The 69,703-nt window shown below is 37.3% G+C and overlaps 1 protein-coding gene and 1 pseudogene across 3 annotated transcripts; one reads left to right on the top strand and one right to left on the bottom strand.

The window, feature by feature from the left end:
* Positions 1-10,251: 10,251 nt before the first annotated feature.
* IL6ST (interleukin 6 cytokine family signal transducer) lies at positions 10,252-53,178 on the bottom strand. 3 transcript variants are annotated; one of them, XM_037530803.2, is made up of 18 exons: positions 53,124-53,176; positions 52,271-52,435; positions 41,700-41,786; positions 36,164-36,242; positions 33,826-34,131; positions 33,290-33,410; positions 27,955-28,121; positions 27,289-27,443; positions 24,994-25,153; positions 23,171-23,253; positions 22,355-22,565; positions 21,597-21,779; positions 20,011-20,112; positions 19,700-19,846; positions 19,237-19,377; positions 16,805-16,901; positions 14,007-14,088; positions 10,252-13,471 (listed from the first exon to the last, which is right to left on the bottom strand). In XM_037530803.2, the coding sequence occupies exons 4-18, from the start codon at positions 36,225-36,227 to the stop codon at positions 12,734-12,736; spliced, it is 2,757 nt and encodes a 918-aa protein (XP_037386700.1). In that variant the 5' UTR covers positions 36,228-36,242; positions 41,700-41,786; positions 52,271-52,435; positions 53,124-53,176; the 3' UTR covers positions 10,252-12,733. The 3 variants fall into 3 exon arrangements, with proteins under 3 accessions (XP_037386700.1, XP_037386701.1, XP_037386702.1); XM_037530804.2 differs by lacking the exon at positions 52,271-52,435 and having other exon boundaries at positions 53,124-53,178; XM_037530805.2 differs by lacking the exons at positions 23,171-23,253; positions 27,289-27,443; positions 27,955-28,121; ... (4 more) ...; positions 52,271-52,435; positions 53,124-53,176 and having other exon boundaries at positions 24,994-25,053.
* On the top strand, positions 31,057-31,598 carry LOC119261266 (ferritin heavy chain-like; annotated as a pseudogene).
* Positions 53,179-69,703: the final 16,525 nt, after the last annotated feature.

Here is a 69,703-nt window from a genome sequence, read left to right as displayed (position 1 = left end):
ACTGGACACTCAGGTTGTTCATAAATGTTGGCTATTGACAATAATGCTGCAGTGAACTTGGGGGTTTAGATATCTCCTGGAATTAGTGTCTTTGTGTTCTTCAAATAATTACCTGGAAGTAGCTGGATCATAGGTATTTTGGGTCTTAATTTGTCGAGGCATTTACATTCTGTGCTCCATAATGGCTGTACCAGTTTATGTGCCCATCAACAATCTATGAGGGTTCGCTTGGAATTGTTTTAAGATAATGTTTGGTACCATTATTTACCAAACAGTGGTGAAAACTTTCCTAAACCTGATAAAACTCTCATTCACTGTATGTTCTTTAACTGAAGCTGAGTCTTCCTGAGGTATACTATGAAGGAAAACTTAGAAATCCCAAATTTTGCATTCTTTCTTCCTGCCTTCCATATAATTTTACTAATACAAGATGCTGTTTATTGAGTACTTATGTGGACCAGTTACTGTGCTAAAAGTTTTCTGTATCTTCATTTAAGCTTTACAATAGTGCTGTGGTTCACCTGTTAATCTCATTGAAAAAAGAAATAGAATTCATGAGATGCTGTTACCCAAGGCCTTAACACCTGAAAGTGATGGAACTAGGATTTAATATAATTTAGGTCTGCCTGAAAAAGCTGTGTTCTTTATGTGGAACATGTACTTATTACCCAAAGCAATCTACAGATCCCATTTAATCCCTTTCAGCACTCCAATGACATTTTTCACAGAAACTAAACAATCCTAAAATGTGTGTGGCATCACAACATATCCTGAATCATCAAAGTAGTCTTGAGAATTAAAAAAAAAAGGGGACAGCAGGTTGCTAATTGCTGTTTTTGTTGTTTAATTTTCTTGGATTTTTAAAAGACTGATACTGTATTATTGAATATAAGGGAGACTCATCTCATAGGAGAGTATTTATCTTGTTTAATTCTGTGTTTTGCGGAGTGGATTGGGAGCTTATGTTAATTTAGGAATTTCATGGTTTCAGGTCTTACATCAAATCTTTAATCGATTTTGAGTTAACTTTCGCGTATGGGGTAAGATAGTGGTCTAATGGCATTCTTTTGCATGTGGTTGTCCAATTTTCCCATCACCATTTACTGAGGAAACTGTCCTTTTGCCATTCTTTCTATATTCTTGCCTCCTTTGTTAAAATGATCTGACATCCATTCCCATATCCCCTGCCCTTCTGATAACCACTGATAAGTTAGTTTTTGTTTTATTTAGTTTATTTGGTTTTATTTAGTTCATTTGTTTATGTGCCACATATGAATACAGTCATAGTGTTTGTCTTTTTCGGTTTGACCTGTTTCACCCTCCAGGTCCATCCATGTTGCAAATGGCAGGACTTTGTCTTTTTTATGTCTGAGAAGTATTCCATCGTGTCTATTGCCTCATCTTTATATAATCATCTGTTGATGGGCATTTGGGCATTTCCAACTGTTGGCTGTTGTAAATATCGCTTCAATGAATGGGTGTGTGTGTGGGGGAAGGGGGTACTTATCTCTGTGTTACTGTGTATTTGTTTTGTTTTGGTTGTTTTTTTTTTTTTTTTTACTCTTTGGGAAATACCCAGGTACAGGATAACTGAACTGTATGGAGTTTCTACTTTTTAAGTTTTTTTTGCATCTCATATTGTTTTCCATAATAGCTGCACAAATTTGCATTCCTACCCACAGTGTACAAGGTTCCTCTCCACATACTCTCTTAAGCTTGGCTTCTTTTCTTTTGGATAACCATTCTCATGATTATGAGGTGATAGTGCATTGTTTTGATTTGTTTCTCTAAAACTAAAAGATGAGGAACATCTTTTCACGTGCCTGTTCCCCATCTTTATGTCTTTGGAGAAGTGTCTTGTCAGATCCTCTGACTTCACAGAACTTTGTTTCTTTGTTTTGTTCTGAGTTTTTAATATATTTTAGCTAACCCTTTGTTAGATATTATTTGCAAATATCTTTATTCAGTAGGTAATCTTTTACTTTGGATAATAGTTTCTTTGGTTATGTAGAAGCCTTTTTATAATTTGATGTCGTCTCATTTGTTTTTGCTTTTGTTTCCCTTGCCATTAAAGTCAAGTCCCCCCAGACACCTCTAAGACCAATGTTGAGGTGTGGATAGCCTGTTTTCTTTGATATATTTAATGGCTTCAGGTATTATATCAAATCTTTTGTACATTTTGAATTTTTGTGTATAGTGTTAGATTGTGATCTAGTTTAGCCCTTTTGCATGTGGCTGTCCAATTTCCCCAACATCATTTATTGAAGAGACTTTCCTTGATCTTTTGTAAGTTCTTAGCTCCTTTACCAGAGTTAGCTGTCCATGTATATGTGGGTTTATTTTTAGGCTCTCTGTTCTGACCCATTCATTTGTCTTTTCATTCTAGTATCATGCAGCTTTATTATTGCTTTGTAGTATAGTTTGAAACTGGGGAGCATGAGTCCTCTATTTTTGTTCTTTTTTTCAGTATCATTTTTGCTACTCTGGGTCTTCTGTAGTTCCAAAAAGAATTGTAGTTTAAGTCTGACCCATTAAAGGCAACATTAATTTGAGGGCATTTTGTAAATACTGGTCCCTCTCCTCTTCACCAGTTCATGCTCATCACTTCTTCAAAAACTATAGAAGATTACATTCAGGAATTACTTTTTGCCAGAATATAAAATCAGTCTCTAACCCCCCACCCCAAATTATTTCCTTGATAGTTAATCATCTCCTTAATAGTTAAGTCCTTAATTTTCTCATACTAGAGTTTCTTAATTGCTTTGAAAATAAGTTCTGTCTGGAAAAGACCCACTCACATGAATGACCTCATTTTTGCTGGTTGGGAGGCATGTGGAAACCATTAAAAGAATTGCTAAAAAAGGATCCAAAGGCAAAAATCCAAAGATTCAGTAATTACTCCTGTGGCATCATCTCAATAGCAAATATATTAGATATTGTTGTAAATAAGATTTTATTTAAGTTTTAAGAAAGATTTATTATATTTATTTATGCATACAAGAGCTGGGGTATAAGACAGAGGTGCCGGGGAGGGGACAAGTATGTAAGAAGATTCAGTACAGACAGAGTGGGGAGCAGAGCAGGCCAACTGACAGACATACAGATACATACTAAAAAAAAAAATTGACAACTGAAAATGTTTTGTCTACCCATCTCTTCCTACAAGGAAGAATTGCCAAGCACTTTGCACCATGCTAGGGGCCAGGGACTGAGGTGAATATTTAGAGTCCTGCCTCCAGGGGGTCAGCTCCTAGGTCAGAGAGCAGCAGACACCGGTGTCTGTCTGGTTTCAGGAAACAAGAGGCCCTTCACTAGGGGAGACATGGAGGGGAGGGTGGAATGTTTCACCCTCAGGAGTATCTGAGTCTATTCTTGGTGAATGGCTAAGAATTTTCCAGTTGAGAGGAATTGGGGCCAGGAGAGTATTTTAGGAGAGGAAATTATGTACCTAGGGTGGGAGGTGAGAAGAACCACAGTCTATTCGGGGAACTCTAGTGTATATATCTGGATAGGAGGCCATGTGGCTGGGAAGAGAAGCACAGCTGGACCAGGAAAGATTAGCCAGGAAGGCAAATGTGTTTGGGTGGTGAGGGCAGAGCAGCTGGGCCCCAACAGGACCTTTGTGCTTACAGAGCTGCCCTGAGCAGATGGCAGGCCATGACTGGGAGGGGCTGCAAGAGGACTGCAGGAAAGCCCCAAAATGTACCAGGCTGGGCCTGGTACTTGTGTCTGGCAGCTGTGCTGGGAAGTCTGGCCAGAACCAGCTGGGACAGGAGCATGATCTTAGCATCAGGAAATATGCCCTGCCACTTCATCCTTGGACAAATCCCGTCATTAGAGCCTCTTTTCTTTGGCTAAAGTAACAGACTGTAGGGATTTGTGTTTAAATGTATCCTCCTTGGGAAGGAGGAACACAGTGACTTCCCCCGTGGATGGTGCCATATGCTAGAGGAAGTGCCTGTGATGGGGCCGGCAGGTTTCGGAGCTAATTCAATGAGGGTGTAAGGGGAGATACTAATTTAGGCCCGTTCTCGGGTCAAAGCTCAGAGCTCCTGGAAGTGAATAGTTCGGCAGGGGAAGTTGGAGGGAGGCTAGATGGAGGGGCAGGGAGAGAAATTCAGAAAGAAGTTAGAAGTCTGAGAATCAAAGTGCACTCCCGTGTAAATCATCAAGGTTGTTGCTGAAAGCAGTTGGTGTAGTTGCCAGCACACTGCAGAGTGTGGCCTTTGGAGTCAGATGGGAGTTGGCACCCTGTTCTGCTGTTGGTCAGTCATGTGACCCTCAACACATGTTGTTCAATCTCTGAGCCTATGATTCTGGAAATAGTTCTCATATTTACACATAAAACTTTCCAGACACCTAATGACCTGGAGTAAACACTCCAGTGATGGTATGGATTTTCTCACTTTTACACCACCCCTCCCCCTGGACCAGCATGTGACCCCCAGAAGGTGGCCAGAAATGTCTCGGGCATGAAAGGTGCAGCCCTCCTTACTGCAGCAACACGAAGAGTCAACAATTATTCTAGTCATGATTATTAACACAGGACTTAGATCTTCCTGGAGGTCCTTTCCTAGGTCAGCACAGTAGCCCAGGGGTTTGCAAGTCTAGACAGAACAAAGGCCAAAATCCACACCAACTTTGGCCTTCAGTGGCAAGTGGCTGCCTTTCCATTCTTTGACTGTTTGCACAGAACTATGTTTTCTGTTGTCAGACTCTCAGTGCCGTTGAGTATCTTTTTACTTATTCTCTTGTAGGCTAATCATTTAAAGCATGCTCTTCCTGAAAGTTTATAGACCCAATTCCAGAGAAATTTTTATTAATTCATTTAAAAGTTGTCAAATTCCCTACAAGGATAGGACCCAGATGTGTTTTTACTCGTTGTGCAATGGACCCCTTATCAAGAGAAATATGTTCTAGCAGAAGGGCCTGGCCTGAGGCTGCTTGTCGAATGGTTTCATTCAGCATTGCAACAAGTGCTTCGGGGAACAAACCAATTCTGGCCACTGGAAACTGTGGCTATTCTGTCTTGAAAGGACTGTTCACAACCTGGCTGAGGCAGTTGGAATGAGAATCATTCGGTCTGAATTGGGGTTTTTCCTTAATTTTTTTTGGTGAGGATTCCCACTACATGTCTTGTCATGTTAGCCCAGTAAGATTTCAACTTCATGCAAAAGCATAAATGTATAAATTTAAAAATTCAAGTGGGAGATTAAAAATGTTCAAGATAATAGATAATTCTAACCATACTTTTCTGACATAAATGAGATGCAAAAAATGACGTTAGTCACAGAAATAAATGTAAAAGAATCAGGTTCGGGGCAGGAAGCAGGGCCCTGTCTGTGAGTTGCTTCCTCCTCTGCCTTCCTGACTGAGCCTGCTGGGGCTGGGACCAGTAAGACAGAGGCAGCATCAGAGGCTTTAAAAAAAAAATTTTTTTTTTTTGACTAATACAAAGTAAAGATCAAAATCAACAAGCAATGATAAACCAGAGACACACTATGTGGGGGGGGGGGAGGCAGGAAGAGGAAGGACTAGGGTCAAAATAAGGGAGGGGGGTGCAATTATATGGGGAATATAACCAAAATGAAAATGCATACATTGTGCAAAAATGAAAAATGATGTAAGAATTATATAAAATATTTTATTTATTTTTTAAAGAGGCATGCATTTTTATTTATTTATTTGTTTGTTTTTTGTTTATTTATGCAAGCACTAGGTACAGTTAGAAGCGCGGGAGGGTGAGCGAATTCACCAGAGCCAGAGCAGGGAGCAGAGCAGGCAGAAGGACCGAAGTACACTGCTGAGGGGAGCAGCGGGCGGCAGGAGAGGTCTGCGCGCCATGCGGGACCCTCCTCCGGTGGCCGGGGAGCAGCCGGGGATCGAACTGGCCCTGCAGAGGCCACGGGCAGCTTCGCAACCCAGCGCTCAACCACTGCGCCACCGGGGAGGCCCTATATAAAGTATTTAAAAAAAAGATTTTAAAAAAAAAATTATTTACACAAGAAGCGGGGCACAGGCCAGATGCGCGGGAGGGTTAGAGGGCTCAACCAGAGACAGAGTGGGGAGCAGAACAGGCAGACTGATGAAACACACTGCTGAGGGGAGCAGCGGGCGAGACAGGAAAGGTTTACCGCGCCATGTGGGTTTCTCCCAGGCCGGCCGTCATCCAACCCGCGCTGCAGAGGCTGCGCACAGCTTCACAGCGCGATGCTCAACCGCCTGCGCCACCAGGGAGGACCTGAAGTTTTGTTTAAGAAATGTAAAAAGCTGTTTATTTCGTCTCTCATTTGAAATGAGGGGGTAAGATGGATCCAAAGCAGAACAAGCTTTTTATCAGAAAGACCAGCAACATTGGGAGTAATGGCCTCAAAGGTGGAAGAGTCTAAACTTTGAAAGTCCAATTTTCACTATTAAGTGCTGTTACTTTTAAATATTTGCACCTGCTACTTTTGTACTGTTTCAAAGAACTTGTGAAATGCTAAGGTCTACAAACTTAAAATTATTTCTTCTACTTCAGTGGTTTATATTCTGTGGCATGTTATTAACTTGGAGAATCAGGTTTTGAATGTTCTGATTTCTAAAACTAAGCAATCTTCACAGCTGTCACATCTCTGAAACCTTTACTATTGATAGATGTGGGCAGGGGAGAACTATAATTTAAAAGTAAGTGTTGGGCCTCCCCGGTGGCACAGAGGTTGAGCGCTGGGTTGCGAAGCTGACTGCAGCCTCTGCAGCGCCGGTTCGATCCCCGGCTGCTCCCCGGCCACCGGAGTAGGGTCCCACATGGCGCGCAGACCTCTCCTGCCGCCCGCTGCTCCCCTCAGCAGTGTACTTCGGTCCTTCTGCCTGCTCTGCTCCCCGCTCTGACTCTGGTGAATCCTCTCACCCTCCCGCACTTCTGACTGTACCCAGTGTTTGTATAAACAAATAAATAAATAAATAAATAAAAATCTTAAAAATAAAAATAAAAATAAAAATAAAAGTAAGTGTTGCAGGGCCTCCCCGGTGGCTCAGCGGTTGAGCGCTGGGTTGCGAAACTGCCTGCAGCCTCTGCAGCACCAGTTCGATCCCTGGCTGCTCCCCGGCCACCAGAGGAGGGTCCCACATGGCGCGTAGACCTCTCCTGCCTCCCGCTGCTCCCCTCAGCAGTGTACTTCGGTCCTTCAGCCTGCTCTGCTCCCCGCTCTGACTCTGGTGAATTCTCTCACCCTCCCGCGCTTCTGACTGTACCCAGTGCTTATATAAATAAATAAATAAATAAATAAATAAATAAATAAATCTTTAAAAAAAAAAAAAGTAAGTGTTGCAGTGGAGAGAGAACTGGTTTTAAGCTGTTGAGAAGCCAAGGACCCTTGCCAAGATTTTTCCAGGTTGGTCAAGAGCCGACCTAATTGAGCAGCAACAGCGATGTGTGCTACTTCCTTTACTTGGTTGTCTACGCTCTCTGCTTCCCTACACGCTCTGCTTAGTCATTTTTCTCCCTCACTTCTGCTTACTAACTAGCCAAAGCATCAAACTTAAATATGTAATGAAACAGTTTGTACTGTTTAATTTTATTTTGAAAGTGTGGAAGGAATGTTTTGTACTACTTCAAAATGCTTAAATCAAAATTTAAATGAAACACTGAGGAACTTCTGCAATGCTTGGACGCAGGAAGGGTTGAATCAATAAAATGAATAATAAAGAGACACCACAAAGAACTCAGGCTGAGCCTGTAAGAGTTATAGGCAAATAAAGAACACTTGCTGCTGAGCCAAGATAGGATTTGTATAACCATTTGAATATATGCGAAGTAAAGAAATTTACTTATCTGGCTTGTGGATTTTTTCTTGAGCATATAAGTCACAATGTGAAAACATGGAAATCTAACAGTTCAGATTTTCTTCCAGGAAGAACTGTTAACAAAATTAACTTTCATACACTTTGCAACTTCAAGGGGGAGCAATGGGATGCTTTCTAGTAACTGGCTCCCTGCCTCACTGTGACAGACAAGAATTTCAGATGTGTGGACAATGGGCAACGATAGGCCACAAGATGGCACAGTGTCTCTGTTCTTGTTGATTCCTCTGGCAACCAAGTAAGAAAAAAATTAACTGAGGTAGGATGCTGGTATTTCAGAACTTATCTTGATAAATCTGGTAAGTAAATTTGCGATCTTCAAGTTATTGCTATTAAGGCCAAGGTACCGATTTTTTCCTAAATCCTATTTTGCTATATGAGCATTTGAAAATACACAGGATCCTCAAAGTCTCTAGTTTACACTAAGACCAATCTAATTAGTGAAAAATACTGTTACCTCAAATATTACATGTCATGATATGAAGTGGTAGTGTCCACACGCAGAAAAAATTTGAACAAGAATTTATTTCTTAAATTTACTTAAAGGATTAGAGTGATATATAAGAACATTTAGTTATGTCAACATTAAAAAAAAGCTGTGGTTACCATTAGCACATTCACTGCAATTCACTGCAAAGGTAAAAATACATACAATACTCTATATAAGCCTTCTATAAAGTTAGATTTGGTGGGGTAAAACACTAGAGAACTTGAAGGGTGCAGGTACAAGTAAATGGGACATAGCTAGGGCACAACAGGGAAACATACCTAATGCTAAGGACTATATTGTAGCACTCACAAATAGCAATTTATTCTTAGAGTATATTGTTCAAAATACATATACATTAAGACTGAAGAATATTCAAATAGCCACCTTTAAAATATCCCTTTATTTCTGACATCACCTTTTGCTAATCATGTTAACAGCATTTGAGGTACCTAATTAATCAGACAAAGCTTGTGTTATAGGGATAAAAGATCTAGAACATCAATCAACATAGGCCTTAAATGCATTTTTATCATCTATCAACTTTAGTTTAACTTCATTACCCAGTTCTTTAATTACTTTGAAGGAACTTCTGACTACAAAATGCCCTTAAAAATTCAGGAACAAGTGACTAACAGAAGAGCTCATCCTGAGCTGCCTTTTTATTTTTAATGCAATGTTTACTAGAATATCATGCTTAATGCACATACTCCTAGCATGTATGATGAAAGGAGATACAAACTGGAACAAAAGTCTGTTTATAGCCTGAAAAGGACCTGAAAACTGCTGTCAAGGACCAGATTAAAGAAGAATTAGGTGGTAAGTTTACTAGTTTTAATTGCTTTTGAGACCTACGATAATGCCCAATTTTAGGCTAAACTTAAATAACTTGGCTCCATAGTCTCAATTTACAAAAAAGTGCAAAAATTTAGCATAACCTCACATGGGCAACACATAGCTAACATGATGAACTAAATCTATCCCCAAATTAAAAAAACTTAAAAAAATATAGCTTATTTTGACATTTTACCCATTTCAACAAAACTATTAAAATATGAAAGACATGGTTTAGGAAGTTCTTGAAAACAGAAAGAGAATTATGTGGATTTCACAGAATAGAGGAGCCCTCTTGCTTGACTTGGTCAATAATATCTTAGGGAATCTATGTAATTCTATATTTTTGTCATGATTTGAACCAGGTGAGTAAAGACAAAATTTTTTCTATTTGTAAAGCTATCTTACATGTTCTACTTCATTTTTTCATTTTTAGAATCACCTTTGTTTACTGGAATGAACAGCAATTCTTTGGGCTCCACAGCACCAGGAATGTCACTGCCTCTGGGAGCAGAGGGGGTAAGAGAAGGCCCCTTAGGACCAGCTATTCCCAGTTTTCTGAGACTGACAGAGGCCAGCAAGCTCCCCAGAGAGCAGTGGGCGTGTGTTGGGAAGCTAGAACAAGAGCTAAAGCAAAATTCAGGTCACATTCTGGGGACAGTTTAACTCATCACCTTCGCTGTGTTTAACTGGTAACACCGAATTTCACTTTGAGTGGATTTTACTGATTTAAAGTTGCATTTAAAACTTACTTTTCAGTGTGGCAGCAAAAGCACAACTGTTTGAAAATGTTGGCTCACTCGAGCCAGCTGCTTCTGGGTTGTAAGTTCTCAAATACCTTAAACCTGGTTAAAAACACAACTGTGGAAGGGCCTCCCTTGTGGCCTAGGGGTTAAGGCTCAGCGCTGCCAGCCACAGTGGCCTGAGTTCAATCCCCGGTTTAGGGAGATAACCCATACACAGGGCGGCGGGCGCCTCTGCCTTGCCCGCTAGTGCCACCTAAAGGTGTACTTGTCTACCCTCCTTCCCTCCCCTTCCCCACCCCTCTCCCCTTCCCCACCCTCCCTCTCCCCTTCCCCACCCTCCCTCTCCCACCTCCCCTGAGGTGGAGATGCTGATGCTAGATCACCCTGATGAGGAGGATACAGCAATAGACACCCCCCCCTCCCGCAGAGTTTGATACCAGGACAGATATTTGTCAGAGGCCCTTTGCACAATAAAGATGACATACTTTTTGTTGTGAGCAGTGATTGCTTTTATCCACAAAAGAACTAGCATTACTTTATAAGGCTCAATCTATTTATATATGGACTAATTCTCACATAAATAAATAAACCATTCCATGCATCAAAACATTCTAAGACATGCCTTAGGAAAGTAATTTTGTACTTAAGTTTCAAAGATTGCTTTTCTCTTTTCGGGCAAAGATTTGTATTACTGATCAAATGCATATTTACTTTGTGAATGGAATTTTGCAGAGTAACACAGTAACCTTATCTACTTAATGTCTAAAGTGCTTGGGGGGGGGGGAGAACATTCACTCATTCTACCATTTTCTATTACAAATTTCAACCTAAAAAGTTGTTTACATGTCTTTTATAAAAATGACTCTTCTGGAGCACTCCCTTCTGCCCACCTGTGCCTATACAGGTGCTTCTTTCGCCACCAACTCTCCTCTGCAGGGCAGCAGCCTCTTGCCTGCCCATGACCTGTACCTGCTGGGACTGCTCTTCACTGACCTCCCTCAGCGGAGGCCGCTCTCCTCAAGGCTGCCCGCCTGCAACCATGCAGGCCTCTCTTAACAAATCCTGTCCCTTTCCCCAATAAAACTGTTCTTTAAGTATAAAATAAAAAAGACTTCTCCTCTTAAATTGTAAGTTCACATTTTATAACTGTTCCTTCTACCCCCCTGTACAAACCTTGCACTAGAATGCTCTTCACAAAACTGTTATTTGTTAGGAGAAAGATTACAGCTAAATGAGATTACAATAAAAACATGATCTATGTATTTTGAGGAAAGGAATAGAGAGCTATAAATTTCTTGACACACAGCAAGAAAAATCTAGTCCTGACTTGGACCAACTTGAATGGCGGTGGTGGTGCCATTATCTTGTAGTGTAAGTTTGAGTATCTCTCCCTCTACTTGACCTCTGTGTCTGATTTTCTTCATTTACTTTTAATTCTTTCATCTTATCTCATGTTGGTTCTACCTTAAATAACTGGATATATCAGAATAAAGCATCTACTCTGCCTCACAAAAACCATATATATAAAGGAGCTCAGGAAGGTACAAGGCATTATATAAATGCAAGAATACTAAAATAATGTATGAGGAAGTCTAATGTGATTATAAAAGTATGAATTTTGGTCTTCAATAACTGCAACTTTTTAATTCAGCCTGGTTTCTATAACAAATGACAGAAAAACTCACTAATAGTCAACCAACCACTAATGATTTATGACAATATCTTCTTACTCAGCTCCTATCTTAGCTTTACCTCCACATCAAATGTGGTTGGCAGGTGATAGCATAAATGCAAAAGTAGATTTAGCACTAGTGGGCAGAGGAGCTAGTGGACAGAGGTTTAAAATATTCCCAAATAATGTTCAGATCTAAGTTTTACCTACAACTGGCAGATATTAAAATATAATCACTTCGTTAAGTGCCTCTACATTAAGTATTTGCTTTTTTTTTTTTTTTTTTTTTTTAACATTTATATTTTGGGGGACATAGTATACTGGTTTTGGTGAGTATTGCCCTACTTAAAATAACAAGGCTTATCACATTAGAACACATTTAAGCTAAAGGCATAATGTATAAAGTGCTTCATCAACCAAGTTCTCTGAAATCTTAAAAAAATGTTTATGTATATAAATCTTAATGAAATTGCCTATGTGGCAAAAAATTTAAACAATGCTTAGGATAGTTTGTGGTACTGAGTCCCAGCTCTTACCTGGGTACTCTGTTGAGTTTGTGAAATGGATCTTCAGAGAGGTTATTTCTAAAAATGAGTATTTTCAATTTAAGTTAAAACTCTAGAATTCCTTTTTTTTAGTAACTGGCAGCATTATTTACCATTGGAAGAGAACTGTATTTTATATATCGGTATGACCATAAATGAGCCCATTTTTTAGTCAGACAAAAAAAGTAGGACTTACATGCCCACTGGACCTCTGGTGTTGGCTGAAGTACAGGGCCTAGACCTTGCTCCTCTAATTTTTTATATTCTTCCTAAGCTGCTTTATTTGACGACTGTTTTCACCAAGATTATCACCGCATATTTAAATACCCTCTGTTTTCCAGATAGCAAAACAAACTTTTTCTTCAGTGCAAACATTCTGAAACAGCACAAAGTCAATCAATCAGCTATTCAGAGAATGAAGTCAGTTTATGTAGTGTTTACACTCCCAGATATCCTGGAATGGAAATAGCCCAAGTGAGAGTTCAGTACATTTTTGTCTGTAAGGGCAAATGACCATCTTCAGTTAATGAAGATTTTTATCTGAAATTGCAGATTTTTTTTTTTTAATTTTCCAGGTACTGCTGAAGTTCTAACAGGAACTAGTCTTTTATTGAGGCATGTAGCCACCTCGTCTTACAGTCTGTGGTAAGTAACTTTTAGGCATTCCTTCATCAATTGCAGCCTCTGTCCCAACTGTTTCAAAACTCTCTACTTGTCCCTCAGTAGCTGGACCAAAAGCATCTGCGGCAGAAACTTCTGGAAACATTTTCATCTGTGCAGATCCACAGGACTGTGAAATATGATCTGAAATCTGCTGCTGTTTAAGTCTAACAAAATCTTCCTCATTGACAGATGAAACTTGCTTTGATCTTTCAAAATGTGAAATATCTGGACTGGTTTCATGTTGACCGCAATTTTGTTTGAAATACTGTTGCCTGGGCAAAATGCTTTCACCATCTGCACTATCTACTAATTGTAGATCTTCTGGCCGCTCCTCGGAATCTAACAAGGGCTGGGTGGACTCAGATCTTGAGAAAACCTGGACAGATGGAACCTGGTGTCTGTAGCCACTATGTACAACAGTGGAATACTGGACAGTGCTAGCAGTGTTTTGTGCAGATTCATTTTCATCACTGCTAGAAATGCTTGGCCTAGAGGATGACATACACGAAGACCCTCCAATACCGCTGCTGTGCCCTTCAGTACTAATTTTTTCTTTCTTGAATGGGTCCAATGATTTCAAATCTTCAGGAAAAGGCTTTTTGGCATTTGCTTCTATTTCTACAACACTTACATCGGTGAAATTGCCTTCTGAATACATCTGATCTTTTGAATTAAAATTATGCTGCGAGAGAAAGAAAATGGCTTATTACATATAGCAAACATTCACTTAGAAACTCCTATGTATGTGTAAAATATTTTACATATACACAGCACACAAATATTGCAGTTACAGAACTAACAGAGCTAATATATCTGAAACTTCTCAGATAATCTGTATCACTAAAGCACTAACACTGAAATTGTCAGAATCCCAGTTTTATATTCTCATATTTCATGTCTAGATTGCGCTGCTTAGGATTAACTGGGTAGAAAATGAAAATAAGCCTCGGACTGAGGTATTATACAATATAACATTTTAATCTGTTAATATAAAACTCAAGGAATTTAATATAGGTTTCCAGAAATCATTTTAGTTGCCTTATGACAGCTATCACATACCATATTATTTTATGTTTGATAAACAGAAAAATATCTTTCAATATTCTCTATTATATCTTTTGGTCAAATTATACAAATGTATCTTAATATGCCTGGGTTATATAAATGTATCCTAACATGCCTGGGTTATAGTATAAACTCGAAGCATTTCATCTTACCCTTGGAGGTGTGTGAGGAGACCACTGGGCAATATGACTCTTTGAAGGATCTGGAACATTGGGCCATATGTGTTTTTTAATTCTGCAGAGAAAATAAATATGGCATATGTGGAACTACATATGTAATAAACAGCAAATACAGTCCCTATTTATAAACACTATCCAAAGAATCAAACCAATTTAAACAAAATATACCTGCCATGCCCCAAAATATATTTTCTTGTAACCAATAGAAAAATATGGTTAAAACTGCATAGGCATCTTAATCTAGTCAATCAGTATTCAATTAAAAACATCTCTGAAATTAAATCCTGCAATAAAACCATGTTAAAATTTTAGCCAGGTCACAAAATGTAATACACTACCTCTCAACAAATAGGAGTCCAGCTAACAAATTTTCACATTGTTACCAAATAAAATATGTATTTGACAAGGAACAAAGGATATCTTGAATGAGGTGTTTTTAATTTTAGCCTGTCAAAAACCTATTTCAGTATGTTTATCTTAAAAAAAGTTCACCTTAACATAGCCCAAAGTTAGAGAGGTATATGAGAGCCTACCAGACAAACTTGGGAACAATTATAAAACCGGGACATAAATATAAAAACAATGAATTCCTTGAAAGATACATATTACTGAAGAAAACCTCAATTTAGAATTAGAAATCTTCCCACAAAGTATGTATCAGGCCCAGTTGGTTTCATTTGTGAATTCTGTCAAAGAAAATTCTATTTCTAAACAAGCATTTCCAGAAAATAAAGGTAACCTTGTAAAATCTTATTTTATGAGGTTAGTATTAAACCAACTCTAAAACTAGATCTAGACACCACAAAAAGGGACAAATCAATGTAATTCATGAATAGACGCAAAAATTATGAATACAGGATGGCTTAATATCTGAAAATCAAAATTTCCTTCCACATTCATGGAAGGAGAAAAGTCTCAATAGATGCAAAGTATCTGACACAATTAAATACACACTTGTGACAACCTCTCAGAAAATAGAAATAAGAACTTTGTCAACTAACAGTTAACATCCACATGCAATGGTGAAAGATTAAATACTTTCACTTTTAAAAGTAAAATCCCATTAGGAACGACGGGAAGATGTCAGAGCTTACATTTTCTTTCTTTTTTTTTTTTTAAAAAAGATTTTATTTATTTATATAAGCACTGGGGTACAGGCCAGAGGTGCGGGAGGGTGAGAGAATTCACCAGAGACAGAGCAAGGAGCAGAACAGGCAGAAGGACCAAAGTACAATGCTGAGGGGAGCAGTGGATGAGGCAGGAGAGGTCTGCCTCACCATGTGGAAATCTCCCTGGCCATCCGGGAATTGAACCGGTGCTGCAGAGGCTGCAGACAGCGTCACAGAGCTGTGCTCACCCCACTGCACCACTGGGGAAGCCCAGAGCTTACATTTTCTACGCAATACTGTACAAGTCTTAGCAGAACAGGAAAAAAACTGAAAGCATAAATATTAGAATAACCCTCTTTATTTGCATGCAGCATGATTATTATGCACATAGAAAATCCCAAGATGTCCAAAAGGCTAGTAAATTAAGGGTTCAATCTCTAAGGTAAATACATTTAAAAAAATCAACAATTCTATATACTAGCCATGATTAGAAAATAGAACTCTTTAAGAATTCCATTTGTAATAGTATAAAAAACTTAGATGTGTTAAGACCTATCCAACTGAAAGCTACCAAAAAAATTATAAACTAAAACTCAGAAGTATAAGCTATGTTATATTCACGGACTGAAAGATTCATGACCCTTAAACTATTGTTCAGACTATACTTCTCCCTAAATTGATCTATAGATTCAGTAAAATCCCAATCAAAATTCTAAAAGGTCTTTTGTAAATATAAAATTGGTAAGCAAAGAAGCTAGCCAAAATAATCCTGAAAAAGAACATACTGGAAGAATTCTACCTGCTCTCCAAACTTACTAAAGAGCTGTAATAAGACAATGTAGTAATGACATTAGTAAACATATAAATCAATGGAATAGAACTGAGAATCTACAAATAGATCTAGACTTATATGGAAACCAATTTCAGCAAAGATATCCAGGAAGTTCTATGGGAACATTTTTTCAACAAATGATGCTGGAATGATTAGATATTATGGGGGATTGAACTTTGTTCCTGACCTCACACCATGCACAAAAATTTGCAATCACTCACAAGCAAAAGGAAAAAAAAAACAAAAACAAAAAAACACTGACGGAAACATGAGACAGAATATTTGTGACACTAAATTAGACAAAGTTTTCATAAACAGAATGCAGGGGCCATTAAGAAAAAAATAAAATGGACTTCACCATTTAAAAAAATTTTGCTTTTTTAAATCATGGTTAAGAAAACAAAAGGCAAGTCACAAATTAGTAAAACATATTTAACAAACATAACCAGAATATAAGAACCTTTATGGTTCAATAGTAACAAGACAATTCAAAACTGGCTAAAAGATTTCAACAGACACATCAAAACAGTTATATAAGTGGCAATGAAACACAGAAAATCCATTTTCTGGATACTGTGTAAGAAAGAACGACTAAAACCTAACATTACTACGTGATGGTGATACGGAACAAATGGAACTCACATTACTGGTGAGAATACAAGATAGTATAGCCACTTTGAAAAACAATTTGGTAGTTTTTTATACAACTTGCGAAGCTGGTATAAATTTTATATGTTATATAGCCTATAACATCTTATAAAGTTAAATAACTCAATAACACTAGATGTGGCAGGGGGTGGGGAACCAAAAACATGAATAAAGGTACTTACAGGTCTCGCTTATTAAAGCAGAACAATACTCCCAACAGGGTGATCAATAGGAAAGCTAAGCAAACAGGCACTACTATGGCTTCAATTTCTCCTTGAGCTAAAAAACAGAAAGGAGCAAGACTGAAAATGATGTTGACAAATATGCTAAAGAGATAACAATGCAACCTTCCACCCCAGATTACAGTTGAAAAGGTATAATACTATCAGCTTTTTACAGTCTTTTTAAATTGAAACTTTTCCCCCCTCTCTTCTTGGTAAATCATATCCTAGACACTTATGCCTACAGCAAACTGGCCACACAGTAAGCATAAAATATATGTTGGTTGGAGGAATAAACTGTATTTCAGTTTATTACATACATAGCTTATCTGGTAAGTTAAGAGTTTTCAACCATTTATTGCATTTATGTTCTTCACTCAGCAATCTTAGCAAAATATATCAAAACAAATATAAGTAGTGAGTACAATTGGTAAAGCTGCAAAATAATTTTAATAATTCAAGTACAAATTTACACTTCTACAAATAGGGCCTCCCTGGTGGTGCGGTGGGTTGAGCACAGTGCTGTGAAGCTGTCCACAGCCTCCGCAGCGTGGGTTCGATTTCTGGCCAGCCAGGGAGATTCCCACATGGCACGGCAGACCTCTCCTGTCTCACCCACTGCTCCCCTCAGCAGTGTATTTCAGTCCGTCTGCCTGTTCTCTTCCCTGTTCTGTCTCTGGTGAATCCTCTCACCCACGCCTCTGGCCTGTACCCCAGCTATTGCATAAATAAAAAATAAATCTTTTAAAAAAAATAAACTTCAAATAAAAATGAAACCCTCAGGCAAAATTTTTGAGTTTTTACTAATTTCAAACAGATGATATATATGATAGAGAGGGTTAGAAATTTTACAAGAATCTTAGTTGGTACAAGAGTGGCAAAGAAGCCGTATCATTTACAATGCAACAAAAATCCTATCTGTATTTAAGGGGGCTAATGGAGCTATTTTCCTTTTTTGTTCAAAGTTTTTTGTTTTAATTGTAGTAATGATGGTTTTCAATATTGTTTGTATTTTGGAAGTATAGGATTCCCCCCTTTCCTATAATGGAAATATTTTTAACGATTTACCTTAGAGTGTCTGTTACTTCCTCTAGTCTCCCTTTAATTAATTAGTCTTTCATAGGAAAGATGTAAGAAAGTAATACTGTAGTCATATTCCTTGTAGACACATATCTCCACTCTATACATCCCTGTGTATATAACTCTACCCTCACATAAAATCTAATAAAAATCAAGAAATCAAATCAATGCTCAGGTATAAACTAAAGATTGGCAAATATTAACTACTGAATGCTCAAGATCTCATATGCCAGATCAAATTTGGACAGAACTTTTCCTTTATTGCTGCTGTAGTTTTATGCTTCATTTTATTGTTGGGCCTTTGCTCAGCAGCTCTTCTTCCTATCTGTCCACAGCCTAACTTCAAGGTTCAAGTATTGCTTCCTCCACAAAATATTATTTGAAGGTACAACACCTCCCCATCTCCCAGTCAAATAGATTTAAATTCTTACAGTACTATCTACATGGTTCAAATGGCTCTTCATATTGACCACACCTAAGCTTTGCCAGTGAAAAAATTAACATGTTTAGACAGATACAAACTCTTGGAATTTAGATTATAGGTGAAATCAGGAAAAGTTAATAAAACAACAAAGATGGGACTGGACAATATCAACCAAATAAACATCATTTCTCATGGGGTTTATCAAGTGCTATTAGGAAAAAAACAGTATAAATATCTTTTTGATAGTAAGAGACTAAGGTATATTTTACTAGGCAGTGTGCTTTTTTAAAGATTTATTTATTCAAGAACTGGGGTACAGGCCAGAGGTATGGGAGGGTGAGAGAATTCACCAGAGACAGAACAGGGAAGAGAACAGGCAGACGGACTGAAATATACTGCTGAGGGGAGCAGCAGGCGAGGCAGGTCTGCCGTGCCATGTGGGTATCTCCCTGGCCAGCCGGGAATCGAACTCACCCACGCTGCAGAGGCTGTGGACAGCTTCACAGAGCTGTGCTCAACCTGCTGTGCCACCGGGGAGGCCCTAGGCAGTGTGATTTTAATGATTAAGGGTATGATTCTCTAGTTAGACACATCTCTGGAATATTCTCTTAATAAACTGTTCTGGACCTATCAACCATCAAGTCAAACGTTTTCTTATGGTATCTAAGACCACTCCATGATCATTTCTTTAATTAGGTATTAAACAGATTTACACTATCAATATTTAATTTTACATCTGAATTTTACAATGTAAAAATCAGAATTTATGAACACTTCATTTATATGAATCCAAAGACACACTTTTAACCAATTTCAGCATATAAACAAAGTCCACTTTTAGTATGCTTAAATTTTAAAAACAAAAATGATCAAACATCTTATTTCTTACCAAACTTGGGTGTAGTAAAAGTGAATTCTGGACCATCCTTTCCACCTTCATCTGTGTATGCTGCCATTCGTACCATGTACAAAGTGTCACTAGTCAAAGAGGAAAGTGTATATTCTGTGTGGGAAGAATCCACATTCACAGCTGGAAGAAATTAGTAAGTGTGCTTTATTCAACTACTCAATGTTTTTGCTTCAGTAAGCCTATTATTTGACATAGTGAAAACATTCAAAGGTAGCAAAAATATATTTTACCAGGAAACAACTTCCTTAAATGTTTATATAATATTCTGCTATGAACACAATTTTAACAGAACCATGAAAATAATCATACGGCATATTCTTAGTTATGTCTTTTCTGACAATACTATACTATATTAAGATGTATAATGTAAGAAGAATTAAATTAATACTTAAAAGCTTAAGAAAAAGACACTTGATTTCTAATAACCGATAGTTTGTATTACCAGTTTCATTTCCAACGATGGTTCTATAAAATATAGTGTAATTTCTAATAAATCCATTCTGAACATCAACAGGAAGTTGATCCCACTCTAAGACAGCTTCATTTTTCCCCACTTTTTTTGTCCGAACAGTAGGTCCTTTGGAAGGTGCTAGAACAGAATAAAGGTATTCATTAACTGATAATCATTAGAATTTAATAAAATTTCCTATCATGAAATGATTTGAACATGAGACATATCCTTATTTCAAAGGATGAAATGTCCTGGTTAATACAAAAATGAACATTTTTCAAAGAAAATGAGTTTGGACTTACGTGCTTGTTTAAGGTATGCCTTTATAGACTCAGGGCTTCCCGGCCCATCAGCATACACTGGAATAACTGTTATCAAATAACGCTTGCTCTCTACTAGGTTCCCTAAATAAAGAACAGTAGATTAGGGTTTTTTTTTTCCCCTATTAATTCCACAGTAGATTAGCATTTTCCCCCCTATTAATTCCATTATTTTTACATTGTAATATTCCACAACCAGTAAACTTTCCCTTTTAAGTAAGCATTGCCTGTTGTATACCAGTCAAACTTATTAGAAAGTATTCATGAAAGTAAAAGGTTACTTTTATTGCCAATAAAGTGGCAATAAAATTGCCACTACAATTAATGATTGCATTTATATTCAGGTTTTATAAAACAGAGCCTTACTATAGTTTGACAATTTGTGTACATCTAAACTAATTCTCAGAGCTGCCTAGTGAGCAAGATCTAGAGAAAGCAGTGATGGCCCTGGTTAGTTAGGTGACTGGGAAAAAACAGAATTAGTGTATTTCCCTCAGAATGTAAAACAATTTTAGAAAAAAAAAATTATCTTGAATATTATCTCAAAATTAACAAAGCAATCTATTCTGTGCATGCAACAGTGAAAATTTTCCTTTTTTGACAGCATTTTATCTGTTCATAGCAGAAAATGAGGTATCTGTTACACTGAAGTTTATACTGTCTATAATTTATATCTTCTGAAGTTACATGTTCCTTTGCCTCTTAAACAGTAATTTTATCTTTCCTTGATGACTCAGTATTATCAAAAAGGTAAAATAATATTTATATTCTGCTGCAACGTAGTGGTAGTATCAGGCTACCTGCCCTGAGGTCTCAAGGTCTCCTGAGCCGAGGCTATGCTTTTTAAGTTTTCAAGAACTTAAAAAAAGTTCTTACCAATCTGTCTCCTCTTTAGTCCCACCCTGCTTTTAAATTTATTAAAGGTGACAAACTAGACAACCAAGTGTATTGAAATTGTACATTAAAAATAGGTTAGTGAAGGCCAAACAGTCTGTTTTATGAGTAAAGCTCACAAACCTTATTGTAGGTATGCCTTTGCTTAGATTCTGATCTGATTATTCATAGCTGTATTTAATGGTATCTTTCCTCACTAAAAAAGGACACATAAGTGTGCGTGCGGCTGTATAATATCATTATGTTCTGTCCTTCATTAGTACTTCCATTAAAAGACATAAAGGAATCTGAGTTCTAGTTCTTGGAAATCTGCTTCCCCCATTTAATAGCTGTTTAAGAAGTTAGTTATCTAGTATAAATTCTTTTCTCACTAAAAGCAGATGGGGTCAAATCAGGTAGAGTACATAAAAAAATCTCTTATTTTTCCAGCTCTGTGAGCTTTCCTTTTGATGGTCAAAGCAACATTGCCGAACAAAAATATTAACTTTACTCTGTCAATAACACCCCCTACGGTTCAGAGAGGTTAAGAATGACTTGCTGAGAGTCACACATCTAGTAACTAGTAACTATGAAGACTAGAAGTCTTTTCAATAGCCACACAGAAAAGTTAAAGATGTATTTGTCCAAAGAGTCAGCAAAGGTATATCAACTTCATTGTTTCTACTCACGTATACCTCTTAAATAAGTGTGATGTATGGTACCATCTTCTTGTTGCCAGTCTGGGACACAGGGTGATTTATCCGATAATACACACCATTCAAGTATATATTTGTTTACAGATTCATTTGGAGCAGTCCATTCAACCCAAAGCATGTTATCTTTGGGAAATGCTTTAAGATCCGTTATAGGGCGAGTACCTTTAAACAGAGTTTGAATACTAATTTGATAAATCAACATTATAAATCTGAAACTTTGACATTTTCATTTCCATAACCATGTGATCTATCTTGCTATCAAATTTTATGTTCTGTAAAATTAACATGTATTTCCATGAATTAAAAAATTATTTCATTGTAATTTACATGTAAGGTAGTCTATTTTTGAAACTTAAAACCTTCCTTTCCTAAAGTTCTTCAAATTTTTGTTATGTAAATTGCATTTTTCTTCTTTGAAGCTATAAAACTACAGATAGATAAATGTAGCTATAAAACTATATATTTTAGTCGTGTGTGTGTGTGTATGTCCCCCAAGCCTCAAAATATTTTTAAAAACTAGATTATTAGAAAATCCTTAAATTAATTAAATAGCTTACTGCAAAGTTTAAATGAGCCATATATGATATAGCATATTGTCTGACTGCTGACTGATTTTTTAAAATATGATCATCCCTGAATTGAAGAGACAGTCTTATGACTTATGTTTTTATGGAAGTCCTGTCAATATCTAAGCACCTCTTTTTATCCATAAGTCAGGTTCCATCTCAGACACAAACCTTGAAAGTCATAGGCAGGGATAGTTAAAATAGATGCATCTGATCTGCCAACCAGATTTCTTGCTGTCAGAGTTGCTATATAGCGGTCATTCGTGAGGTTTGTTATCAGTTTTGTGTCATTAACTGTGTAATTTTGTGAACGTGATTTCCATCTTGTTAGAGTCACTTCATAATCCAAGATTTTTCCATTGGCTTCAAAAGGAGGCAAAGCCTGTAGTAAAAAAGTTTAAACATTTCATAATTCTTGAATAAAATTAATCCATTTTTGTTTATATACATAAATTTTGCTATGTCAAATATCTAAATATTTAATCAGAAGGGAGTGACAAATCTCATTCTCAACTCATTAAGGAAAACTACATATTGAATGAAGCATGACATCAACTAAGAGGGAAAGTAGCATCATTCTGTTAACTTTTATTTCTATATACAATTCTATACTGTGGCTTATGTGGACCTAACTACTTCTTTCAGCCTAAATATTTTTCATTTAAGTACAATATATTCATGTATGTATATGAAGTGCACACAAGTTTATATTTCCTATTATTTGCATATATTTTGATTACCTAAAATCCTTATTGTTTTCTCTGAGGCACGCAGGAAAATTCAATAAAGTACATATACTGGACAAATAAAGTATAAGCCCTCCCCCCCACGAAAGTTACGAAGCCTGATTACACAGTACATAGAGTTATTAAAAATACCTACTAAATGCTTTGCTAATATTCAGATGAATAAAAATTTAAGTTAAAGCTCCAGTTATAATATCACCTAAAACGTATTTATATGAGCTAAAAGAATGTCATTTTTTACCTTCCATATAAGTTGTACAGATCTAAAGCCATGAGCATGGGATGGACGGATCTTATACCAGAAACTTGGTGCTCTGGATGGTCCTAAAGAAATGACAAATGTTTTAAAACAGAAGTTTTATTATAACAGTAAAATAAAATTCTAGAAATTATTCTTACTTTGTTCTTAATATTCTTGTCTTTTAGTCACAAGATGTATCAAACTCTTTATACCAGAATTTTATCATACCGGCATGATATGCCTGGGTCTTCCTGTTGTCAGCATGATACAGATCATATTGGAATTCTTCTAATCTCTAATATTGTTAAAAGCTACAAATATATCCTAAACAATAAACAAAATGCATCACTATTTCCTATGCTAAAAAAAGAAAAATCACATTAAAATACATGCTTAAACAACTCCAATGTGTGTCAGAAAACAAAATAAATGGAGTAATTATTCTGTGAGTAACAGGATATAGTAGCAATAAATTCACAGGATTATTGTGAAAATCACTGACAATGAAAAGCACTTTATAAAACATCAAATGCTACTAAGTTTTAAAATTTCCTCTAGGATCAACTGATTTTTCAAATTTTTATAAACTGCAAAACATATTGGGTTGTCAAAAAAGTGATGATGTGGGCCTCCCCGGTGGCGCAGCGGCTGAGCGCTGGGTTGCATAGCTGCCTGCAGCCTCTGCAGCGCCGGTTCGATTCCTGGCCACTGGGTGAGGGCCCCACATGACGCGCAGACCTCTCCTGCCACCCGCTGCTCCCCTCAGCAGTGTACTTCAGTCTGCCTGCTCTGCTAAGTCCAAGATATAGTTCATAGCTTTCCAAACTCCAGGGATCTCTTTGATTTGACAAAAATTATGTACCATTTCCTCAGAAAATGCACACAGGCACAAAGTCGAATATTTTGTCTACATTTTGAAGTATTTCAGGAACTTCTCCCAAATGACCCATATACCACTAAAAGTCCCAAAAATCCCAGATTAAGAACTCTGAACCAGTGATAGATTAATTTTCTTTCTTGGCATTTATGAGTTGAGAGAAAATTCTTTGTGGAGGTAACTTTTCTGCCTTTGACATTCTCAAATCAATACCTATCTAAATCAGTAGTGGAGCTGGAAGAGAAGAGAAGTTTAAAAGCAATGGCTGCTGCCACTGAGACCTGAAGGGAGTGACTACAACAGGAAAAACTTTAAAAAGAAAACCATGATTATTTCTACATGGTAATAGAATTTAGTAACTTTAGTTACTGTTATTAGCAACTTAGATTTAGTAACTTGTTTGGGGAGGAATAATGGGAGTATGTCCTTTGATCCTTTTGGAGTCTACACTATATACTTTGTATCATGGGAAAAAAAGAAAAATCAACCAACCAATCCAAAACTTCAGGATCCTTTTCCAGGGGACTATCAAGTACTGTTAAAAAAAAAAATACAGTACAACTATCTTTTTTGATAGTGAGAGGCTAGATATATTTTGCTAGGTAGTGTGACTGATTAATGATTCAGAGTATGACTGTAAGTTAGGCCTCTCCCTGGAATATTTTCTTTTTACAAACTGTTTTGGACCTCTCAACCATTAAGTTAAAAGTTTTCTCATAGTATCTAAGACACTGCTTCATGATCACTTTCTTAATTAGTTATTAAATAGATTTACACTATCAATAATACATATTAAACTTTACATTTTGATGACCTTTGATAAAAGTGCAAAGTATTGAATAAAATGATCACAAAATAAGAAAGAATAAGATCTATATTATTAAAACCAGACAGTTCATATTTAGAATTCCAACAGCTTTATTTCTTCATATACTTATTTACTTACTGTCTTCATATGTGATGCCCCTTGCTTCTTCACTCCAGTCACTCCAGAATCCTTTACCATCTTCCTGCATACAACGAATCCTAAAGACATACTCTGTAAAAGGTTTAAGGTCCTGGACAGTGAATGAAGATCGGGTAGATGTTGTATCTTCAGAGGGAATCTGAGAAATAAATCCAAGTCGAAAACTAGTCAAAATCAGTATATTTAATAGATTTGGGGAGCATGAAAACATCTATTAACTCATTCTTCCTCCCTTTTATTTTTCTTTCTGGGACCTGTAACACTCAGGGTTTTAGCAGGAAAAAGATGGCACACTCAGAATTTAAGATGACTTTAGTAAAGGGAATAGGGCAGAATGTAAGAAAACCTTGGATATTGCAGTCAATACTATGGGGCTTGTAATGTTACCCTTAAGCCTTAGCTTAAGGGGATGCTAAAGGGTAATGGGATGGGGGTACACATGTTGGTCTTACTTCCCTTCTTTTTGTTTCTTCTGCCAGGCCCCCTCCTCCCTCTAACTAAATTCACTAAGAAACTATAAGGAATAGGAACCCAGATAAAAATCATACAGGTTAGCATTCCAAGACAAAGAGCAGGGTGGAGAAGGTTATAGATCTAGATAGGAGTTGTGGGAAAAAAATGTGTTTTTTAAGAAAAAGGAGGGGCCTCCCCGGTGGTGCAGCGGTTGAGCTCTGGGCTTCGAAGCTGCCCACAGCCTCTGCACTGCCGGTTTGATCCCCGGCTGCCGGGCGAGGGTCCCACATGGCGCGCAGACCTCTCCTGCCGCCCGCTGCTCCCCTCAGCAGTGAACTTCGTCAGTCTGCCTGTTCTGTTCCCCACTCTGGCTCTGGTGAATTCTCTCACCCTCCCGTGCTTTTGACTGTACCCAGTGCTTGTATAAATAAATAAATAAATCTTTAAAAAAAAAAAAGAAAAAGAAAAAGGAGAAGCCTAAATAGCTCTTTCTCCTACCCTGAGATCAATATTAGATATGAAATAGTTGTCAGGTTTTTTTTTGTACCACTAAATTAAGATTCTATGTAAAAAAAATATTTTGAAGAACTTCAAATAAGTATTCTCTCTGTTCAACATGAAGCACTGATCCATTTTGGTTTCTTTCTTTTTTCAGTTGTAGGTAAGTGTCTGAATAGAGGGCAGAAGTAGTAAGGTCATGATCCTCAATTCCCTTATGAATTCATTATTACAACCAGAAAAAGCAAAAGCATACTGCTAGTAACAAAAGTAATTATATATAACATAAAGCAGTGTGGGGAGTTCAGTACTATGGTGACAGCCTGTTTTTTTTTTTAAATAATAAATTTTATTTTTATATTCCCCATACAATTGCAACCCCCCCATTCTGACCCCAATCCCTCCCCTCCTGCCCCCCACCCCCCAAAAAGTGTCTCTGCTTCATAGTTTTTTGTTGATTTTGATTTTCACTTTCTTATAGTTATTCATTTTCCTGGTCCCTTATTTAAGTTTTCTAGATTCCTGCTATGAGTGAGACCATCCAGTATTTTTCTTTTTCTTTCTGGCTTATTTCGCTGAGTATGATCCCTTCCAGCGCCATCCATGTTGCTGCAAATTGCATGTGTTTATCTTTTTTGAATGCTGAGTAATATTCCATGGTATATATGTATATGGTGACAGCCTTTTTATTTTTTAAAAAATCCCAAATATTTCTCTGCTGACAGCATCTTTGGGTATATAGCCCTTTTCCTTTTCAGTCATACAAGTGCCCACCAAGTTCTTGCTCTACCACAAAAGTGTTGGCAAATTTCCTATAAAGGTCTAGAAAGTAAATATCCTGAGGTATGGCAACATAGTTTCTGTTATAACTATTCAACTCTTCCACTCTAGCACAAAAATAGCCAAAGCCAATATAAACAAATTAGTGTGGTTATTTTCCAATAAAACTTTATTTACAGAAACAGGTGGCATAGCTGAATTTGGCCTGCAGTCATAGACTGCCAAACCCTACTCTACCTTTACACATAAGCTTCTCATTTCTATTCTCCACTTAATTATTTGTGTTCCTCACTTCTGATGAAAAATGCTAGTCTCTAACACTCTATAGCACTTCTCTATTTCATTTAAAGGAGACTATATGCAGCAAATTATATTTTTTATTTGGAAATCTCCCTGTTTGCCCTTGCTTGAAATACAGATCAACAGATATCAAGCTAAATATTTCATATAACCAGATGCATAAGACAATCTGAAAATGATTGAGACTTTTAGGTTAAAGTATTCAAAAAAGACTATTTGAATAAAAAGTAATTTTTAATTTACCTGGCTCCAAGTTGAGGAATCTTTGGTCTTATATTGAATGTTGTATTTCAGCCTTATAAAATTCTTAATATTTGAATTGATCCATGTCAATTTCAAGATACTAGACAGTTCTTCTGAGTTGCTGACTGATAAATTATGGGGTGGATTGGGTTTCACTGAAGAATAAAATAAATACTAAGTTTATTATGTTATACTATTACAACTTCTTATACAAATTCAAATATACTCTTTATATTTTAAAATTTTCATTTATTCTTGCAAAGTCAACAAATTTCTTTGAAAATGCTATTATGCTACAGTATAACAGAAAAGAAAGGTTTCTAAAGAAACTAGTGTTGTTTTCCTTGTCAGTTTACTACATTTGTTAATCTTCTTGGGTTCAAATATTAAAAGAAAACTGAATATAATGTATGAAACTAAAGAAAATAAAGATAGGATACTTATATACTATGATTACAAAGCTGTAAAACTTAAAATTGAACAAATACCAGAAAATAGCATTTAAAATGTGTGGAAGAATATTTTTCTTTTTCCAAATTGCTTTGATGTTGATGAATTTGTAAAATCATTAATAAAATGCTTATTTCAACATTAATTAAAATCTAAAAAATAATTTATAAAACACTGTGTATCCCCATAAATGCTCAAATTCAGGTTTACAATTACCTTTATCTACAGGATCAAAATTGATGTGATCTGAGGTAGCCTTCCCAAGGGCATTCTCTGCTTCTACCCAGACTTCAATGTTGACAAAATACACAGGAGAATAATCAACAGTGCATGAAGTGGGGGTGCTTCGCTTTGTTTTACAATCCGCAAACTTCTCTGTTGCCCTAAATATAAAAATGAAAGAATCAGTCACTTAAAAGATTTGAAAGAAATTAGAATGAAAAAAAAAAGGTCATACCAGATTGGTGTAACTTGGAATTAAATAAGCTAATTCTAGTAAGTTTGGAATAAAATTATTGGTCACTAGAAACATATAATTCCTTAAAAGCTAATCTGCCTTTACCTGATTGTCTTTATTTTTTTTTTTAAGATTTATTTATTTTTTATACAGAAGTTGGGGTACAGGCCAGAGGTGTGGGAGAGTGAGAGGATTCACCAGAGGCAGAGCAGGTTGCAGAACAGGCAGACGACAGAAATACACTGCTGAGGGGAGCAGGGGCGAGACAGGAGAGGTCTACCACGCCGTGTGGGATTCTCGCAGGCCGGCTGGGATTGAACCCGCACTGCAGAGGCTGCAGACAGCTTCACAGGGTGGCGCTCAACCTGCTGCGCCGCCAGCAAGGCCCTACCTGAGTGTCTTAAAATGCAGAATTATTTTCAAAATTTTACTGTTAATACTACATTCAGTTTTACAATCTACCTTACTGACTCTTCTCCCAAACTTATCTATTACCTTATGATTTTAATACTGTTTCTTTCCTGGGCCTCCCTGGTGGTGCAAGGGGTTAAGCACAGCACTGTGAAGCTATCTGTGGACTCTGAAGCACCACAGATAGATCACAGGCCGGCCAGGGAGCTACCCACATGGCGCAGCAGACCTCTCCTGTCTCGCCTGCTGCTCTCCTCAGCACTGTGTTTCAGTCAGTCTGGCTGTTCTGTTCCCCACTCTGTCTCTGGTGACTCTTCTAACTGCCCCCCACCCTGCATCTCTGGCCTGTACCCCAGTTTTTGTATGCAAATAAATGAATCTTTAAAAAAAAATACGGTTTCTTTCCTTTACTAAATCCTTGCTGTACTAACAGTGGCTTTCTGTAAGAACAATATATTTTTACTAACAAGCATGATATGGTAGGAGATGATAGGAGAACAGAGATAAGAATTTCTATCAGCTGGGAAAATTCCCTAAGCTTCTTTTCAGCCAAACTTAGGCAATCACTTTCTGATTTTTATTACCATAGGAAGTTTCAAGTGGTATTACTGTATTTATTCACATGTTTAAATTATGCATTGATATTTACATATCAATATGTAATATTTATATACACACTAATTTAAAAATAGATAAAACAAGTGAGGTAGGGCCTCCCTGGTGGCGCAGCGGTTCAGTGCTGGGTTGCGAAGCTGCCTGCAGCCTCCGCAGCACTGGTTCGATCCCCGGCCACCAGGCAAGGGTCCCACATGGTGCGCAGACCTCCCCTGCCACCAGCTGCTCCCCTCCGCAGTGTACTTTGGTCCTTCTGCCTGTTCTGCTCCCTGCTCTGGCTCTGGCGAATTCTCTCACCCTCCCACGCTTCTGATTATACCCAGTGCTTGTATAAATAAATAAATCTTAAAAAAAAAAAAAAAAGTGAGGTAATCTCTAGGAGGAGGGATACAGGAGATAGGAAACTAAGACTACTACTATGAATAAAACTTGTACAGATTTGACTTTTTGCATTTTGTTACTTTACATTAAGAAACCTCCTAAATATCAGAAGCAATCAGAAACATATAAACTCTTGCAATAGGTTGTGATATAATACATAGAAAGGAACTACTTCCAGTAATTTAATTACATCCTTGGTGAAAGGAAAAAAACTCAAAACTGTTTTTAGTAATCATATTGTTCATACTCATACTAGCATTTTCTGTAGTTATATTTATCATGGAATAAAGCAAATGAATAATTATGTTGGTGGTGCTGGAACCAAGATTTTCAGATACAAAAGCTGTTGATGTTAGAGGGATGAAATAAAAAATCTATAGTTCTGATTTTAAATTGGAAATATCGATATGAATTCATGATGTATTTTATCTTAAAAAAACTTTTCCCTAGCTCTTTCCACTGAAAAAGACCAGAAATAGGGGCCTCCCCGTTGGCGCAGCGGGTTGAACTCAACGCCATGAAGCTGTCCATAGCCTCTGCAGTGCAGGTTTGATTTCTGGCCAGCCAGGGAGATACCCACATGGTGCGGCAGACCTCTCCTGTCTCGCCCGCTGCCCCCCTCAGCAGTGTACTTCAGTGGATCTGCCTGTTCTGCTCCCCATTCTGTCTCTGATGAATTCTCTCATCCTCCTGCAACTCTGGCTGTACCCCAGTTCTTGTACAAATAAACAAATCTTAAAAAAAAAAAAAAAGACCAGAGACAACGATTCCACTGGCAATGTGTTTCCCTAATATCCAGTCTCTAAATAGTATTTCACGTCAAATGGATAGCTACTCGGGAAATGGTTGATTCTAGGACAGAAACTATATGTTAAGATGAATCTGGAAAATCATGTCATATCAGAATCAAGGAAGTTAGTAAGACTAATGAAGTTGTGTCAAAAGGATGATAAAAGGAATACATTCCCACTAACTAAAGATGGGACAATTTAAGTATCAAGAATAATAATGATAATAGATTAAGACATAACACATGCTTAAATATAAATACACAATGAGGGGATAAAAATCTTCATTACCTACTTTGGAAAAACGTTAGTGAAACAACTCAAAACTGGTGTTAATAAAGGGAAATTATGACACTACTTTTTCTTATATGTGTCTCAGAGTAATGATAGCTGATAAAGAAAAGTTTAAGTATTTCATGGGAAAAAAGATAAAATACCACCATTTTGTATTTCATGACAGCTTAAAACTTTAAGTGAAAAAATAATGGGGCAGTCTTTGCTGAAAGTCACCATGGTTTCCTTCAATGGTGTTTGGAGAGACTCATGCCTGACCTAGGCCAGTAACTTAAGAGTCAGCCCTCTGCCTCACAGCAACCTTGGATCTCCTAGGACTTCTTATTACTGACAGGGGATAATGCAGTGGCCACCTCTCCTCAGCTGTCTGCAATGAAGACTGTGATCCCTAGAAAGTTCCAGAATTATCACCAGGATTCTGGGCTGCCATCAACTTCTTGATAAACTTGGAACTATCTGCCTCCTACATCTACCTGTACATGTCTTACTTCTTTGACTAAGATGATGTGGCTTTGCCAAATATTTTCTTCTTTAATTTTAGGTGGAGAAGGACATACTGAGAAATTGATGAAATGCAGAACCCAAGAGGTGGCCAAATATTCCTTCAGGATATGGAGAAACCAGATTCTGACAACTGGGAAAATGTTTTTGAAAGTAATGGGAATGTGCAATTATACTTAGAAAAGAGTATGCATCAGTCACTACTGGAGTGGCACAAAATGCATACTAACAAAAACATCCCCCATTTTGTGTGACTTCACTGAGATATATTTTTCATCAAAGAATTGGGTTACCATATAACCAACCTGCACAAGATGGGAGTCCCTGAATCTGGCATGACTGAGTACCTCTTTGACAAGCAAGGCCTGGGAGACAATACAAGGAGAGTTAAGTCTGAGGCTAACTTGCCATAGGGTGAATCTCTGGTCACCAGTTCAATGCATGTATGTTGGAGTTATCTTTACTAAAACATCTACTTATGGCTTTTAATTTATACTATTCCTTCAAAAAAAAAAAGTAATTTATAACCCCTAATCAACACCCCCCACCAAATATAAAAATGGAAAGGAACATGATTAAATACCCAAAATATTCCACTGAGTCAGTATCATTCCACTGATATAATATGGAACAGACAAAAAGTCTGTACAGAGAAAATCAGATAAAGCAGTTGCTCACAGTATGGGTGGTGACTGAGACTGACGAGGAAAGGACATCTGGAAACTTTCTGGGAATGTTAGTAATGTTTGATATCTGGACAGGGGTTACGAGTCACAGAGGTAAATGCAGAAGCCAAAACTCAGTGACTGATACACTTAAGACATGCCAAGTTTACTTTAAGATGTACATACATTTTACCTAAAAATAAAAATGTTTAAGGGTGAAGTATATTAATGTATGCAACTCATTTTGAAATGTTTTAAAATGATGAATTGATAGAGGGAGAGAAAGATGTATAGATAAGTGATAAAGCAAATATAGTAAAATATTAATTGCAGAATCTAGGTGATGGGGATGTTTAAAAGTTCAATGTAAAATTCTTTCAACTTGATGTTTGAAAAAACTAATGGACTATTAAAATGAAAGGTTATGGCTGACAACACTTGAAACCACAACTCAGTCTTAGTATATCATAAAAAGTAAAGTTAACATTATGTGGGGTTGGGGGATTCCACAGTGGTGGTTCCTTGTGGAAGTACACACTACTCCTAAAATTTTGAGGGGTGGGGGGGAAATCAAACCGGGCCTCCCTGGTGGCGCAACGGTTTAAGCACCGCACTATGAAGCAATCGATAGCCTCTGCAGCATGAATTCGATCCCCCAGCCGGCCAGAAGGAAACCAACATGGCGAGGCAGATCTTTCCTGTCTTGCCCACTGTTCCCCTCAGCAGTGTATTTCAGTCAGTCTGCCTGTGTTCTGTTCCCTGTTTTGTCTGTTGGGTCCTCTCACTCCCCTGCATCTCTGGCCTGTACCCCAGATCTTGTATGCATAAAAAATCTTAAAAAAAAAAAATCAAACCCAAATCTAAGTAAGTCTGCATCTAATAGCATTTTTTTGGAATAAAGGGCCAAAGGAATACATTAAGCAATGTATATCTAATATTTTAATAACTTCATTGTATACAAAAAGGAGAAGCAGATAGAAACTTTCGTATGATTAGAGGGACTTAAAGACATAATTTGCAATACATGAAATTTAGGTTTTGATTTGAAAAAAATGTAAAAATACATTTGTGACATATCTGGGGAAATTTGAACACTCAAGTATTTTCAGTTATATTTGGAAATAATAATGTTATGCAGCTATGTTATCTAAAAAGTGTGCTTAAAATGAGATATGTACAAAATATTTAAGAATGAGAAAAAATGATAACAATGATTTTATTCAAGACAGTCTGGGTGGGGTATATTTCAATAAGACTGGTCGTGAGCGGATCACTGCTGCAGATGGATGATGGATACATGGGGATTATACTATTCTCACATTTCAGATGTTCTAGAATAAAAGATTAAATTAAATGGTTTTAAAAATTGTGTATGTTTTGAGGAAAACTCCAGCACAAGTGACTAAACTTAAATTCAACAAACAACTACAATAACTTACCATTCGGATTTTAAAGTGAAGTTTGTATCCAGGTGTGTTTCCTTTCCAGGATCCCACTGACACATCATTTTCTTTCCTTCGTTCACAATGCAAGTCAAATTTTTAGGTTTCTCTGGAGGGACTGAAAAGGAAACAGCAGCAATTCTCAAAAACCTTTATACACATAGATAGCATGTCATTTATACACTAGACATTACCAAGACTATATACTAAGACATTTACAACATAAAGTAGACCAAAATAATACATAACAATGACACTCTTTTTTTAGGTCTCATGTTAAAATGCTGTTCTAGAAAGCTGACAAATACTTGATTTTCAAAGAAGTTACTAAACTTAGGTTACTCTTTAGGCTTTCAATACATTACTAATGCAAATGTAGTTCCATTTCTAAGCTTAATTAAAAAAATAAATGTCCAATTAAAAAAAATCATAGCTGAAAAGTTATAGCATTTCATAAGAGCCAATAGACATTAAAAATGATTTGATATTCACGACAAAGTTTTCAGTAATATAAAATACAAAACAAAACTTACAGCCTGAAATTATTCTGATTCCATAAACATTCTGATCAATCTGTCCAAATGTACGAATGTTGCAAGTGAGCTGGGTAGTTAATGAAGATATATCTGTAAATGTAACACTAGATGCTGTTCTGTTTATGATGGTATATTGTTCACTAGGAACAGTAACGTGGTTTGTTTTCCAGAAAATGTAACTGGCATTTACATGATAATAATCCATACATTTTTCCTTTAGCACACACACTGCGGTGAAATTTGAACCAAGTTGCACAACTGGAGACTCAGGGCTGATATGACCACATGGATTTAAAAGTTCACCTGAAAGGAACAATAATAGAAGATACAAAAGTAGAGTGAATTTTTCTGGTGTAAAATGGTATTTTATATCAGTGCAGTTCCCCAATCTTCAATAAAATATCTTTAAAAATAAGAAAAATAAACAGTGAAAATTAACATGGTCAGAATTTAATACATGAGTTTGTAAAGAAATTACACATCATAAGGCACATGGAGTTAGATTTAAAAAAAGAAACATGAAAACTTCAGCTTTTTTAATAGAATTCTAACTTCACTTTAGGAAATATCGACTGCTGGCAGCATGATTCTCATTTGCTCCACCACCAATCCTGCTCCTTGACTGAGATTCAGGGTACAACTTATACCCTTCAGTGGTAGTCTCTGCTCCTCTCTAGCCATGAATGCTGTTGGAGTATGGTCTGGAGCAAAGAGAGATAGTATATATAATTCATATATCAAAATTAGGCAACAAAGGAAATAGTTTTAACAATCAATGTGTAATATAAAACCCCATGTTAATAAAGAATCAGATTGTATTAAAAAAAAAAATCTACGAATTTTCTCTGACCCTTAGCTTAAATGAAACTATGGTGTTTTTTAGCTAGCAAAAAAGCTTTGTTCTTTAATAAAAAATGACATTCAGATAAAATCATTAAAATCATTATACTCAGACCATGTCTATTTCTGGTACATTGTATTTTTTTCCTTACATGCATTTTACTCAAATCTTAATAAATATATACTTACTATCCTTTTTCTAATGCTTACTCTGAGCCAGGAATCGTCAAAATGCTTTCTGTATATTGGCTCATTTAATCCTCACAATAACCTGAGAAGGTACAGACTATTATCCTCAATTTATAGATTAGGAATCTGAGCCAGATTAAATGACAAGCCAAAGCCCTATAGCTGTTAAGCAAGAGAGGTAGGATGGTATATTTAATGTGATATGTGCACTAAGAGAAGAGCCGAAAGGGTAATCAGCACACACGGAGCTGGAAATCAAGTCCTATAAAGAATGATTAGAACAATGAGTAAGTATAGGCTGGGGAAGAGAGAACTACAGGAGACACATGAAAGCTGTCCTTCAATACTTGTAGAACTGAGCAGTGGAGAGACAAAGTAGACCTACTCCAGAAGGAGGATTATCGGGAAAGTTACAAGCAGAAAAATTTGGGTTCAAATTTGAGGAAAGACTTTCTAAAGAAGTTTTTAACAAAAGTTTTCTACGAAGTTGCATTCGTAGGTTTTGAGAGAGTTGAATCAATTTTCCTTCCTCCCAATATGTCAGACTTAATTTTTATTCTATACTGTGTTTTTATGAGACAAGTTTACTGATTATATGCTTAGATGTCATGGCTATGTTACATTGCTAAAAGTTTCTGAGTATTTGTTCTTGACGTCTACACTTACCTCATTGTGAGCCAGTTACAACCAGTTCTTAAGACAGGCAAAAGGTTGTTTACCGATGTGAACAGTACTCTTTATTTATTTTGGTATCACAATCACAAATCAGTAGATAACTTTGGCCACAAAGAAGTAAAGTACTAAGAGGTGGGCCTTCCTAGTGGCCTACAGGTTAAATTTCAGCCCTATCACCACTATAGTCTGAGTTCGATCAGGCCAGGGAGCTAATCCACATATGGCCTAGCAGACCTCTCCTGTCTCACCCACTGTTACCCTTAGCAGTATATTTCAGTAAATCTGCCTGTTCTGCTCCCCACGCTGCCTCTGCTGAATTCTCTCTCACACACGCCCTCCCCTGCATGTCTGGTCTACATCCCAGCTGTTCTATGCAAAAAAAATAAACAGATTTTTCTCTAAAAATAAAACCTTTTTCCTTTCCTATCTTGAAGTTATTGTTGGTATAACTAAACAGCATTTAGAATTATTGAGTGTTTCAACTCAAATTATGTAAATTATTCACTTTCAATAATGATCAAAGAAAAACTAACTATATAAGCATAATTATATAATAAGCAAAGCTTAATTATATATTTAAAAAAACACCTAATCTATAGGGGTGGGAGGAAGGGTATTTCATGAACCTTACCTATACATTCAGAGATGAGAAAAAGAAACAAGGCTTGTATTATCCAAGTCCGTAACGTCAACATCTTGCACAGATATTTCTGTAAAAGATATGTAGTGTTATTTCAATTTTTTCTACTACATGCAAGCGTAAACAATTTCTAAAGTTCTTTTACTTGTGTGTAGATTTTCATGAAAATGCAGAAAACAAGTTTACATAGACTATTGCTGGGAAACATAACTTGTACTTTAATTAAGAGAACAACCCTCCCTATTATGTGAAGTCTTGCACTCTAAGCAAATACTGGCAAAACTCACCATAACACAAGTTCAAAAAAATACTTGACAAAATGGGAAAAAAGATCTGTAATTCATAGTATGATCAAAAATATCTCCTGATAAGTGAAAAATGCCTACAAATCACTAAAAAAAACCACTAACACCTAGTAGAAAAACATGAGAGATGAGTTGAATAGTCAATTTATAGAAAAGGAATTATAAGAAGCGCAAACATGAGATAATACTTTCAAATCATTCATAATGAGAATTACAAATTAAATTTACCCAGATAGGAATGTAAGATAATATAGGTAATCTGGAAAACAATTTGTCAGTTCATTAGTAAGTTAATGGCATATCAGAACTCAACATTTCCACTCCTAAGCATATATCTAAGAAATATAAAAAATAGATGTCCATAAGGAGACTTGAACATTCATAACTTTCACATAGTTTTATTCACAATAGTCCTAAAATGGAAACAACCCAAATGTCCATCAAATGATGAATGGATAAACAAAATATCCAAACAATGGTTTATCCATACAATGAAACACTATTCAGTAATATAAGGAATGAACTAGTGAAATAGCAATCAAAAGCATCACGCCAAATGAAGTCAGACTTTATAGCTCTATTTATAAGACATTCAAGAAATGGCAAAACAGGGATTGGCTGGGGTTGCGGTATGGAAGGGGAATGTTAGAATTTTGGGGAAGGACAGAAATATTTTAAGACCTGATTGCCACTGTGATGACAAGACTCTACACATATGTCAACCCTATTTTCAAGCAAAGACGTTAGCCTGGCAATTTCATGGAAACTAACAGAAGACATGACACTCTAAAGTCAGAAACAAAGAAATTTATTACTCAGACAATAGCAGTAGTCAGAGTATCAACATTTTCTTTTGCAGTTGCCTAGCCCCAATTCCCACAATGCGATCATTGGGAAGATTCAGGTAACACTTGCACATGCAGTGGGCTGTGTTACAGTAGAAAAAGACTAAACTTAGGAAATGTACATTTTATTAAATGGTAGTAAGCATGCTTGCCCTCTGGTCTAGGAAGAGAAAACTTTTTCAAAGTTGTACACAAACCTGTCCTTTGATCTACACAGAAACACCATTTCTACCTTTCAACTTAGAAATGATAGTCTAGAAAAAAAGGTAGGCAGGTTGCTAGTAATACCTATAGAAATGTGCAATACCTGTAAGGAATTGTATCCTAACAAACTGTACATTAAAAATTGATGAATTTCATTGTTCATAAATTAGACTTCAATGAAAAACAAAAATTACCCAGAAAAGGTATATAGATAAAAGAAACGAGTCTTAACCCTCCAAAAGACAGATATAATAAGGAAGTTCTGACATTTTTACTCATTAAAGTTGAAGAGTAGAATCAATCAAAAATACATAGGCAGTAGAATAAGTATGATATATTCAAGTTGCCAAATATATACAGAATCACAGGAATAAAAAGTAAATTACATTATTCACAATAACCATTAGCTGAATCTCATATAAAATATAGAAAAAATCAAACACAAGAGAAGTATACTCTACATGTTTCCCTTACATGAAGTTCAAAAACAGGTAAACTGTGTGCTGAGAGAGATCAGAATAGTAGTTATCTTTTGGTAGGGGAAAGTAGATAGATGGGAATATTCTGAGATGCTAAACATATTCTGTACGTTAATCTGGATGGATGATCTTCACTGAGATGTGTATATTTATGATTTGATGCCTTTGTGTAAGTTGTAGGTAGTAAAAATAGTATGCACATAAAACAAAAAAACCATCCCAACATTATTCTCATCAACACAGTGTTGTGAAATTAACACCTAAAGGCATTCTCATACTCTGCAGGTGACAGTGTAAACTGGTATAACCTTCCAAACACACTGTATACTTGAAGCAACCTAAGTGTTCACATGTGGGGGACTAGACTATGGCACATATATATTATACATGTGGCCATAAAAAAGAGGAAGTTCTAAATATACACATATGTAATGCCATCTAAAATACTCTTGTTAAGATACAGAACAGTTTGTTATTATTTGTGAGAAAAAACAGCAAAAAATATAAAACCTCATTTTCTTACATATATGTAAACTATCTTTACAGGGACACTTTCTACTATATACTCTGCAGCTTTCCAATGTTGTACCACATAACTTTAGTATTTCGTCAAAAATTAATACAACTTAAATTAAAAAATACTAAAGGTATAAACTTTCTCTCCCATGTAAAACTGTTACCTTCTAGATGAGGGTTTCATAGCAGTACACTTGGAACAACAACCCTTCTTTTATTAAGTGTAAATACTAGCTTAACTTTATGTACTCCATAACCATGTTAATGGTTACACTGTAACAAAATTATTTGACAATGAATTGGTTTTTTGGGAAAGAAACTTTACATTTTGAATCATAGTGCAGAGAGGCTCAGTGGGCCAACTGGGAATGAATGCCAATTAGGCAATTACATATTGATACTTCTGTGCAGCCAGAACCAGATGCCTGCACTGTTGTCCTATGATTTTCACAGATACAGCCCACTAATCACTTGTTGGTGATGGATTAAATAAATTAGTGTCTTCCTTGGTTCCTCACACTGACTTTTGAGGGAGCATATTATCTGAATTAAGTCCTTTCTGTGCAGTCATCATGACCTTTCTCTTCAGCCCAGTTTGCCTGCTTGTCATCAGTAGGAATACCTTACCCAGAAATTATGGATGCAACATGGTGACTTCATTGGGACTGCAGACCCTCAAGGCCTGTATGGTCAGCATTCTAGCCCTGTGTAATAACCTTTAAGTCATCAATGTCTGCTACAAATAGCACTTCCAAGTAAAAGTATAAAAAACTAAGTTGCAATAACCATTTTTCCTCACCTGTTTTACTCCTTTAAGTAGTCCTATATTAGAAAAATCCACCAATTCAAAACAATTATTTGAGTATGCTGGTAAAATAATACGATCATACCATTTTGACCATCTACCCTACCAAGTACCTACTTGCTCATGCTACAGAAAAATTTCTCTGTTGTTACTGAAAACTGACAATCTTTCTTTCTTTTTTTTTTTTTTTTTTAAAGATTTACTTATATAAGAGCTGGGGTACAGGCCAAGGGTGTGGGAGGGTGAGAGGATTCACCAGAGACAGAGCAGGGAGCAGAGCAGGCAGACGGACGGAAAGCACTGCTGAGGGGAGCAGTGGGTGAGACAAGAGAGGTCTGCCACACCATGTGGGTATCTCCTTGGCTGGCCGGAAATCGAACCCATGCTGCAGAGACTGTGGACAGCTTCACGGCGGTGCTCTCAACCTGCTGCAACACTGGGAGGCCCCAAAACTGGCAATCTTTCTTTTCTTCTTCTTTTTTTTTTTTTTAAAGATTTATTTATTTATTTATATAAGCACTGGGTACAGTCAGAAGTAAGGGAGGGTGAGAGAATTCACCAGAGCCGGAGTGGGGCGCAGAACAGTCAGAAGGACCGAGGTACACTGCTGAGGGGAGCAGTGGGCGTGGCAGGAGAGGTCTGCACACCATGCGGGACCCTCGCCCAGCAGCCAGGGATCGAACAAGCGCTGCAGACGCTGTGGGCAGCTTCGCAACCCAGCGCTCAACCACTGCGCCACCGGGGAGGCCCAACTGGCAATCTTTCTATCCATGTACATATTCTTATAACAAAACTCTGAAACAAAAGGTTCCATGAAAGTATTTATAATTACTTCAAAGAAAGCTGAACAGTGCCATGAAACACAAAAGGAAATAAGACAAAGGTAAATTTCACATTTTAACAGTCAGAAAGTAATGTTTCCTAATTTTTAAAGAATTGTTAGTGATATGTGATGAGCGAGCATCTACTAGGAACTTGACTTCACAGTCCAAATCTAAGTAATGGAGATACAGTAGAACCATATGAAATATTATATAAAATACAGTCAACTTCATTTTGGGGTTTATTTTGCTTTAAAAATTTATAGAATTGATAGTAGTCTGGTTATCTTACCCCTCCTTTCATTTTGCTAACAGTAAATAATCAACTTGAAAGTCTCTTATTAGCATTATCCTCATCTCTTGCAGAATTTACTATGCATGAATTAGAATTGCACATTACATACACTGACTTCCCCTGAAATCTGCATATTGCCTGGAAAGCATCTATGAAGTTAAAACGTAATTATTAACCACAAATACAGGAATGATTTATCCCAAGAACTGAGTGGTTCTACAGTAGCACTCCGTGTATTACAATTCAACACAGTAACGTGTTGAAAGGTGCTCTATCTAAAGATGCATCACAAAAAACTAAATACTATTAATATTATGGTAACAAACTTAATGATTTTCTTTTAAAAAATGAGAAAAAATTCAATATTATTCCTATATAGTTATTCATTCTCATTCAGTTTCATTCACATGGATTTTCAAATGGGAGAAAAAGCAGTGGAGTTACAATTAATAAATATTAAATAGTTTTACCCTTTATAAATGATTTTTATCACCTGTAAATTGTGAAATTTTAGTTTCTTTCCACTTTCTTTCTAATTTGATCCAAGTATAGAATGAAAAAGCATGATTAAAACATTCAGATTTACATTGCATGTTAGGAAGAATATCAGTATAAAGTTTATTACTAATAATATATTCCTCTTGTAATTGTAAAACAGTAGATGTATATTACAATTATCAAGAAGGCAAAACAATGCTTGTTGAATGAATAAGTTGAACAGGGATAAAGATGGGCAAAATTTCCATATCGTATATCTTTTACACCATGTCATACACAATACAGTGTTACTTTGAATAAATTTACAAAAGTCTGACCACATCTATGTTAACTTTTAAAAAATTATACAACTCTGCTCTATTCCACTAGTACTGATCATAAATTCATAACTAACAATTGTATACAATTTTATGTTACATAAAGTGCTTTCATATAAATTCTTTGATTCTTCTACAATCTAGAAGCATATCGATAAGGCAGGGGTTATAAATTTATTTTTAAAGATTTACAACAAAATTGAAAGAAAGGTACAGAGATTTCTTACATATGTTCTGCTCTCACACATGCAGAGCCTCCTCCATTACCACTATCACTCACTAGAATTTTTACCAAGGATGCAATTTACATTAACAAACCATAATCACCCAAAGTCTATAGTTTACCTCAGCATTCATCCCTGGTGAATGGGTTTGGAATGGCAGGATTACTTACTGGAACTTTACAAAAGAAGCAAAAATTCAGACAGGGTAAATTACTTACCCAAATCACAAAATTAGTAAGTAAAGGAGCTGGGATATGAAACTAAGTCTTCTGTCTCCAAATGTCATGCTTTTCCATTGGGTTTCACTGTAGAAAGAAGAGAGAATTATTCAGAAAGCGGGCTATAACAAAATTTATTATATGTATACTTCTAAAGTCCATGCCTAGTTGCAAACTTTCAAGTTTTCAGAAAGAATCCTATTTTAGATATCTTCTGAGCCTCAACAAAGTAATCCCCAAAACACCTGTGTAAGTATATTCAAATATCCCAGCATTGTTTCAGTACATACTTGTAAACATTTATGGCTTCTCCAGGTCTAATACAAACTCCCGTGATGAACACGGCAATGGAAAATGTGAAAGGGTCATTTTGTTGAACCTGACAAAAGCAGGTTCTCTAACAGTATACCTTTTCTCTTCCACTAGTATTAGGTTAAGGTTACTGGCTCCTTAACTACCAAACTATTCTATGCATACAGAGAAAAAATTCACTTTTTTTTAAAGATTTATTTATTTATACAGGAACCGGGGTACAGACCAGATGTGCGGGAGGGTGAAAGGATTTACCAGAGACAAAGTAGGGAGCAGAACAGGCAGACGGACCAAAATACACTGCTGAGGGGAGCAGCGGGCGAAGCAGGAAAGGTCTGCTGCGCCTTGTGGATTTCTCCCTGGCCGGCCGGGATCAAACCCGTGCTGCAGAGGCTGCGGACAGCTTCATATTGCGGTGCTCAATCCGCTGCGCCACCAAAAATTCATTTTAAGGTTAGCTCAGTATTAGGTTAAATTTTAGCATAAGTCATGAAAATCCAGAGCACAGCTGAGGGTATCCGACTATACTCTGGTACTTGCTACCTGAATGATCTGAAAATTAATTGGTTCCACACGTAAGTTTCCATGAAATTGCCAGCCTAATCTCTATGCTTGCAATTAGGGTTAAAACTCAGAGCCTTCACAGGTGGCACAATTCAATGAATTTTGACAAATGTGAAGAGTCTTGTCATCACTATGGCAATCAGGTCATAAAATATTTCTAGCCCTCCCCCAAAACTCCTTTATGCCCCATAACATTTATTCCCCTTCTATACCTGAACTCCAGCCTATCCCTGATCTGGTTTCTGCTAGCCCTCCTTGTTTTGCCATTTCTTGAATGTCTTATAAATGAAACTATACAGCATATAATAACTTGCTGTGTCTGACTTCTTCATCTGGCATGATGCTTTAGACTGCTATTTCACTAGTTCATTCCTTGTATTACTGAGCACTCCAATAAGGATACTTGAAGTCTCACAGTTTACTGACACTCAATTCATTTTTTCCTCTATATTTGTTAAAGATATTTTCTACTGCTTTGTTTTAAGTTTACCAATTTTTCTTCTGCAATGTCTACTCTGCCATTAATTCTAACTAGTGTATTTGTCACCTCACACATTGTATTTTTCATGTTTAGACATTCAATTTGGGTCCTTTTCATATCTTCTGTAACTACTTAACATACAGAACAATTACTAACAATCACTGTAATGTCTTTGTCTGAATGTCTGTGTTAACTGTAACATCTGTGTCAACTCTGGGTTAGTTTTGTTTTCCTCATTACACACTGTATTTTCATACTTACTGCAAGCCTGGTGGTTTTTGATCAGATGTCAGACATTTTGAATTGTGCTTTGCTGGGTTTTGGATATTTATTTATTTCTGTATTCCTAAACATTTTTTCCCGACATAAATTGCTTGTGAAAAGTCTGAACCTTTCAGGTCTTGTCTTTAAGATTATGGTGGGTGTGACTAAAATGGTGTTTCAATCAGTATTCTTACTAGACCTAATTATTCCCCACTACTGAGGAAGAACCTTGTGTGTACTCTATTCAATGTCCCATACTCAAGATGTTTTCCAATCTGGCAGTAGAAGGGAGGTACCATGCCTGATTCCATGTAAACACCAAATATTTTTTACCACTATCCCTTTAAAGGTTCTTTTTCTGGTCTTCGGTAGTTTCTTTATATTCATATACTGGCCAGCATTCAACTGAATGGTTAAAAGATACCCTCTGAAGCTTTCAAGACTTGTATAGTTTCTAATTGCTGGTTTGTTGAAAAGATGAAAGAGACAAATATCCAGTCAGGCTCAAAAAAAAGGAGAAAACTCTACTAGATAGAATCAGAATGAAAAAAGTTACACAGACATCTCAGAATACACACGCTTATAAGATACTACCATGCACATCTTTATGCCAAAACGGGTTAAGAAGCTAACCTAAGAGAAACAGAATTTTAGAAGGAATAATCTTTCAACTGAATCTGGAACAAAGAGAAAACCTGAACAGGTCAATGACAAGCAAGAAAACTTAAACAGTAATCAAGTTTTCCAAAACACAAAAAAGCCCAGAACCAGATGGCTTCACTAGTGTGATCCACCAAACCTTTAAAGACAAACTAATAGCTATCCTTCTCAAACTCTTACCCCCCCCCAAAAAAAGAAGAGGGAATGCTCCCAAACACATTTTATAAGGTCAATATTATTCTGATGTGAAAAGCAGACAAAGATATCACAAAAATAGAAAACTACAGACCAATACCCCTAATGAACACAGATGGAAAATCCTCAACAAAATCTTAGCAAACCCAATCCAACAATACTATAAAAGCATACATCATGACCAAGTGGGATTTATTCCAGGGGCGTAAGGATGGTTCAGCATACACAAAATCAACAGAATTTACCACATCAACAAAGGGAAAGATAAAAATCCTAAGATCTTATTGAGAGATGCCAACAAGGCATTTGACAAAATCTGACATCCACTTATGTTAAAAACTTAAAAAAAAAAAACACACAAAACCCCCCCCCAAAAAGGGTGGGGACAGAAGGAACACATCTCAATGTAATTAAGGCAATATGTGCCAAGCTCACAATTTAACATCATACTAAATGGTGAGACACAAAAAGCTCTTCCTTTAAGATCAATACTAGGATGTCTGTGTTCAGTGCTATTTTCCAACATATTGTTGGAAGTCCTAGCTAGAGCCATTAGGCATGAGAAAGCTATGAAAGGAATCCAAACCAGGAAAGAAGCAGAAATAAATCCATTTAAAAAAAATCACTATTTGCAGAGGACATAATATACTCCACTAAAACTATTAGAAACAATCAGTACAGTGAAGTGGCAGCTATAATATATAAAAAAAAAATCTTGGTTTTCCATATACAAACAATGAACTAGAATAGATCAAGAAAACCATCCCATTTACAACTGCATCAAAACAAATTAAATACCCGGAAATAAACTTAACAAAGGAGGTAAAATACCTGGTATAATGAAAACTGTAAGACATTACTAAGTGAAATACACAGAAAGAAATGGAATGATAGTCCTTGATCACGGTTTGAAAGTATTAACAGTGCTAAAATGGCCATCCTATCCAAAACAATATACAGTTTAAATGAAATTCCTATCAAACTTTCAATAGCATTTTTCAAATAAATAGGGCAAACATTATGAAACCACAAAAGACTGCAAATAGCCAAAACAGTTCTGAGATAAAACTAATAATGGAAGTATCACACTCTTAAACTTCACACTGTATCAAAACGATATGGTACTAAATGAAAAAGTCTAAAAATAAACCCACACTTAAATGAACAGTTACTTTACAGCAAAGGAATCAGTAATATACAACAGAGAAAGTTTCTTCAATAAAGTGTTAGGAAAACTAGATAGCCACATGCAGAAGAATGAAACTAGACCACTATCTCACACCATACATAAAAATTAACTCAAAATGGATCAAAGACTTGGATGTAAGATCTGAAATCATAAAAAGTATAAAAAGAAAACACAAGCAAAATACTCTGAGACACTGGCTTCGGGTATATGTTTGGGGACCTGATTTCAACCGCAAGGGAAACAAAAGCAAAAATAAACAAAGAGACTATATCAAACTAAAAAGCTTTTGCATAGGGAAATAAACTAACATTAAAAGGAAAAGACACCCTACTGAATGGGAAAATATTTACACATCATACATCTGAAAAAAGGCCAATATCCAAGATATACAAAGAACTCATATAACTCAACAAAAAGAAATAACCCAATTTAAAAAATAGGCAGAGGAGCTAAATACACTTCTTCAAAGAAAACATACAGATGGTAGTATGCACATGAAAAAAATGGTCAGCATCACTTATCATGCAAATCAAAATGCAAATCAAAACCACAGTGAGATACCACCTTACTCCCAAGAGAATGACCCATATCAAAAAAGAACAGAAACAAGTGTCAGATGTTCAGGAAAAGGAACCCTCTTATACTGTTGACAGAAACATAGACTGGCCAAGTCCCTATGGAAAACAGTATGGAGGTGTCTCAAAATATTAATAACTGAACTGCAACACTGTATTTTCACTCCTAGGTATCTACCTGAAGAATAAGAACAAAACAAAACAATAAAGGGACTTAGGGTTCTCCTATGTTGCCCAAGGACAGATGAGTGGATTGAGAAGACTGTGGCCTACATACACAAAGGTACACTACTTAGCTATTAAAACAAAAAGAGGGGCCTCCCTGGTGGCGCAAGGGGTTGGGACGCAACCTATGAACCTGTCTGCAGCCACTGAAGCATGAGTTTGATCCCCGGCCAGGGAGCTACCCACATGGCGCAGCAGACTTCTCCTGACTTGCCCACTGCTCCTCTCAGCAGTATATTTCAGTCAATCTGTTCTGTTTGCCACTCTGTTTCTGGTGAATCCTCTTACCCCCCACACCTCTGGGGGGTGAATCCTCTCACCCCCCCCACACCTGTACCCCAGTTCTTATATACATAAATAAGTAATCTTTGAAAAAAAAGATAAAATCTTGCCATTTGTAGCAACTAGATGGAACTGGGGAAGATTGTGCTAAGCAAAATAAGACAGAAGGAGAAAGATAAATATTGGATGACTTCAGTCATATGTAAACTATAAAGAAACAAAAGAACAGATGAAACTAAACCAAAATAAATCCTAAAAATTTAACTGTAGACTTGAGGTGACTAGAGAAGGAGGGCGTGGTGGAGTGTAAAGGGAAAGGGAAGTCAGTGTACTATAGCAGAGGATTATTGCATTTTTGGTGATGGGCATGGTATGGTAACATACGTCTGAAGAGACTTAAACCTATACCCCTAAATCATATACAGAGTTGTAAACCAATGTCACCTCAAAAAAGAAAGTACAATTTTTTTTTTTAAGTTCCCATCTTTCAAGAGTCCTTACGTATTCGGTTCTTGTGTACCCTAACCACTTTGGTTTCCCAGTCATCTCTTCAACTCAGAGTATCCACCTGACTGAATCTCTATTTGTTCTACCTAGGCCATGGTCTGGAAACTCAAAGTAGTTGCAAGTAGAATCATAAGGTGCATCTTACTTGTTTCACTGTGTTTCATCAGCCAGTGTTGTGATGAGAGAAGATGGACACAGGAATCTGATTGACTGCCTATGTTCAAATCTTAGCTCCTCCAGTTTTTGAAAGGCATCTTAGGCAAGTTATTTAATATTGGTCACTTTCATTTTTCCTATCCGTAAAAATGAGGCTAACATCACCATCTACCTACATACCACCTATTGTGAAAATTAACACTTGTAAAGTGTTTAGACTTGATCTAGTTCATAAGTACTCAGTAAATGTAATAGCTAATATTACTAGTATAATTCTTGCTATTATCAGAGTACTTTACCAGAAACCTGTAGTAAACAACATATTTAAATGTAACAATTAGAAATATTCCTATTAAAGTCAGGATTCAAACAAGGTGCTTGGAGTCATCACTTTTTCTACAATGTTCTAGGGAAGATTAACCAAAATACACAAAATATAAAAGAGAAAACAAAAACTTGTAGATGACATGACCATGTACCAAGAAAAAGAATGAGAAATTACAAACTATTAGGGCTATTGGGAGTTTAACAGCTGAACAAAAGATCATCAAAAGATAACAGCTTTCCTATATACCAGTAATGGCCAATTAGAAATGTGAAATCAGAAAAATTTCTCCTCAAAAGAGCATCAAAAATTTATCTAGGAAAAAAATCTAATCAAAACTACACAAGCACTTAACCAAGAAAACCATAAAACCTTACTAAATGGTTCATTAGTAACACCTAAATATTATGGAATGAAAAAAATGATTATGGTAGGGACATCAGTTTTTCATAAATTAATGTATTGATGTAATATAATTTTAAATAAATTGCAAAGTAGTCTACTATGAAACTTTACAAGCCAATTTAAAATTTTATGTAAAATATAGACTACCAAAAGCCAATTTTCAAAAAAAATAAATACTTGTACCATCTGTTGAAACTTACTATAAAATTTTAATAATTAAAACATGGCATTGGCAGAATAGACAATTAAGTCAACAGTACAAAAGAGAAAGTCCAAAAACTGACCAAATACATGTAAGAATTTAATATCTGACAAAAGACAAAAGCATTTCATGTCACTGTGGAAATAAAGGGCTAGTCAATGAAAAGTACTGGGACAATTGGTTTTACAAGCAAAAAATAAAGAGCCCTATTTCATCACAGACTGATTAAAGAGCCCTATTTCAAAACAAAAGAGCTCTATTTCATCACATACACCCCAGATTAAGGATCCAAATGCAAAAGCAAAATTGCATAAGTATTGAAAAAGAACAGAGTATGCTTATGCTCTTCAAGTACAGAAGCCTGATCACAAATTATCTTTGTACTCTGATGACCATATTCTCACTATAGTTTAAGAAATAAAACACTGCAATTATAGTTGAAGCCAAATAAACAGCTCTTGCCCATAACAAGTTCAAAGTTTAGAAAGAAGAAGCACACAGTGCTACAGAAGCAGAGAGAACACCAGTGTAGTCAGAACCCAGCAGAGGCCAATCTTGATGTAACTCTTATTTTTTTAACAAGTGTAGCTCTTTTATTTATCATCAATTAGCTAACTTGTTTCTCATTAAATGTCACTAAGACCTACCACATAGACACAGTCATCAAATATATGTAAAGGTTTTCTAGACAGAGAAAACAGCTCTATGTAAGAGCTATACATCTTTAATTCTAATTGTCAGGTGAGGATTACCAATGGCAAAATGCCAGCACATGTCAGTTGACAATCAAGACGCATGCTAGCTCAAACACAGCTCTGATGAGTTTTACTTTGTGTTGGGTGGGAGAAGGAGAATATTACAGAACATCCCACAAAAACAGACTGTGCATTAGATCAACATGAAAAGCACTATTTAAAAGTAATGAAACCAATATACCTTAGCAAAGGATGAAATGGATTAGTTTGAGGAAAGAAAATGAAAATTTCAAGGCAGATTTTTACAGAACAGATTTCTTATGCTTAAAGGAATGAAGTTTATGCTCTGAATATTTACACATGGAGCTTTAAAATAATAATTTATACAATAACCATATTTCAACAGATGTAGCTCTCTTACTCATGATTAACTAGTTTCTCATTAAATATCATTGATATATTAGATAGAATAAAAGAAACACCACAGCCATCATGACAATATCACAAGTGTTTCTGAAGCTTTTCACATTGCTAACCATGTCTGTTTTTTGAATTTCTCCTACCTCCTGGTTTTCATGTAAACATATCATGTGGCTGATTTCTTTTTCCTTGATCCACTTTCCTGAATTCTCTGCTAGGTTTACTTCCTGGTTGTGAACTTAACCCTAAGTATTTGGCATCTACCATTCTTTTAAAATACTAACTTCTTTCAAGATATAGCATGTAAATTATTCAAACAAAATAATTTTAAGAATTCTGACTTGGACCTCTTTTAATTCCAGTTACATATCATGGTCTTAGACATTCTGCCTCTGGCTCAAATTTAACAGCCTTAAAAACAGTACACACAGGGCCTTCCTGGTGGCGCAAGGAGTTAAGACACAACCTATGAAGCTATCCACAGCTACTGCAGCACCAGTTTGATCCCCCAGCCAGGGAGTTACCTACATGGCGCAGGAGACCTCTCCTGTCTCACCCGCTGCTCCCCTCAGCAGTGTACTTCAATATGTCTGTTCTGTTCCCCACTCTGTCACTGGTGAATCCTCTTACCGTGCTCCCCGCTCCCCAACCTCTGGCCTGTACCCAGTTCTTGTATAAATAAATAAAACCAGTACACACATATACACATGCCATATACATACACACACTTAAAAAAAAAATCACAATACTTATATTCTTTTCCATTTAATCCTCTTGAATTACCTAACTCAATGAGTTCTATCTGCTGTCCTTTTCCTACCCAGTACATTCCAGTTTTTCTCAGTTACAAATTTTATCTAGTCTTTTTTCATGTTTGTCCCTTCCTTTCTATCTTCCATCATGACCAACCTAATATAGGCACTGATCACTTCAACATTTAACAAATGCCTTCCTGCTTCTAGTCTCTTCCCTCCCTCCAAATCATTCTGAACATTATGGGTGAATGAATTTTTCTCTAAAGCACTACTTGAAACTTATCATCTTTTCCACATTTTTTAAAGAAAAATAGCAAATATTTGAGCTATTTAAGAACATAATAATTTCACTTCTACGTGCCTGTCAAATCTAATCTAACATTTAAAATCTAGTCTAAGAAAAACCCTCTCCTCAGAATTTTCCCTTAAGTTATCCCACTATTATACTTCCAGAAATGGCTAGTAATCTGCCTTTTACTCCAATCATGCTGAAATTATTTTTGTAGTTTCCCAAATACAAAGCAAATATTTAAGGTCTTCATTTTACTGGACCTCACCAGGCCACTCAAACCCTAGCAAACTCCTTCACTTTCTCTAACACACTTTGTTGGGCCTCCCCGGTGGCGCAGCGGTTGAGCGCTGGGTTGCGCGGCCTCTGCGGCGCCGGTACACACACACACACACACACACAAGCTATGCTAGCCCCTGCCTCTACACTCTGTTACTCAGATGAAACATCATTTCTGTGGAATTTCCTCCTGTCGCAAACAGCAAACATGTTTATGTGTATAGTCCCCCAATACCATTCACAATGTTGTATTATGTATTTTATGACATATTTTGATACTCAAAATCTGACATAAGTTGAGGCACACAGAAAAAGCAGGAAAGAGTGGATTCTATATGGTATGGCTGTATTATTCTGGTCACTGTCAAGTATACTGTATGAAGAAACGGTTGTATGTATCACAGAGTTCAGATGCTGAAGTCTAGTTCTCTGGGTATGAATTTTGGACCTACAACTTAGTAGTTACGTGGCACTATGCAAGTTAATGACCCTCTCAGTGCCTCAGATTCCCTCTTGCTTAAAAAAAAAAAAAAAACAAACGCAAAAAACCAAACCTACCTCATAAGACTACGAGGACTAAATGAATATTGAGGCAAAGCTCTAGAACAGTGACTGGCACAAAATAAACATTATATATGTATTTGCTACTACAACAAATACACCTTGGTTATTTTTTATCCTTTTCAGAAAGAACTCAATTTAGAATGGGTTTCCTTCATTTTTTTTCCCTTATCCAAATCTTACCCAGGTTTCAAAGCTAACCTCAGGTAAATCCTTTGATCATTCCAACCCTTAAAAGATCATGCAAACATTTAAATATCAACAGCATTTTTATCACTCTGCATTTAATTAAAAATGCCTTGCACCCTTGTAATTTATCACAAGTGTCTGTCAACCAACTTTGTAAGCGCTTAAACAAAGCTCAGTAGGAATCTCAACTCTGATCACACTACAGGGCCTTTGCAATCAAAGAAATGGTAAGCCTCTGAGAACATTCCATGCTTCTCTAAGAGCCAAGATGCAAATGTATTAGAGCCAGGGAATTCTAACTCCCATTAAAATGAGATGCTAAAATGAAATAGTTTGTGGGAGGGAAAAAAAAAAAAAACCTTTCTGGTAGCCTAGCTCGAGACCAAATTGTGGTAGTGGATCCTGTATGAGAAATCATCTTGTGTGCATAACAAAAGATTGAGAGTACAAGATATGCAATTACAGATCAAAGGACCCTGAGTCTCAATTTCTTTGCAAAGTGGGTATTTTACCACCTACTTCACAGATAATGAACATTCACCCTAACATTTAACTTATGTCCCAACTCCTTTGGGAAAAATTTGAAATAAACTGAAAACACTACAATTCACAAATAAAAATGAGACCAGTGAATACACTTTTCACTAGATAAGAAAATGTACTAAGTAAGCTGGCAGCAATATCTATAATACTCAAATTACCCATGAGAAAATTAAACATGTACATTGTTATCAATAATTAAGATTTGGGGCGCGGGAAAACATTGTTCTATACGATTTATCCTTTTTTTTTGGAACACTTTCTCCTTCCTGTAATTTCCTCCATTTGTTATTAAAAACAAATGTTCAAAAGTACCCCAAAAGATATTTGGAAAGCACAATTTAACTTAATAACAAGTTGGTTCTATAAAGGTAGCACACCAACTTAAAATTCAAAGATACTCCCAAAAAGGAATTAACATGAATTTAAGAAAAGGAGCTCATGAGGAGCAGCACATTCAACGATCGGTGCCAGTGATTTCAAATTAAGAACTGTCCCAACCTGAAGCCTGCAGTCGCCGTCGAAGGGTTTGTTTACAGCACCGACCACAGCAAACACTCCCTCCGGTCTTTTAGACGATTCATCCTGGCACGCTGATAATTTTTGAAGGCGTATAATGGCTGAAGTGCCCAATCCGGCACAAACTAAACTGGGATGGATTTCCCTCTGAAGGAAAAAAAGGAGCAAGTCCTATTTTTAACCTGCGATAATTTTGAAAATGATGAAATGCTGTTCAGATGTTCATCGACTGAAAACAAGCAGAACCGCGCTGCCTGGATCAGCCTTCGAGCGGGAGGGAGGGAAGGGAAAAGTGAAGACGAGGAGGAGCTGCCTTTGGGGTACAAAGGGGCTCCTTAGAGTGGCACAGAAGAGAACAGAGGCTCAGGGCAGAGCCGTCAGCGGAGAGCGGGGCGCAGCGCGGGGCGCCTTCGCTCAGGTGAAGTGTGTCAACTTCAGGATGAAAAGCTCTCTGGGGAAGGAAAGTCATCTCCGCGTTGAAAATTAGGAGTCGAGTGCGGGACATAAAGGGGATGAGCCACCAAAAAGGGTTGTAAAAGCCAGAGCGAGTTTTGGGGCGTGTGTGTGGGGGGGTGGGGGGGCGTAAGGCTTATTTTTAGGGATAAGAAATCGAGAGTTGTGGAAATTAAATTCGGAGGTGTGGGAACAAGGAGAGGAAGGAATGTGGGGATTTCCAAGCTGGGGCCGTCAAGCCGGGGGGCGCTCGCCGTCCGGGCACCCCTCTCAGGAGCCGGGTGCCCCCCGCAGAGTATCCAGTTCCGCTCGCCCGCCGGCCCCGACCAGGCCTTCGCCCTCACCGAACCCGGCACAACGCCCGGCCGCGGTCCCTCCTCACCTCAGGCCGCGGCGCCTCGCTGCTCCGCGACTCGGCGGCGCGCGTCGCCCTCCACGCCCGGCCGGCCAGGCCGGGAGCCGCGCTCCCGGTTCAGCTGCGCCCCGGCTGTCCCCTAGCGGGTCCGCGGCTCTCGCGGCTCCGCGCTCTGGACCGGCGGACTCCGGACTCCTTCCCGCAGGCTCGGCGCGCGGCCCTCCTCCCGCGGCGGGGAGACACGCACGCCCCCCCGCCCCGTGGCGCCCCCGCCGAGCCCCGCCCCCGGATTTGGAGCCTGCACGCTGATTGGTCCTCGCGAGACCCGGCGTCCCCGGACATTGGCTCAGCGGCCTCCGGACGGCGAGGGGGCGGGACAGGAGGCGGCTGCGATTCCCGTAAGGCGGCTCCCGGCGTCCGGGATTCCGGTGGCTGCGCCCGCGTCGCGTCTCCCAGACGCGATCGAAGGGTTCCCCCACCTCCCTCTGCGGACGGGAGCAGCGGAATGTTCCATTTTTCTGTGGAATAACGTGTCGTGAGCTGAAGTCCGGGGGCTGTCGCCTTTCTTTCTTGCCGCGGCCGCCGAGGCCTCCCTTCCGGGCCTTCCCCGAAGGACCCTGAGCCGCTGGGGGCCGCCGGCGTCCCTTGGGGGGCCCGGGGAGGCGTGGGAGCCCCCCGGGGAGCGCGCTGGGCTCGGGGCCGGGGCTCCACGGGAGGTTACCCCAGGTTGTGGCGGCGGCGATTTCGGGCCGAGCCTTATGTAAAACGAGCCCTACCGCTCCATCTGTTTTTAAATCAGTAAATGCGTTTGGGTGTGATTGATCAGTGAACCCCACAGCTGGTGACCCGCCAAGAAACTGGTTTTTCTTTGAGGTTTGTACCTCTGATCTGTGATTAAAAGTACCGAGTAAAAACCAGTTTTTTTCGTTGTAATTTACCCCTCCCCTGATTACCCCTTGCCTGGAAAATGAACCTTTAGGGTCAGTTCGTTGTATACCCCTCCTGCACCACCCCCTCCTCCAGAAAGATGAGAAGCTTAAAATTTAGGGGGGTGTGTGTGTGTCTCTGTGTGTCCATATCCCGAGGCCAGGCCCTTCTGTGAAAAAATGGCACTTTTCAGACAGCGATAATGGTTAAATGCACTTGAATAAATTAACAGGTAATTATAAGGTTCTTCGATATGTTGAGGATTCAGATAGAGTAAAACACAGACCAATATAGGGTCACTTAGTTGTGTGTCTACTGCTAAAGGACTCCTGGGCAGGCTTGGGAATGGTGCTATAGGAAAGACAAAACTCTATTGTGTTCCCGAGTTTGCAGCACCCTGTCATCCTATTTCTAATCTACCGAGCCTGAGGATTTAATCTGGCTCTGCCATTTTATAGGAGTGTTTAAGACAAACTTTAATAAAGTTTTGTTAAATTTATTTAACTAGAAGACATTTATTTATGGGCATTGTAAAACGATTAAGTGTACCTTCTGATTCAAAATTGCCTGAGTTTGAATCCTGGTGACAGCGACCTTGGGTGGGTCTTTTAGTTTTTCATATGCAACATGAGAATAATGTACGAACTTAACGGGATTGCTGCAAGGGTTAAAATAAACAAGTTAAAATACACGAATGCTTGACACATAATAAGTGCTTAATAAATAGCTATCATCACTATTAAATATTTACTATGGCAATACTTCCCAAATCTTTTTCCATGACAGCGTATAGTGAAAATGGTGTTTCTCTAGCACAGGGAATGGACAGGATCAATATCTCACAGCATGCTGCCTTGCACCCTTGTCAGGAAAACAAAAGGCTCCGTCCTTTTGTGTCTATCTTTGTATAGTCTTCCCTAAGACCCACATAATGTGGAGACACTAAAAGTGGTAGGCTAAAAGAATGAATCAGAACTGGGGGGAAAAAAATCAGAACACCACGAGCCCTTCTCTCCCTGATATTGCAAAACCTATGTAGGGTTTTGGCCTTGAAATGACCAGTTTTAGTTAAGAATTTGTTATTAGAAAGCACTGTCAAAATGTAAAGGTAAGGGTAAAAGTGATAGATTAGTCAAGAATTTTCCATTTATGCCCTTTGACCATTTAGGATTTGGGCTGTGGCAAAATCAGACGGTGGAGAAACTACAATGAGAGGGCAATATGAAAACGCTGAGGTTGCTTGTGAGTAGGTGAACAAAAGATGGAAAAAAATGCCACAGAACAGGTGATAAATGTGGAGAACAAAATTGCCTCCCTTCTATTTGCATAAATATGGTGCTGACCAGGATAACCATTTACTTTTTTGCTAGTGTCCAATTGTGCTTTTGAAACTTTGTGTCAGCCCAGAAACTATCCCTGAGTCTTGTGCTAACATTTTGATTTCAGCACTTCTGATAATGACTCAGCACCCCTGACCTCACAATTTCTCATCCTTCTCTTTTCTAATGATCTTTAACTTTACCCTATATCACATGTAACCACACCTTGAAATCAGTCACCAGGTGAAATTACTCTACCTCCAAAATTTCAGATTGTCTAGCCATAGCCACCTACCCCTCCACTTCTTTTATGCATTCCCACTGAATCTGCAAATTGTCTTCAGTGTAACCTCCAATCTTTGTTTTTATAGTTCATCAGTTATTTTCTACCTTATCTTCCTGAGCTGCTAGAATTCTTTTATCAGCCACTTAAAATGCATTCTCCCTATTATCTTCAATTCCTTTGACCTTCAGTCAGGTGTACCTTGTCAATGCTCTTTCCTAACAATTTCCCTTTTCTTGAACTACCACCCCCACCCTCAACATTTATTCTTAGTATGGAACCTTGTTTTATTATTCCCTGGAAAAACCAAGATCACTGGTGAGCATCTTTGGTTTTTCTCAGTTTAGGCAACTGTATATTTATCCTTTTACTCTCTTTCCCACTGCCTCAGAGGAAAAATCACCCCTCTTCCTTTAAAAGGTTTCTTGCTTCTGTGTTTTTGGTCCTATTCTTACTAAGTTCAGTTCCCTGGTATTATATTTTTCATTATTAGCATAAAATACCCTATACGATTTTTAAAATACTAACTCAAAGGGGAGCTGGGGATAACGTCTCCATGTGTGTTAAAATCTGTGTAATAGTATCTAATTCACCAAACAAAACTTAAAGTATTAAATCTATTTAATTCTAAAAATGAAGCAATTTAAGCCACATTGTAGTTCACTTAGGAATAAGTGAAACAGGAATTTTAGTCAAGTTGTACCTAAATCTCCAAGCTAGAAAACAAGAAAATTTAATTTCAAAGCAATAAAATAAGCAGTATATGACTCCATTTACTGAAGAGCAATATATACTCAGGAAAATGAGCATTCCATAAAAGTACAACTTGAAAATTTTTCATCAATTGAGCATGAACAGAGTCATGTAACTTGTGTCTGGATCAGGAAATATGACCAACAGTTCCCTTCTGCTCCCTTGAAGTTCTTGTAGGCCCCTGGTGACCCCTATTCTGACTCTAATGCCATAGTTATATGGTTAACATCTTAAAATGAGGTTAGCTGGAACATATTAATATTATTAGTATTTGCTTGTTTTATTTCACTTTAACGAATATCTACAGTAGAGCAAGAGTTTAAAATTAAATGAACACTGTATAAAGTATTCATCAAAGATACAAATTGAGGATGGAGTCTAGCTTCTCATTACTCCAGTCCTTGGGAAATCCTGTTATGTGAGATTATAATGTTTGTCTTTTGAGGAGAGTCTTTCTCCTTTGCTGGCTTCGATGATGCTAAGTGCCATATTGTGAGCGGCTATATGGAAAGATCTATGTGTCAAAGAACAGAGCTGCCTCTGTTCTCTGTCTAACAGCTAGTAAGAAAATGAAGCCATCATGCTTATAGTGTTAGGAAGTGAATTCTGCCAACAAAAGTAGATCTGGCCCCTTTCAAGCCTCAGGTGAGCCAGCATCCTTACCCAAGAACTTGATGGCAGCTCTGTGAGACCCAGTCAAAATTTTTTTAATGATTTAAGATTTTAAATCTTTCAATTTTTTCAGAATTGTCCACCGCCTTTTCTCCAAAGTGAGCTAACTTCTACTACTGTCACACTGTTGTGGGCTAGAAAACATCTGCTGGGTTGCTGCCTCACAAGATTTCAGATGATAACAGATCCCTAACATCATCATGACCCTCCATCATCTTTTCCCACCTTGGAGCTAACCCCAAGATATGCTAGCTGTTGGAAGACCCTCTTTTACATCTTCATTACTTTTCATGTTCTTGCTTATACTCAATACTTTACCTTTGCTCTCCTCAACTTGGAAAGTCTATATAGCTTGAAAGTATTAATATTTTGATGTATTTCCTTCAAATTTTTTTTTCTAAGAATATTCTCTTTACAAATGTTTTGCTTTGTTTTTCCATTTCCCATTAGGACCCAAACAGCTTCCTATGTTGTTCAAAGCTATTTTAACATTCCGACTGCATTCATAATGTTTTTATTAGCCAAATTAAATCTCCCAGTAGATCCCATAGGTCTTATAGATGTTGGTGGGAAACACAATTGGAGGGTATGACAGTTTCAAATCAGCCTGGATATAGTCTTGGAAGGAAGCAGCTGCAAGACTATTCTTGCCTCTCCCACAGCGAAGCCCTAGACTCCACCATTGCATGGCTTCTGGAGTTTAGTTTGTGAGGGGAGAGAAGGAGTATTTGGCCTACTTTGCCTTGTCCCCACCATTCCCGGTAGAAACACTTCAGACATCAACACATACTCTCAAGACCTGGGAAACTTTCTAGCTTGGGTAAAAGACAAAACAGTGGGAAAAATTAATGGGAATTAGGGTAGATTATGGGTGGAAGAAGCTGGCACACATGACGCTGCAAACCCACAGCATGGCCCTGGCATCAGCCTCAGAGGACATACAGTATCACCCTTGTACAAGGCATTTTTCATTTTGGTTGGAATTTTCATTGTAACAGGGCCAATTTCTTTAAGGTTTGGCCACAATATTTCAGATCCTGAATTTGTGAGTCCAAGCTCATTTGTGCTTATTTTTAGTAGAATAGTCAGATTGAATCTGTGGATTAGCAGTAGACATTGTGCCAAACACAATATTTTCTTCTTTGAGGCAAGTAATGAGTTCCAATATACTTCTCAAGCTTTTCTCACATAAGGAAACAGGTCATTTCATTTAAACTGTCCTGGAGGAAATTATATAATAGCACTTGTAAAGCTAAGATTTTATAAGAGGTAACTATACCAATACAGAGAATTATTAATTACTATTTTTTGCCTTCAGATATTTTGTTTGTTGATCTCTTAGAGAAGTTCATGATGATATCACTCGGTGCAAGGGTACAAGGAACTGATAAATGGGTCGTGGTGGCTGGCTCTGATTTACATTTTGCTGGACATTGGTGGAAGTGACCAGTTAGGCATATAAAGGCACAGTGCCTCTTACATGTTGAACAAACGGTAATAATTTGCTTTTCTTGATGATGGGTCTGAGAGGAGCCACTGAACCAGGAGACAGAACAGCTAGTTCTACTATATTCTAGCTTTATAACTATAGATTTGTCTCAGCTGAACCTCCATTTCCTTTTCTATGAAGTGGGAATGCAATCTCTTTCAACAAATTATTACGAAATCTAAATAAGACAATATATGTAAAAGTGCTTTTTATTATAAATGTAAAAGTATGTAATTATTATGATCATTATTAATATAAAGTCTAATCATAGAAAGAGTTATAGATTAACGAGTCAACTGTGATAGCTTAGTAGGAATCTGTGGCTTAGGGTCTCAAAAAATCAATGAAAACAAATCAGACTCTTATTTTACACATGTGCAGGAGCATACATGTGCACACACACACTACCATTTGTCTAGTTGGTGTCCTTGGTAATGATGGGGGTAAGGTTTTTTTGCTTTTTTTTTTACCTTTTCAGTTCTTGCTTCCCATTTGTGAAGTAGTCAAAGCAGTATTCTTTCTAGATTCCAGAATTACAGCTTTTGTGAATTGGTGAGACTTCAGAAATTTTTATGTCGAGACTCCTTATTTTACAATTGAGGAAATTCAGACTTGCCATAGTTCAATCAGTACCTGATTCAAACAAATAATTAATGGCAGAATTGGGATGATAAACCCTAACGTGGTCCAGTCACATGTAGATGCGAAATTTTTTGTCTGCAAATAACTAAGGATCTTGAGTAACTGGCTGAGTTTGATGGAGGCTAGAATGGGATTATTCAGGCTGAGACCAATGAATTTTGTCTTTTTTCTGATATCATTAAATTGTGTTAGCTGTAAGGATATTGCTTAGAAATCATTGCCCTGGTATAATTCATGTTAATTGCTTAACATAAGAAATTCTACTCACCATTTATTAATCATCCATTATGTGCCAAGTATTCTACTGTACTTAAATTGGATAATTTAATCTTCCTACCAATCTGGAAAGTCAATACTATTTCATTTTCAGATAAAAAATCAAAGTTCAGAGAGGCTAGGGAACTTACTTAAAGTCACAGAGCTGATAAATATTAGAGCCAGGATTCTAAGCCTGTGCTCTTTCCATCACTTACATTTAACTGTGGATGACTCAGAAACTAAGACGTCATTTCACTGATGGCCACGTCTTAGGTTCCTTGCCAATATGAAAGCAAACTTTTACACAAGGATTAGCTGTCTTAAACCAGGGTTGCTTGCTCAATATTATTCACAGTGCTAAGATTCTCTGTTTCAAACAAGTGCTTTCTTTTTATAGTGATTAATAGATTTGACTCCAATTCTCTGAATCTTTCCATTTGATTTTGCCCTCTTTTTATTGTTATTGTAATTTTCATGAGCACTTCAGTTTCCCTCCTTGAATAGGAAAGGAAAGCAAAGAATCAGTATATATAGCCAAATATGGAAACTGATTTGAAGAAGCACAAGAAATAGAGATTTGTGCAAAAATTCGTGTTAAATAAGATTTGGTCACTGCTCAAGAGTTGAAGCATGACAAGTACCTTTTGAATAGCAATGAAAGACAGGGCCTACCCCAATTTTTCTTGGGAACCACATAATATTTGAACGTTAAGCAAAAGAGCCTGGAGAGGGAGGTGAGAAACTTTGCATTTCCTTTGCTCATACTGGCTTTAGGCTGTCTGCTCCTTAACTCATTACTAAACATGAAAAGGGAGTATAATGACTAACCTGCACAGGTGGATCTTAAAACTTTACTCTGCATTGGAATCACCTGAAGGGCTTGTACAATCGCATACTGCTTCCCATCCTACTTCTGAGTTTCTGATTCATTAAGTGTTGGGTTGCAATTTACCTAGTAAACAAGTTGCCATGTCATTCTAGTACTGCTTGTCTGGGATTACACTTTGAGGATTCTTTTTTTTTTTTTAATAGAGGCATGCTTTATTTATTTGGTTGGTTATACATGCACTGGGTACAGTCAGAAGTGCGGGAGGGTGAGAGAATTCAGCAGAGCCAGAGCGGGACAGGCAGAAGGATGGAAGTACACTGCTGAGGGAAGCAGCGGGCGGCAGGGGAGGTCTGCGCGCCATGTGGGACCCGCCTCTGGTGGCCGGGGAGCAGCTGGGGATCGAACCAGCGATGCAGAGGCCGACGGGCAGCTTCGCAACCCAGCGCTCAACCGCTGCGCCACCGGGGAGGCCCCACTTTGAGGATTCTAACTAAGACTTATTTGGGGGGTGGAATGGAGGTTGGGGCATCAACCACAATATCGCTTATAGATTTGACCAGCAAAGAACCCTAGTTTGGCTGGCACAAGACCAGTTTATGCCTTTTAAGTCAATGTACTTAGGCCCCTTTCACTCCCCAAAGTGCCTGCTCATTTTCACATACAGTTACCTTGCTATACGGTAATAGGGTAAGGTAAAAAAGTATCAGGCTTTTCTGCCCTCCCGCCATTAGGATAGATGAGGGAATGCTGCGGTCCCGAATGCGTGCCTGATGGCGGGCACCTGAAGTGGGTACACCTGGGGTGAGAGACTGAGTTTATAAGGGTGGCGTCACGGAGACGCAAGCAGAAGCCAAGAACAAACAGAAGCCAAGAGAAGAGGAGAAGCAGAGAGAACGCCAGAGACCCCTGATAGAGTGAGGATTTGCTGGAGGCTGGGAGGCCTGCCAGCCTCCTGGCCCCCCAGCACCCCTACCTGCCGTGTACCTGGTAAATCTAAATAAAAGACCTGCAAAAGCACTGAGGACTCTGACGCCTCCTTTACCCGGTCTGCTGGATCAGAAAACCTGCGCAGTGTCCTGTCCTGCCCTTTACAAGGGTGCTTTGAGTTTAAGTCAAGGAACCTTCTTTACAAGTGAGCAGAGGATGTAAGTAGGAGTCATTAATAAATGTGTTCCAATTGGGAGATCTCCTTTGTTCTATATGGGTGGTGGGGGGTGTGTGTGTGTGTACAGCATAAAACACATTTTACACGGTAGAATCCTAACTGATGGATGTTGGAGCACTGCTCTTAATTTATATGGAAGCTATTCCATATTAATCAGAAATATACCTTCTTATATCCTTTTTTTGCTTAACATTCTTACAGAATAAGGCATCAATTGCAACTAACTCATTTTATGTCTTATTTTTACTGACTTAAAATTTTTATGAAAATATCAAACATTTTGTATTAATCTAAAATGGCCTTTTTTTAAGCTTTGGTCATAATGCAGCTCCTAGTAAAACAGAGTTTAGAATTAATAAGCAGTGTTGGTTGCCAAGTATTTCTGGTTAACCAGAGCTGAAAGTTTTTTATTGATTATTTAATATATCTGGCAAAGTAGGAGGCCATGTAATTTCTGGAAGAAAAGCAGTAAAAGAATATTACTGTTTTTCTTTCCTACTATAATTTCTTTTTCTTGACCTTTTCTACCTGTAGGCAACCAAGACAAGATTTGGGTCTCTTCTTTGAGGTTCTCAAGAAGCCAGTAACAAGCAGTGTTTGGAATATACTTTTAAGGGTTTACTTAAAATGTTTTCTCCCAGTAACATATAGAATGATAAACCCAAGAAAAATCCAGATCAGTTAGACATTTCATTGCCCTTTGCAAAACCAAAAATTGTGAAATTTCATTTAATCCAAAATTGTTTGAATTTTGTTGTTTTAAGCCTTTTACTAGACTTTTCTTCTTATGCCAAAATAACCACATATGGTTTCAATCCTTTGGGAGAAAGACAATTTGGGGTCAGTCTAGTAGAATAACAATATTTAAAAAGTTTAAATGTGGTAAAATTTTTGAGCTGGAGTGTTTTCTAGCAGCTTTCTCTTCTAAATTTCCATTCATTGTAGGAATTTCCTCCTTAACATCACTAAGAGGTGGTTTTTTATACCGAGTTACTACTTCCAGTGATGGGAAGGCCACAACCTGAAGGTGGGCAATTGCTTTCATTGTTGAACAGCTTTAGCTAGAAAGTTTTGTTATAATGAGTTTTAACATATTTTCTTTATAGGACCAAAATATTTACTTTAGAGGACTATAGATGATGCTATAGGCAGAATTAGGTTCTCCCAAATTTTGTATGTTCAACCCTCAATCTCCACCAATGTTGAGATAACATTGGTTTACAACATTGTATACGATTTAGGGGAATAGGTGGTTCACCTCTCCTCAGATGTGTGTCCCCATACCACATCCACCACCAAAACTTCCATAGAACTTTGGGCTCCCTCCCTCCTCCTCTAGTAGCCTCAATTCTGCATCCTATTTCCAGGGTTTGTTTTGATTTATTTATTTATTTTTTATTTTATTTATTTATAGAGGCATGTTTTATTTATTTATTTATTTGTTTGTTTTTGTTTATACATGCACTGGGTACAGTCAGAAGTGCGGGAGGGTGAGAGAATTCACCAGAGCCAGGGCGGGGAGCAGAGCAGGCAGAAGGACCGAAGTACACTGCTGAGGGAAGCAGCGGGCGGCAGGAGAGGTCTGCACGCCATGTGGGACCCGCCTCCGGTGGCCGGGGAGCAGCTGGGGATCGAACCAGAGATGCAGAGGCCGCGGGCAGCTTCGCAACCCAGTGCTCAACCGCTGCGCCACCGGGGAGGCCCTCCAGGGTTTGTTTTGGTTTAGCTTTGTCACTTCCTTTGTTTTGTTTCTCTGTATTCCACATATGAGTAAAATCATTCAGTATTTGTCTTTCTCCTTCTCACTTATCTCACTTAGCATTGTCCCTTCCAGTTCCATCTATGTTGTCACAAATGGCAAGAGTTCGTGGTTTTTTTTTTTTAATAGCTGATTCTAGTACATTCTTTAAAATGAAAATTCACAGTATGGATCAAGAAGATGTGGTATATATACACAATGGAATACTACTCAGCAATCAAAAGAGATAAACTCATGCCATTCTCAGCAACATGGATGGAGCTGGAAGGGATCATGTTCAGTGAAATAAACCAGAAGGAAAAAGAAAAATATCAGATGGTTTCACTTATAGGAAGAATATAGGGGACCCAAATGAGGGACCAGGAAAATAATAATAATACATAAATAAGCAATATTAACAGGTAGCTATAAATCAGAGACATTGTGCAGGGAAGGGACAGAGATCAAAACAGGGAAGAGCACAAGGGACTATGGTGATAGTGCACAGATGAATTGGTGGTGGGAATTTTATAGGGACTACGCCTGAGAGGAGGAAGCATATGTTGCACAAAAATGAATGATGATGAATAATGAATAAATAAAATTAAATTCACTGAGAGTTTCATTTTTCATTATCTAATACCATTTCCAGTTTGTTGTCCACACTGCCTATTTTGAGATTATTCAAGCTTGTGTTTTTTTCCTTGAGATAAGGTTATCTAGAATTGAACTTAATATTCTAAGTATATCTTGACCAATGCAGAATAAAGACATTATTTTCGATGAACTAGAATAGATTCCATATCTTCTCTTGGGTCACACATAATATAATGTTGGTTTTGCTTTTTGAAAAAACACATTATATTCAAGTTAAAGTTGTGGTCACCTAAAATCTGCCTGTTTTATAGATGAGCTTCATTAGGAGCGCTGTAATTCAGGAATTGTGGAAGTTTCAAGAAAACTTATATTTTACCAAACAGATGTGAACTCCAAGAGCCAATTAATTTACATAATATATAAGTCAGTTATATAATATGTTGGAAAGTGCTAAATAATATGGAAAACAAAAAAGTAGAGAAGGGTAGGGATTTGGGGACTACATCCTCATGGTCACAGCATAGCAAGGAACACTAGAACTCGTTAACAAGATTGTCACTTTTCCTGTTTCTGCTGCTTCAAACCCAGTCATGAGTAAATTGATTAATTTAGAAATTTATTACATAGTTCACAGATTCAATACCTCTAATGCAGAATTGTTGTAGACTATAATAATTAATTCAGCTTAGGAATTAGTCGCTGAGTTACTCATTTAGAATAACAGCTTGTGGTTTTATTTATTAGTGGTATATTTGATTTTAAAAATGCCTTCATTTAATCAATTGATTAATCATCCATCATTTAGCCAAAAAATATTTATGAACTGCTTGTTAAGCAGAAGGCTGAGTTATATGTACAGGTATTAAAGTTACAGTACAGAATTACAGACTCCAGAATTCCTACATGTTTATAAAGAGGTAATTGGGTACCTAGAAATACTATAAAGTTAAAAATAGTAATATTTTCTAGAATAGTAAAAATAGTATTTTCAAAGAGTATAGTTATGGTCTGAATATTTTTCATTTTTTTGCTTTATGGTTCTAGAAGAACATGTTAGTTGGTCTCACAATCCCTCTCTGCTAGAGAGACTACCATGTTTTCTCATGAATATGTAGGGAAACGTGAAATTCCAGGAACATACATGTCTTGCCCTTAATCACTTAGGAAATAAATATATCAGAATAAATATCTTAGGTTTCAGGGTCATGGTCTAGCAGCATCTGGTCTATCATCTTAGCTAAGAGGTCACATAGCTCTAGGATCTGGTCTTCTTGGGAGGCCTTCATTGTAGTACCCTCTCAGACCTTCCTTCCTGTTTCTGAGCTCCACAATCTTGGTATCAAAAGTTCTCAGGGTGCTCCAGGTTGTCTGTCTCAGCCCATGGGGTTTAATCCTTCTTCTGGTCCACAGCAACTATAGAAGGAGGGTACAGGGGTTAAAGTGGGGCAAGAGAAGAAACCAACCATGTTTATTATAGTTCTTTTATCTTTTTTTTTTTTTATAAATTTTATTGTTATATTCCCCATACAATTTGCAGCCCCCAATTCTGACCCCAATCCCTCCCCTCCCGCCCCTGCCCCCCTAAAAGTGTCTCTGGTTCATAGTTTTTTGTTGATTTTGATTTTCACTTTCTTATAGTTATTCATTTTCCTGGTCCCTTATTTAAGTTTTCTAGATTCCTGCTATGAGTGAGACCATCCGGTATTTTTCTTTTTCTTTTTGGCTTATTTCGCTGAGCATGATCCCTTCCAGCGCCATCCATGTTGCTGCAAATTGCATGTGTTTATCTTTTTTGAATGCTGAGTAATATTCCATGGTATATATGTACCACATCTTCTTGATCCAGTCATCTATTTTTGGGCATTTGGGTTGTTTCCAAAGCTTAGCTATTGTAAACAGTGCTGCTATAAACATAGGGGTGCAGGTGTTCTTTGGAATTGATGTTTCTGTGTCCTTTGGGTAAATACCTAGGAGTGGAATTGCTGGATCATATGGAAGCTCTATGTTTAGTAGGTCCAGAAATCTCCACACAGCTTTCCACAGTGGTTGGACCAGTTTGCACTCCCACCAACAGTGCAGAAGAGTTCCTTTTTCTCCACACCCTCGCCAACATTTGTTGTTGCTAGTTTTTTTTTTTTTTTAAATATTAAATTTTATTTTTATATTCCCCATACAATTGCAAACGCCCCATTCTGACCCCAATCCTTCCCCTCCCGCCCCCCACCCCCCAAAAAGTGTCTCTGGTTCATAGTTTTTTGTTGATTTTGATTTTCACTTTCTTATATTCATTTTCCTGGTCCCTTATTTAAGTTTTCTAGATTCCTGCTATGAGTGAGACCATCCGGTATTTTTCTTTTTCTTTTTGGCTTATTTCGCTGAGCATGATCCCTTCCAGTGCCATCCATGTTGCTGCAAATTGCATGTGTTTATCTTTTTTGAATGCTGAGTAATATTCCATGGTATATATGTACCACATCTTCTTGATCCAGTCATCTATTTTTGGGCATTTGGGTTGTTTCCAAAGCTTTGTTGCTAGTTTTTTTAATATGTGCCATTCTCACTGGTGTAAGATGGTATCTCATGGTAGTTTTGATTTGCATTTCCCTGATGACAAGTGATGTTGAACATTTTTTCATATGCCTGTTGGCCATTTGCAATTCCTCTTCAGAGAAGATTCTTTTTAGCTCTTCTGCCCATTTTTTGACTGGATTATCTTCTTTGTTGTTGTTGAGTCTCATCAGCTCTTTGCAGATTTTTGTGATCAGTCCCTTATCATTAGTGTTGGGTGCAAAAATGTTCTCTCCAGTTGGTGGGTTTCTCTTTGTTTTTGTTATTGTCTCTTTTGCTGTGCAGAAGCTCTTTAATTTGATGTAGTCCCAGCTGTTTATCTTTGCCTTCACTATCACTGCTTTGGGTGATGTGTCTGTAAAGATGTCTTTGATGTGCAAATCACGTAGTGTTTCGCCTATATTTCCTTCTATAATTTTATGGTTTCAGGTCTTATGTCTAATTCTTTAATCCATTTTGAGTTGATTTTTGTGTATGGTGTGAGGTAGTGGTCAAGCTTCATTCTTTTGCATGTAGCGACCCAGTTTTCCCAGCACCATTTATTGAACAAACTTTCTTTGCTCCAATGCATAGTCTTTGCTCCTTTGTCAAAGATTAGTTGACCATAAATCTGTGGGTTTATTTCTGGATTTTCTATTCGATTCCATTGGTCTGTATGTCTGTTCTTGTTCCAATACCATGCAGTTTTGATGATTATGGCTTTGTAGTATAGTTTGAAGTCTGGGAGTGTGATGCCTCCATTCCCTTCTTTTTTTTTTCAGGAGAGCTTTGGCTATTCGGGGTTTTTTGTGATTCCATATGAATTTCATCAATAATTGTTCTATTTCTTTGAAGAATGACATTGAAATTTTGATTGGAATAGCATTGAATCTGTATATTGCTTTTGGAAGGATGGCCATTTTAATGTTTATTCTTCCAATCCATGAGCAGGGGATATCTCTCTCCATTTCTTTGTGTCTTCTTCTATTTCTTTTAACAGTGTTTTATAGTTTTCTTTGTATAGGTCCTTTACCTCTTTTGTTAGATTTATTCCCAAATATTTGATTTTTTTTGTTTCAATAACGAAAGGGATGGTTTTTTTGATTTCTTCTTCAGATTTATTGTTTGTGTATAGGAAGGCTACTGACTTTTGCGTGTTGATTTTGTGAGGAGATGAAAGAAGAAATTAAAAAATTTTTTGAATTGAACGACAAGGAGGACACCAATATCCTAAATGTATGGGATGCAGCAAAAGCAGTAATAAGAGGAAAATATATAGCAATAGAAGCTCACATCAAGAAACAAGAAAGAACTCAAAGAAACAACCTAATCTCAAAGCTCAAAGATCTAGAAAAAGAACAACAAAAAAACCCCAAAACCAGTAGAAGAAAAGAATAATAAAACCAAAGCAGAAATAAATGAAATTGAAACTAAAAAAACAATCCAAAAGATCAATGAAACCAAGAGCTGGTTCTTTGAAAAATAAATAAAATAGACAAACCCCTAGCCAGGCTCACAAAGGAAAAAAGGGAGAAAGCACAAATAAACAGGATCATCAATGAAAGAGGAGAAATCACAACGGACACAGCAGAAATCAAAAGAATAATCAGTAACTACTATGAACAGTTATATGGAAACAAGTTTAACAATCTAGAGGAGATGGACAAATTCCTACAACTCTACAATCACCCAAAGCTAGATAAAGAAGAAATAGAACACCTAAACAGACAATTACAATTAGCGAAATTGAAATGGTAATCAAAAACCTCCCCAAAAACAAAAGCCCAGAATGGATTTACAAATGAATTCTACCAAACATTCAGAGACGAATTAGTGCCTATCCTTCACAAACTCTTCCAAAAAATTGAGAAGGAAGGGACAATACAAAACACGTTCTATGAAGCCAACATTATACTAATACCAAAACCGAACAAGGACAACACAAAAAAGGAAACTACAGGCCAATCTCCCTAATGAACACTGATGCAAAAATCCTCAATAAATTTTAGCTATCAGAATCCAACAATGTATCCATAGATAATTCACCACGACCAAGTAGGATTCATTCCAGGGACACAAGGATGGTTTAACATCCGAAAATCAATCAACGTTATCCAACACATCAACAAAAAGAAATATAAAAACCATATGATAATATCAATAGATGCTGAGAAAGCTTTTGACAAAGTGCAACACCCATTCATGATAAAAGCCCTTGAAATTCTTGGGATACAAGGAACATACCTTAACATCATAAAGGCCATCTATGACAAGCCAACAGCCAGTATCATTCTCAATGGTGAAAAGCTGAAAGCAATTCCATTAAGATCTGGAACAATACAAGGATGTCCACTCTCACCACTGCTTTTCAATATAATACTGGAAGTCCTAGCCAGGGCAATAAGACAAGAGAAAGACATCCAAGGAATCCAAATAGGAAAAGAAGAAGTCAAACTATCACTATTTGCAGACGATATGATATTATACATAGAAACCCCAAAAACTCCACAGAAAAGCTAATTCAACTCATCAATCAGTTCAGTAAAGTGGCAGGATATAGTTCTTTTATCTTACCACTATTCCAGCTTGGCACTTATCCTTGCCCTCTTCCAATCACAGGGAAAAAAAAAGAAAAATGATAATCATAAAAGAATTGTGAGAGTTGATTCTGGTCATTTAGTTTTGGGGAATGTCATGTCCAGACCTTTACTTTGGATATTCTTTCTGGTGATTTTCAACCTGGTTACAAAGTGGGCAGAAGGAGTATTACCCCAAGGAGATGCATTAAAAATAGTAGAGGTGATGATGTTAATATGAATTTTGCTTCCTAGCTTCCCCCTATGAGGATCTCATATAGCAAAGGTTTTCAGTCCTGCTACATATTAAAATCACCTGGGGAACTTAAAAAAAAGTATACAGACCATTCTGAGTTCCTTGGTCTGGAGTATAAGCCTAACGGATATATTTTTAAAAGCTCTAGAATCTTTTAGTGTGCAGCCAGGATTACTACCCCTATTACTGATTGGAGAATGTCCTACTCCCAGTGTTCTGCACACAAGTATATTGGAGAATAGAGAAAAAATCTTGAGAACTATCAATTCAGTAATTCTCAAAACCTAATTCACATACAACAGTATCAGAATCACATGGGAACTTATTAGAAATGCAAATTTGCAGGCCTAACCTTAACCTACTAAATCAGAAATTCTCAAGGTGTAGCCTCAAATCTGTTTTTTAAAGCTTTATTTTTAAAGCATAATAAAAATTGAAATCCATTGTTTTAACCTACTACATAGTATTTTTAAAATGGTAATTTGAATATAATTGAATTAGATACTGGTCCTTTCTTTTTTTTTTTTTTTTTTAATAGAGGCATGTTTTATTTATT

The sequence above is a fragment of the Talpa occidentalis genome, unplaced genomic scaffold (genome assembly GCF_014898055.3).
Source record: "Talpa occidentalis isolate TD23 unplaced genomic scaffold, MPIMG_talOcc4v2.1 talOcc4.6, whole genome shotgun sequence".
Lineage (NCBI taxonomy): Eukaryota > Metazoa > Chordata > Mammalia > Eulipotyphla > Talpidae > Talpa > Talpa occidentalis.
The sequence above is the reverse complement of the archived record's forward strand: the minus strand, read 5'-3'. Positions and strand labels throughout refer to the sequence as shown.

Excerpts from the sequence above, each read along its gene's own strand:
- IL6ST (XM_037530804.2), bottom strand. The coding sequence starts at position 36,227 with ATGTTGACGTTACGGACTTGGATAATACAAGCCTTGTTTCTTTTTCTC. Across the intron at positions 27,444-27,954 it reads TTTTGATCCTGTAGATAAAG|TGAAACCCAATCCACCCCAT; the intron begins GTAATTGTAAAC and ends TTTATTCTTCAG. Across the intron at positions 19,847-20,010 it reads GGCATACCTTAAACAAGCAC|CACCTTCCAAAGGACCTACT; the intron begins GTAAGTCCAAAC and ends ATTCTGTTCTAG.